The sequence below is a fragment of the Pinus tabuliformis genome, chromosome 3_1 (assembly GCF_031772625.1).
Source record: "Pinus tabuliformis cultivar Carrire ecotype Pingquan chromosome 3_1, CPIR1, whole genome shotgun sequence".
Taxonomy (NCBI): Eukaryota; Viridiplantae; Streptophyta; class Pinopsida; order Pinales; family Pinaceae; genus Pinus; species Pinus tabuliformis.
In genome coordinates this window covers 433,283,447-433,355,535 of record NC_142301.1, presented here as the reverse complement: position 1 = coordinate 433,355,535, position 72,089 = coordinate 433,283,447, and positions in this window count along the sequence as shown.

The following is a 72,089-nucleotide window of genomic DNA, read 5'->3' as shown; positions in this document are numbered from 1 at the left end:
CTTTACTTTCAGGTTTTTTACAATAGTGAAAATACCCATAAAAAGGTTTCCATACCTGGTATTGCTTGACACTTGACGATAGAACCACCTTGGCATTTGATAATCTTGTCTTCTGAAGAAGTATAATCTCTTATAGCTTATTATTTGTTTGTCCACTCCATTTTTCTGCTGCAATTTGCTAAAATTGCTTATTTTTTATGTTCCTTAGGTGCAATGTTTCCTTTTTGTGGATTAGATGTGTTGCTAAAATTCTTTTTCTTAGACAGATGTGGAATTTCATTATCTCCCTTGATATCATTTACAAAAGTAATTGTCTTTTTGTCCTCTTTCTTACTTTCACTAGATTCTCCTTCATAGCCTAACCCAAATTTCATAAGAGGAGACCTCTGAGCATTTAATATCACATTCATTTTTTCAGATCCGTTTATTTGTTGAATATTCATTTTCAAATCAGTTTGAGCCTTCTCCAACTTTTTCTTCAGGATTTCCACTTCTTATTCCAATACTTCACACTCTCGACTTTTCTGTTTTATTTGCTGCAACAGAATATCTTCCACTTTCTTTGCTTCTTCAATTTCAACCTTCAACTTGATAATCTCCTCTAAATTTGATTCTTCTTTTATATATTTTAACAAAATCTCTTTCTACTTCTTATTCTTCTGTTTAAGTCTATTTTTTTGCTCCAAAACACTGATCAACTCCCCCTCAAGATCTACCTCACCTTCATCTTCTTCTTCTTCATATTCGTTTAGTTCTTCTTCCATGTTTCCTAGAGCTGCCACGATAAACTCACTAGCTCCATATTCAATAGAGGATTCACTGGAATCTTCAAGTGTGCTACTATCTTCTTGCACACAAAAACTCTTCCTTTTAAATATTCTCTCTTTTCTTTCCATCTAGAATGATTTTCTTATTTCTTGTAAGGACATTTGGAGGAATAATGCCCCACTCTTTCACAATTGAAACATTTAAATGGGAGTTTTCCTTTGTACTTACCTATGCCTTTCTTTAATCTTCTGGTGAATTTCACCTCTTCTTCATCTGAGTCTGAGCATGAAAATTCCTGGTCTTCTGTGGAATTGTCTACTTTAAAGGTTGCATCTTTGGTAGTTGAATTTCCTTTTGAAATTCTCATCTCATAAGTTGTCAGTGAAATAAGTAATTGATCCATGTTTAGATTCTCAAAGTTGGTTGTCTCTTTTAGGACTAAAACCTTAGGATTAAACTTTTAAGGTAATGAGCTTAGTATTTTTTAGACTATTAAACTATATTTGATTGTTTCTCCTAAACCCATCATGACATTAACAACTTCATCTACTCTTAGAAAGAACTTAGAAATATCTTCATCTTCATTCATTTTTAATGTCTCAAACTACATTCTATATACTTGTAATTTGGCCATCTTTACTTTGGTATCTCCTTCATGGATATTTTGTAGTTTATCCCATATTTCTTTAGCTGTTTTACAATGCATTACCTTAATAAATTATGATTCACTTAATCCACTAAGAAGTGCATTCATAGCTTTTGCATTGGCTGTGAATTCCAGTTTTTCATATTTGTCACTACTAATTGTCTTTGGTTCTTCATATCCCACCAACACATCAACCCAAACTTCTACTCCAAGAGACATTAAATATGTATTCATTCTCACTTTCCAAAATGCATAATTTGTGCCAGTGAATAAAGGGGATTTATTTTTTTAGCATCCATCCTGGCTAGCCATTCTAATGAGATAGGAACTCCTTCCAATTGTTAGATTGATGTCGAAGGAACTTGGATCAGATACCAATTGATGAATATTTGACAATTACTAAGAGGGGGGTGAATCAATAATTGTATCTTTCCAATTATTTAGCTCAACTTAATTTTATTTTTCAAATATCTTCTTGTGTAGCTAATTTCTTATGTATATGTTCAGTTATTAATTGTTTCTTTTACATTTATGTTGTAGCAGCTACAACCACCCTCCAAATTTTTTCCTTAGCTTCATTTTGGAGCCTCCCTACCAACCTTTCACAACAGCATGTCTTGCTTTGTCAAGTACACAAGCTTCAGTGAATTTCTTGCAGAAAGGTAGCCTGTCTATCAAAGCTTGTTGCATTCACCTCACGGGCTATTTCTCTAGACTTTCTCCAGCTGCAGGCTGAGAAGCTCCCTCAAGAAATTGTGCAATTCTGGACGGCAACCAACCTTCCCTCCATAAATTGCGAATTCTATTTGGCAGCCTGCTGGGTTCTAGAATTGTGCAAATCTGCCAGTCAAGCTTCATCCAAAAAATTGAGCAATTCCTCCTAGCAGAGATGTTCAACCTAGGAATTGTGCAATCCTAGGCAGCATTCAGCTACTCTGCCCAAAAATTGTGCAAATCTCTTAGGAAGCTAGCCCAGCTCCCTTCCAGAAATGCGCATTTCTTCCTAGCAGTTGAGTAGGCTCTTTCATGTGTAGTTGGTTTGACCAGTTCCACCTGGGACCAAGGAAAATTGACTTGCATGCATGAGATGATTTTTCCCGAAATAGAAAAGGAAACATGAAAAAAGCATCCCTAGATTTTAGGGAGCTATTTTTAGTAGCTGGAGGTTACATGCAAAGATCTTTTTAGAATCTTTCCTCCAAGTGTCGCTCTTTCCTAGATTTGTGGCATGTGCGTCATGAGCTTCAAACTTATTTATTTGATGCTTCAGAGCTCATTTATTCACATCTATCTTGGAGATCTGACATCCCACAACACATCCATGACTTAGTAGAGTTTAGGCTTCTGTGATCCATATCAAGTTTATAAAGGATTTTTCGGCGAAGATCACATGAGACATCATTTGTCGACGCGTTTCGAACGAACCAGTGTGGTTCATCGTCAGGACAAGTTGAAGAAACAGATCCAGCTTAGCAGGTTAAATAGACAGAGCAAAGCCTCCAACGGCTAAAAAGACAACAGCTACTTTTGACTAGGTCCAGGGATCAAAACTCTATTTACTAAACATGTTAACCTGGGGGGCCTAGTCCATTAAATAAAATAATAATATGATAAAAAATATTAATAAATAATTAAAATATTAAAAATAATTAAACAGTGATGTTCGATTAGTACCTAAAAATAATTCCTAATAATAGTTAGTTAAAGATAAATAATAAAAAATTATATCTAGGGAGAAAAAATAAAAAAATAAAAATAAAAATAAATAAATAAATAATAAAAATAAATAAATTAATCTAGAGAGGGACCAGTCCCTTAAAATAATATTATGATAATAGTTAAATACCAATATTAATAAATAATTAAAATTTTAATAAATAATTAAATTTTAACAAAGCAATTAGGTCCCCTAAGTGACTAAAAATAATTCAGAATTAAAATTCCAATTAATTATTAAATATATTAAAAATTATATAAAGTTATATTAAAACTTAAAATATAGTTCAAAATATGTTTAAAATTATATTTATATTAAAATTATATTTTAGTAATTAAAGTTATATTATCCTAGGGGGACCAACCCCTAAAAAAAAAAAAAAATTAATAATAATAATAATAATAATAATAAAATTTTATAAGTTAAAATAAATAAATAAATAAATAAATAAATAAAATAAATAAAAATAAAGTAATAATAATAATAATAATAATAATAATAATAATAATAATAATAATAATAATAATAATAATAATAATAATAATAATAATAATAATAATAATAATAATAATAATAATAATAATAATAAAATAAAAAATAAAATAAATAAATAAATAAAATAAATAAATAAATAAATAAAAATAAAAAATAAATAAAATAAAAATAAAATAATAATAATAATAATAATAATAATAATTCAGAATAATAATAGATAAAAAAAAAAGGACTAGGACGAGAGTGCTGGGACCCAACACCGACTAATTTTCCAGCCATCATCTCTATTGAGATTACTCGGCCTCTTTTCAATCTCAAGCGCCTCCCTAAATTTCCGATGATGGAAGTGCGAAACCTTAGCAATAACACTAGCTTCCTCAATACAAACATGATGATTGGTTTTCTCGGCGTGCTCAGCTAAAGCGGAAGACTTAGTACGCCTATGCTTGAGATCTGCTACATGCTCACTAATCCGCTGATTAATGGAGCGACCAGTTTCCCCAATGTAGGGGGTCCCACAGGAACAGGGGATCAAGTACACACCTTTCATATCTTTAGGGTCGATAGGATCCTTCGCTGATCTGAGGGACATGCGAATGGTGTTCAGGGGCCTAAAGGTCACAGGGACATCATGTGACCTGAGAATCCTACCAATCTTATCAGTAGTCCCCTGAACATACGGAAGAAGGACGCCAGGAACTCGCTCCTTTGGTTCACGATGAGACAGTGAATTCTTCGAAGCTTTAAGGAAAGCCCTCTGACCCAGGAATCTACTATAACCATTCTCAACAAAGACATCAAGGAGATGGGATTTCTCCTTCTCAAAACTCTCCTTATCCGAGATCCTTAGGGCCCGCGTAGCCAGGGTATTGAGAACACCCATCTTTTGAGCTGGGAAACGATGGGAACTGGCATGAAGATACTACTCAGTATGCGTACTCTTCCAAAAAACTTGGTGGCCGAGGGAACCATCACATTTCTTAGAAATAAAAATATCGAGAAACGGAAGGCAACCATCGACCTCCTGCTCCATGGTGAACTTAATGGCAGAGGATTGACTATTGAGATGATTGAAGAAGAGATCTAATTCCTCTTGCCCGTGAGGCCAGATAACATTGGTGTCATCCACATATCTTCTCCAAAGCTTTGGCAGGAGCCTGGAAGAGTTTAGAGCCTAGGACTCAAAATCTTCCATGAAAAGATTAGCAACAACAGGGGAAAGGGGTGAGCCCATGGCAACCTCGAAGGTTTGCTCGAAGAACTCTCCCTCAAAACAGAAAAACGTAGAAGTGAGACAGATCTCCACTAACTTAGCAGTGTCAGGATCTGTTAGGCGGTTGATCACCTCCATGGCCTCACCAATAGGGATGCAAGTGAAGAGGGAAACAACATCAAAACTAACAAGAATGTCCCCAGGGTCGAGCTTAATGTCCTTGAACTCCTTAATGTAGGAAGTAGAGTACTTTACGAAGGACTCAGTACGACCAACCAAGGGCTTAAGCTTTAACGCAACTCTTTGATACATCCAGCTCAGCTATTCATGGGTAAGTGGTCTCAACTTGTCTTTTGCAGCATTTCTGTCGCTTTTTGTTTTTTCGCTTGTGTAAGTGTTGTTTGCTTGATTTCTTTGAACGTTTGTTTTTGTTTACATGCATACGAGCTTGTACTAGCACCGTTTCAGTTTTTGTTAGCATTTCACTATTGTTGCATGCATGAAACTATTTAGCACGAATAGTCACCGATTCAATGACTCGCTTCACCCACATGCATGTTGTTCCATTTACTGAATCTTTCATTCACTGCTTTCATGCACGATCATTTTCTTTTGCTTACACTTAGTATCATGATGCATTCACTTTCACGTTTGCTTTTAGTTGGCCATTGGCGGGTCAAGGCAGCCTTGGCCCAGACTTTGCCTCACTAAGACAACCTAAGAGGGAAGGATCTGTCTTCCCCTCAGGAAATGCACACTTTTGCCCAATAAATATCCTCCTAGCCTAATTTGGGCAATTATGAGGGATGGTGACTGCTAGCCCATAAAATTGAGCAATGTTGTCACTAAGCCTGCAACCATTGCCAGCTGAAATTGCACATTATGCAATTCTATCAATCAACGTGGATTGAGAATTATGCAATTCCAGTAGCCAGTCATGCCTCCTAGACATACCACACTGCTTTTGTGCAAGTCTGGCAGCCAGTCTCCCAACATCCCAGAAGAAATTATGTAATCCTTGCCAGAGAATCCCCAGGAATGTGTTATGTCGTTCCCGAATTTGCTTTGGTTTTCAGTGATAGATTTCTTGCCATGCATGTCGCTTTGTCTCCATACCTAGTAGGTGTTCGTTTGTCTCTTAATAGTTTAGAATCAATGGCCTCTAAGGGAGCAGGATCAAAGGACACTAATTGAAGTGAAACTGGAGCAGTAGTTGAGAGAGTGTCCGCAAGTCTATCGATCTATGAAGATCCCAAGCTGATTCTAGATAAGGACATCAAGCTGAAATGGCAAGAGGTCAATGATGCATTTGCAGGCACATTTGGGGAAGACCTCAAATACCGCCAGGTATTCGTGAACATCCAAAAGTTTGGCTTGTACCAGATTGCATGCCTTACCCCACGTTCCCATGTGCGGACATGATACATTGGATTGTCTCACACACCGATCCTAAGACGATGAGATTGAGAAGTGTCAGTGGGATAGGTATTTATAACTTCAAGACACAGGATTATGGTAAGATGTATCAAATGATGGAGCCCGTGACCATCATGGAGACACCCTTTAGCTTACCCAGTAGTGATGACAACTCCAGAGACATTCTAAAGAACTGGGTAAAGGAGCCAACTAGATTCAGGATGACACCTAACCAGATCTACAAGATGAAGATATTGCAGAAAGCGTATCAATACTTGGTCATGTTTTCATGTCAACGGTATGGCCAAGAAAGCACGGACAACCTTCCCAAAGAGTTGGGTGATTGCGTTGGACCAACTGGCCAGAGAAGGTAAAGTATGCAACTGGCCCAACATGTTGGCTCATCAACTAAAGGAATAGGTAAAAAGGGCTCGACAACCTCCCAAAGGTATGCAAGCAGAAATCTACATGTCCACCTAAATCTTGGATGCAGTCTGTGCTCGATTGGAGTTCTCGGGCTTGAAGTGGCCATGGTCTCTGACAGAGATTGTTGTGAACACTTATTGTAATATGTTGTTCGAATGCAGCTTCCGAGGAGTTATCAAATTGTTGTTTGATCATTTTTTCACCTTGTTTTACAACATGATATTTGAACAGGACCCACCCTTCATGTCAAAGGCAGCAATGGAGGCACTAATAGACATAGCTGATTAGTATGCCTCACCGTCTGGCACCTTCATATGGATGTACAACATGGAGAATCCTCCGCATGTTCTACTGAAGTTTGCCTTGGACATACTCATCATGTAGGAAGTAGCATATCACATCTCCGCGGGATTGAAAGCTAGGTTGCACCGGAAGAAGAAGGAACCTTGGCCCTCTCTTCTACTGCACATTAGGTTATACGAGATCCAGAGTTTCAAGCATGTGGATGTCGAAGCAGAGCAGATGAGGAAGTATCTATTCGACCTTCGAAGTTACAATCTATATGACCTGCAGTGTCTTATGAAAGATCACTACATGAGAGTACAGTTCAACTGGATCCACGGGGCATGTCACTGGGCAGAGGATGACCCATGGAGATATTGTTACAACTCCTCTAGACACAATGAACCAGTCAGCCTCGCTATGGAATGGTTAGTGAAGCAATGTGAAGGAGCATCCCAGAGAGCACCAAAAGCAGTAGCAGCAGTAGAGTTGAACATACCAGCACATGACAAGGGCAAGAGGAATATTGTCGATTGCATGGAGGAAGAGCAAAGATACACATTCCAAGTAGATCCACTTGTGGAGAAAGAAGCTATGGCCATAGAGGCAAAGAGGCAATAGTGCGATAAGTGAAACATGCAAATATAGAGAGAGAAACAGAGAATGGAGGAAACATAGAATGAGTTGCATGAGTTGAAGGATCAACTCTAAAAGGAACAGGAGCTTCGCAAACATGAGAGGGAAGTGCAGCAACAACAGGTATAGCAGGGGGTGCAACATGTGCATATGGATGAAACAATGCTTGTACAGGTAGTGGACTCATTAGAACAGCTGGCATTAGGAAAACATGGTGAACCATCACAGGAGAAGGACTTTGCTCAGGAGATAGAGCGAATGGTTGAACAGATCGATATGGACATGGAGCAGTAGGAGTTAGAGTAGAACATCGACCTCATGCCTCACCACCAAGAGGTCAACCCACCAACTTCACCGCATCCAGAAGATGACCAAGTCCCAAGTGACCAAGGAGACACTGAGATCCTTGGAGATCATCTAGAGTGAGATATGCACAACATATCATTCGACAAGTCTCAGCATAAAGTTGTGCAATCCCGCAAAGTGTCAACTCCGGAAGATCATACATCTCTTGCATAGTATGATGAATGAGTGATTGTTTCTAACATGCACACGCATCCAACAACCTTGGCCGATGCCACTAGAGCATATGCTGAAGTCACTAGCTCAAGTGTTCACTTTCTGATAGCCTAGAATGAGCGAATGGCTAAGGAGCTACAGACGACCAAGCAAGGAGGAGAGTTGGTGATAGCATTTGCCCGAGTATAAATGAAGAAGGCAATACTAGATGAAGTATTGTCCCTTGACACAGTTATGTGGGTGTTGTATTCCAAGTTTGGTACCGTGCATAAGGGAGTCATCCATCTCAATGGATGGCAGTAGCGATGTGCTATAAGAGCTTGTATCTTATCAAATGTGCACGTTGCTTTTGATTACATGCAAATGTGGACAATGAGATACAAGGGAGCCACGCTTCATTTTCCTAAGATGATGAAGCCTAGAGCAGTCGAGCTGAAGGCATGCATCCATAGTCAGATCCAGAACTATGAAGAGCTCCCATAGCTCATCACTATTCTACAGGCTTCCCATGCATGTGTATTCAAGAGTATGGATGTTGTGGTGCACGCACATGTGATCCCATCTATTGGTACTCTCACCCAGCTGAAGACAAAGGCACATGTCCAACTAGAGCTTGACTTGTACTTTGACGAGTTGATGCACATAGCCACCAGCCCAGATTTGCCGATTAGTGCCGAAACCATGCACAAGTATGTTGTTGGTCCAACCACATTGAAGACAATGATGTGCATGCTTTTAGACGAGTTGGACAGAGGAGCCTAAGCAATGTACCCAGATGATATGGAGGTAAGAGTAAGGTTCCTGAAAGATGTCAACTTGGAGTACATGGACACCATTGCGGACTACTGATCTTGGCATTAGTATGCTACTGTTGATCATCGGGAGGATGTTGAAGAGTTGGACTTCCCATAATTTTCCGAGTCATAGTGATGTCTTGCATGGCTTTCTCAAGCCATTTTGTCTCTCATGGGTACATGTGCATTATAACGTAACATCTTGTCAAGTGTAAGTTCAAGTGTCGATAGTTGGATGTAACATTCACAGAGTAGATGAAGAGTCATGAGGATAGATGAACTATCACAAAGGGGAATGTTAAGGGTCACCCCACCCTTTGCTATAAATAGTCCCTCATAACTCATTATAAAGGCTTTTGGTCAGCTAATCTTTCGATAAGACTATATTAGAGAGAGATTGGATAGTATTGTAATGAGCCTTACCTTCTCCACTGCGCAGAGATAGTACATCTCTTGGAGGAGAAAGAAGTTGTGGCTGTAACGTTCCACTATCGGAACTAGTGGTTGGACATGGATGTATTGTAAGAATGGAACTTACAATTCTTAATACAACAAGAGCTAGCACGTTTCATGCTATGTTGTATTGTATTTCAACTATCTATTTAGTCTAAATGATATATGTATTTGTTTGCTTACGCTTGTATGTATAGTTATTTCTGTGTATGTATGTATGAATCTTTCTAAAATGTGTTATTGGTTGAACCATCACTTGGCATTGCTAGCTGACTTGCCTTCCATGTTGTGATACATCCTTGCTCGTGTGTTCCCTTCTTAACTCTGTGCTATCATAGGTTTCCAAGGGACACACTCATCTCAATCCATGTGTGTTAGAACCTATTATGCACCTTCCTTCGCTCACTACATATGTCACACCCTTGCTACCAACAAAGTTATCTTACTTTCCTCTGTGTGAAATCGCGGTTAAGCAATTACCATATGACCCACTTCTAGGACTCCTGCACCAAACGGTCTGAGGTCTAATTGGGACTTCTTACCGGGGAGATCCCCTGACATGTTGGCAGGTCTAGCACTGTCAATATTTTTGGTGCTAAAAGGAGGGCTAGATGACAAGTTGTGTCCTCTCATCCTATTTTGAACCTTTGCATATCTATCATGGAGTCTTGCACTCTCCTCCCTCCACGATGTTTTTCACATGCCGAATCTATTACCATCATGAGGGAGTTTTTTGATCTCTTGTCCACATACACGTATGATGGTGAAGGCGAAGTGGCATAGCCTGAGTTCTTACATGACTTTCTTTCCATGCTTCATGAGGAAGATGGATGTTCTGATGAATAGGCTAGTTTGTTGCTTGCATACACACTTCGCGAATCTCCACATCAATGGTTGTGCAGCCTGCTAGCTAATAATGTGCACTCACTTGAGCACTTATGTGATCTCATTGAAGACACTTTCTATCATTTTGATCCAAAACATCTTGACCAAAAACTGTTACAACAATGGAAGGCTCCACATGAATCGCCTATGGATTTTTGGCAGTGCTTCCATGATTTGCAGTTTCAAGCTCCGAAGAGCCAGATGAAATTTTTCTATCTTTGGGACCGATTCGAGTATTGCCTTAAGAAATCTGCTCATCCCAAGAAGAAGTTTGAAATCAAGCCTCGCTCAGTATTCTTCAGTGATGGAGCTGTGCAATCACAGATGGATACGGTCACTGTCACAAGTGACTATCCGTCGTCCCCTCATCAAACAGCTCCACTACTGCAGATTGATGTGAGAGATCATGCTCACACACATGTTTAGTTGTTACATCCTCCCAACATCACTTACCTTAATTTTCGCATAGATTTGGTTGTGATTCCATCGAGTTTTCATATGCATTTTGTTCCACAACCTCCGTCTTTGTACTCGACTGATCCTTTGGATGATACTGTCTTATATTCTTCCATTCCAGACTCTACAGTTGTTGTGAATGAGGATCAAGCCATCGACGGAGTTGGTGTTGCACAACCAACATGCGTTGTCATTCATGAAGAGCATGACTTGGAGCTTGAGCATCAACACTCGACGTTGGATGATTCCCTTCCATTCAAGCCTCCTCCGTTCTTTCCTGACATCTTTGGTGAACTTGCCATCCATGATTTCACATGTGTATCTTCATCTATGGATGCACCCATTGTTGATCACTCGTAGAACGCACCGGATGTGAGTCCATCATTTGAAAACGGAGAGGATAAGTTATTCATTTAAAATCCACTCGACCTTTCATCTACCTTTTCCTGAAACACAATGGATGAATGTGTTCGCTTCTCATCTACCCCTCTGTTTGATTCATCAAATCATGAGGATGTCGATGAAATCATTGATTTTTTTGATCGTGGCTGTCATGATCCATTTACTCCCGTATTCGATCACGATGGTGATTCTATCACAATTAATTTTTTGAAGCTGTCTGTTTATGATTATCTATTTGATGATGAAGTTGAAACACCCCAGACTGTTGAGGCACTTCACTCGAGTTGATGGTTATGTCAAGTCCTCGCTGTCCTAATGTTGGTTTCACTTCTGATCAGGAAATCGTTCAATCACCTGAGGCTCCTCATCACTCATCTGTATGCGTTGAATATCAATATCACCCACAGATCATGCTTCCTCCAATCGAACTACATGATCCCATCGCTCATGCATTGGAGGAATCTTACATTGCAAGGACACGTGCATGACACAAGTTGTCTTTGTTTCTTTCATTTTATTACATGTCACAATCAAGAGTATGTGTATACTTCAAAGTTGCCCGTAGTGTCACACAACACCATGGCAAGTCCGCGGACCACATGTCATGCACTTTCACTCACTTATGTCCCGTGGACACTTTTAAACATGAAGTGTGTTTGTCTTCATTGTTATATCTTTCTTGTTTGTTGGTTCTCACAACCAAGTTGCTCGCAGACAAAGCCTTCACCAACATGGGTCAACCAATGCGCCGGTGGCTGCATTGGAAATAACACTTCACGTGATCAGGCCTATGCACCGTTAGCTTAGGAGTAGGAGTAGTGTTTACCTTCAATTTGTTTTCTTGCATGCTTGTTTGTTTATGTACTTCACTTGTTTGTTTTCTTTCTTGTTTTCTCACTTTTCTTTTGCATTTGCTTCTACTTCCACTTTGCTTTGTTGTTTGTTTACTTGTTTTGTGCGTAGGTTAGTTTTCACATGAAACCATGTACAACTCTTGAAATAAGCTGGGTAAAGTACAAGAGGTCTTGTACTGCTATCACTACTTGGTTATCTGTCATCCTACCTCTGTATGAATAGATTATTACTCTTAGTCCATGACACGTCAAAGGAAAATACGTAATTTTCAAAGTGAACCTTGGTGAAAAGACAACGCTTGTGCACTAACTAGTGTCACCTACTCTAGTTGGTTGTTTTTGGGTTAACCCTTGTTAGCTCAGTCAAGTAGAGTAAGGTGAGGGGGAAAACCTTAACAAGCACATCAGATGTATATAATAAACTACTTCTTTGAAGGAACAACCTCTTCTGCCCTCAATAAGTCAGGATCCCTCTACTACCTTTGAAATGAATAAGTGTTATGCACAATTATTAAAAAATGAAAAAATGAAAAGTGAAAAAATGAAAAAATGAAAAATTAATAAGGAGAAAGAAGAGAAAGGGTTCATGTGCAGAGAGGTGATGAAAGTAAATCCGTCGGTGTACTAACCAGGCTCGCTGGCAGTGGAGCGATTCTTGTTTTCCTGTGTGACTCCGTCGGGGTACTGTCTAGCCCTACTAGTAGTGGAGCAACACCAGAGATGAAACTAAGACTTTGATGATTATACTGCTTGTGCACCAATATACCCCTGAACCCCAATCGAAACAACTATGTTGCCTTGGCTTGGAATGCATGACAATTGACCAAGAGCTTGATAGATGCTACATCTTACCATCAGGCTAGTGTGAAACCAAGATGAACTAAGAACTGAACAATACTTTCACAAGTGTTAGACTTTCTTTTCATGAATAAGGTCCATTCAGAGAGTTGAAGTTCTACAAGTGTGTCATCAAGTGTTGTAGCGGCTACAACCACCCTCCAAAATTTTGCCTTAGCTTCATTTTGGAGCTTCCCTACCAACCTTTCACAGCACCATGTCTTGCTTCAACAAGTACACAAGCTTCAGCAATTTTCTTGCAAAAAGGAAACCTCTCTATCAAAGCTTGTTGCATTCCCCTCACAAGTTGTTTCTCCGGACTTGGTCCACCTGCAAGCTGAGAAACTCCCTCAAGAAATTGCATAATTTTTGAGGGAAACCATCCTTCCCTCCAGAAATTATGGAATTCTGTCTGGAATCCTGCTGGGTTCCAGAATTACGCAAATCTACCAGTCAAGCTTCGTCCAGAAAATTGCACAATTCCTCCCAGCAAGGTTGTTCAGCCCAGGAATTGCGCAATCCTGGGCAGCAGTCAGCTGCTTTACCCAAAAATTGCGCAAATCTCCTGGGTAGCTAGCTCAAGTCCCTTCCAGAAATGCGCATTTCTTCCCAGCTGTTGAGCATGATATTACATGTGTAGTTGGTTTGACTAGTTCCACCTAGGACCAAGGAAAATTGACTTACATGCATGAGCTACTTTTTCCTGGAATAGAAAAGGAAACATGAAAAAGTAATCCCTAGATTTTAGGGATCTATTTTTAGCAACTAGAGGCTACATGCAAATATCATTTTAGAATCTTTCCTCCAAGTGTTACTCTTTCCTAGATTTGTGGCATGCGCATCATAAGCTTCAAACTTATTTATTTGATGGTTCAGAGCTTATTTCTTCACATCAATCTTGTAGCTCTGACATCCCATAGCACATCCATGACTCTTTGACACATCCAACTCAACTATTCACGGTTAAGTGGTCTCAACTTGTCTTTTGAAGAATTTCTATTGCTTTTTGTGTTTTCTCTTGTGTGAGTGTTGTTTGCTTGATTTATTTGAAATCTTGTTGTCATTTACATGAATACTAGCTTGTACTAGCACCATTTTAGTTTTTGTTAGCATATCACTACTATCTCATGCATGAAACTCTTTTGCATGAACAGTCACCGATTTAGCGACTCGCTTCTTTCACATGCATGATGTTCCATTTTCTGAATCTTTCATTCACTGTTTGCATGAACGATCATTTGCTTTTGCTTACACTCAGTATCACCATGCATTCACTTTCACATTTTCTTTCAGTTGCCCATCGGCGGGTATGGGCAGCCTTGGCCCAAACTCTGCCTCACCAAGACAACATTATGCAATCTTGGGAGGGAACGCTCTGTCTTCCCCTCAGGAAATGCACATTTATGCTAGTAACTATCCTTTAGGCATGATTTGTGCAATTCTGAGGGACAGTGACTATTGGCCCAGAAAATTGCGCAATGTTGTCACTAAGCCTGCATCCATTGCCATATGAAATTGCGCATTGTACAATTCTAGCAGTTAGAAGTCAGCTTGGATTGCGCATTGTGCAATTCCAATAGCCATTCATGCCTCCCAGACAGCCCAGACTTCTTTTGCACAAGTCTGGCAACTAGTCTCTCGGCCTCCCAGAAAAAATTGCGCAATCCTTACTAGTCAATCCCGAGGTATGTGTTATTTCATTCCTGAATTTGATTTGGTTTTGGTTGACAAATTTCTTGCTATCCATGTTGCTTTTTCTCCAGACCTAGCAAGTGTCTGTCTGCCTCTTAATAGTTTAGGATCAATGGCCTCTAAGGGAGCAGGATCAAAGGACACTAATGGAAGTGCATCTGGAGAAGTAGTTGTGTTATGAAACCAGCTCAAGAAAAGATAGAAAAGATATATCAACGCCTTAGAATTCAAACCTCTTCGAGGGGACAACCTCCTTTACATTACATAAATGAACAATTCTTGGATGATACAAATGAAAAGACCTCCTTTCTATATATAGGAGTCTAAGGGGTCATAACATAATTAGAGCCAACATAACAATAATAATGTAAGGGCACAATAATAATAATAGTGGGCTTTTATGTGGCACAATAGTAACAATATGGGCACTACATGGGTACATCAATATAATAAGTGGGTTGTACTAATAACAATAAGGGGTTACACTAGTAGTATAGGGGCCTAACATGCCCCTCTCCTTCAAAAAGCATTGTCCTCAACGCTTGAGTAGTTATTGATGCTTCTGTATAAAATTCTTGTCTTCCCATGTGGAATCTTCAACGGGTAAGTTCTTCCACTTGATAAGATACTCTGAAATTGATCAATTTCGTAGCTGTCGGGTTCTTGTTTCTGTGACTGCTCCAGGTTCCAATATGATTTTTCCTTCCTCTTCAATTTTTGGCAATATTGTTTGAATTGGGATCTTTTGCAACTTTTGAATAAGTGGCCATACTTCTTCATCCTTCTTCCATTCATCCCTTGCTTCGTTTATCCAATCTGGTTCGATAATAGAAATAGCACAAAACAATGCTTCCACATCCTCATCCTTGAAGAGTCTTCCCATTCGGTAAGGTCGCCATTTTTTAAGTGCATGTAGCATTGCCAACATTTCCTTCTCATAAATAGCTTGCTTGAGATGTAGCAGTAAAAATACCCAATCACCTACATCAAAACATTTTTCACTACAATGTTGATCTACCTGTTGTTTCGTTTGATTTTGCACCGAAGTGGTGTTATCCTTTAAAAGTTGGAGAACTTGTTGTTGATGCTCGATGTGATCTTTCACTGCTTGAACCTTTTTCTTCTTGATATGTCCTTATATCTCTAGAGTTTGAGGAGTGGTAATTTCTTCCAATCCTTTACAAGATATGGTTGGATTCATTTCTTGATGCTCAATGTGATCTTTCACTTCTTGAACATTTTTCTTCTTGATATGTCCTTCTATCTTGATAGTTTGAGGAGTGGTAATTTTGACCAATGAATTACAAGATATGGTTGGATTCATTTCTTCTTTCTCGATGTGATCTTTCACTTCTTGCACCTTTTTCTTCTTGATATGTCCTTCTATCTTGAGAGTTTGAGGAGTGGTAATTGCTGCCAATGCTTTACAAGATATCATCTGATTCATTTCTTCTTTCTCTGGGGTGGGGTCCTGGCGTATATCTTCTTCTTTTGATGTTTCTTGATCCTTTTCTTCCTCCTCTTCATATTCTATGTAAAATAATTTCTTCTCAGCACACTTATGACCTTTAGTGCATTTGCTATCACAATTGTAAGAAAGCCCATTTTCTCTTTTTTCTTCCAATTGTTGTGGTGTAACCCTTGTAGGTTGTGGAAGGCTAGGAGAAACAACACTTCCATCTTTATAGTTGTGAGGGGTATGCTTCCTGGTTTCCATAATTTTTCTTTCCAATATGTCACAAAGCCCTTTTACTCTTTCCAATTGTTGTGGTATTGCTCTAAAGAAGGTGTTGCTCTTTGTATCCTCATAATGTGTTATCATTTCCTCCGTGAAAATTGACCACGTAACAAGTTGTTTACGAGAACAAAGCCCTTCATACCATAAAAATTGATCCAATTCTAAATATGAAGATGCAATACATACCTTTTGTAATAGTGGTACACCATGTAGATCAAAATATTGCTCCATCTGAAGTATCCAATTTACCGGATCCTTGCCATCAAACTTCCTCATCTTGCTTTTTCTTGATTTTAGGAGCTCGATCTTGAAACGATTGTAACTCTGTACTTTTGGATCTTTAAGTTCTAAAATTGCAAACTGTAGTAGCCCTCTGTGTCCTCTTTCCAATGCCACCAGTCTGATCAAAATTGGATTCTCCAAGAAAGAGTTATGCACAATCTCCCAAGATGACCTGATTATATACTAGTTCAGTAGAGCAAACTTGTACGACGTGCCGCGAGTCACTATTTCGACCTTTGGATCTGAAAAAGATATAAAAGAAACTACAGTCCGTCCTCTTTCTGTAGCTTCTTACGAAATTTCAATCCAATGCTTAGAGAGAAAGTTATGACGATTTTCCCCAGGTCACCTGCTTGGAATGTAATTCAGGAGTCTGCAAAAAGACCAACTTCCTCAGATCATATCTCCGCAAATATAGTGCGAAAAGCTCTGAAATTCGGACCTGAGGTTCAACGCGATTTCTTCTCAAATGGTTTTTTTTTTCTTTTTAGCTTCTGAAATGTCGCAGAAAAAAAGTTATAGCAAAAATGCCACGATGACCTGTTTGGAGCAACGAAACCCTAGAATCCAAAGCTCTGATACCAAATGTTATGAAACTAGCTCAAGAAAAGATAGAAAAGATATATCAACGCCTTAGAATTCAGCCTCTTCGAGGGGCAACCTCCTTTACATTACATAAATGAACAATTCTTGGATGATACAAATGAAAAGACCTCCTTTCTATATATAGGAGTCTAAGGAATCATAACATAATCAAAGCCGACATAACAATAATAATGTAAGGGCACAATAATAATAATAGTGGGCCTCTATGTGGCACAATAGTAACAATATGGGCACTACATGGGTACATCAATATAATAAGTGGGTTGTACTAATAACAATAAGGGGTTACACTAGTAGTATAGGGGCCTAACAAGTTGAGTGAGTATCCGCAAGTCTACCGATCTATGAAGATACCAAGCTGAGTCTAGACAAGGACATCAAGTTGAAATAGCAAGAGTTCAATGATGGATTTGTAGGAATATTTGGGGAATACATCAGAGACTGCCAGGTATACATGAACATCCACAAGTCTGGCTTGTACCGAATTTCATGAAGATACCCAGCGTTCCCATGCGCGAACAAGATACATTGGATCACCTCGCAAACCAATCATGCGACTATGACATTGAGCAGTGCTAGCGGGACAGTGATTGCTACCTTCAGGGCATAGGGTTATGATAATATGTATCAGATGATGGAGCTCGTGACCATCATGGAGACAACCTTCAACTTACCTAGTAGCAATGTCAACTCCAGAGACATTTTGAAGAATTGGGTAAAGGATATGACTAGATTCAGGATGACACCCAACGAGATCTACAAGATGAAGATACTACAGAAGGCGTATCAATACTTGGTCATCTTTGCATGTTGACTCTATGGCCAAGAAAGCACGGAAACCTTCCCACAGGGTTGGGTGATCGTGCTAGACCAACTGGCCAGAGAAGGAAAAGTATGCAACTGGTTCGGCATGTTAGCTCATTAGCTAAAGGAATAGGTAACAAGGGATCGACAACCACCCAAAGGTATGCAAGCTAAAATCTACATGTTCTCCTACATCTTGGATGCAGTCTATGCTCGATAGGAGTTCCCGGGCTTGATGTGGGCATGGTCTCTGGTGGAGACTGTCGTGAATAGTTATTGTAAGATGTTGTCCGAATGCAGCTTCAGAGGAGTTATCACATGGCTGTGTGATCATTTTTTCACCCTGATTACAAGATGATATTTGAACAGGATCCACCCTACATGTCGAAGGAAACAATAGAGGCACTGATAGAAATAGCTGATTGGTGCCTCACTGTCTGACACATTCATATGGATGTACAGCATGGAGAAGCTTCCACATGTTCTACCAAATTTTTCCTTGGACATACTCATCATGCAAGAAGTAGCATATCACATCTCAGCAAGATTGATAGCTAGGTTTCCCTAGAAGAAGAAGGCACCTTGGCCCGCTCTTCCGCTGTGCATCGGGTTATACGAGATCTGGAGTTTCAAGCATGCGGTTGTTGAAGCGGAGCAGATGAAGAAGTATCTACTCGACCTCTGAAGTTACAATTCATACGACCCACATTGTCTTGTGAAAGATCACTGCATGAGAGTACATTTCAACTAGATCCACGGGGTATGTCATTGGGTAGCGGAGGACCCATGGTGATATTTTTACAACTCCTCCAAACTCAATGAACTAGTTGGATTCACTATGGAATGGTTAGCAAAGCAACGTGAAGTAGCATCTCTGAGAGCATCAAAAGCAGCAACAACAATAGAGGTGAACAAACCAGCATGCGACAAGGGCAAGAGGAAGATTGTCGATCACATGGAGGAAGAGAAAAGTTGCAAGTTCCGAGCAGATCCACTTGTGGAGAAAGCAGCTATGGCCATAGAGGCAAAGAGGCAACAACGTGATAAGAGAATTGTGCAAAGGTAGAGAGAGAAATGGGGAATGGAGGAAACAAAGAAGGAGTTGCATGAGTTGAAGGAACAACTCCGAAAGGAACAGGAACTGCACAAACAAGAGAGGGAAGCGCAACAACAAAAGGTACAATAGGGGGTGAAACATGTGCAGACTGATGAAACAGTGCTCGTATGGATAGTGGACTCATCAAAACAACTGGCATCAAGCAAGTAGGGTGAACCATCGCAGGAGCAGGACTTTCCTTAGGAGATATAGCAAGCGCTTGAATAGATGGATACATACATGGAGCAGTAGGAGTTAGAGCAGGACATCGACCTCATGCCTCACCACTAAAAGGTCAACCCACCAACTTCACCACATCGAGAATATGAGCAAGTCCCAAGTGACCAAGGAGACACTTAGATCCTTGGAGATTAGCTAGAGGGAGAGATGCACAACTTCTCATTTGACGAATCTCAACATAGAGTTGTGCAATCCCGTAGAGTGTCAACTCCGGAAGATCATACATCTCTTGCATAGTATGAGGAACGAGTGATCATATCTGATGTGTGTAAACATCCAACAGCCTTGGTCGATGCCACTAGAGCATATGCCGAAGCCACTAGCTCAAGTGTTCACTTTTTGATAACTAAGAATGAGCAAATGGCTAAAGAGATACAGATGGCCAAGCAAGGTGGAGAGTTGGTGACAGCATCCGCCTAAGAAGAAATGAAGAAGGCAATACTAGATGAAGTATTGTCCCTTGACACAATTATGCAGGTGTTGTATTCCAAGTTTGGCATTGTGCATAAGGGAGTCGTCCATCTCAACGGATGGCAGCAACAATGTGCTAGAAGAGCATGTATCTTGTCGAACGTGCATGCTGTTGTTGATTACATGAAATTGTGGATGATGAGATACAATGGAGCCCTGCTTCATTTGCCTAAGATGATGAATCCTAGAGCGGTCGAGCTAAAGGCACACATATGGAGTCAGATCTAGAACTATGAAGAGATCTCGTAGCTCATCACTAGTCTACAGGCTTCCCATGCAAGTGTATTCAAGAGTATGGATGTTGTGGTGTGCGCACATGCGATCCCATCTATTGGGACTCTCACCTAGGCGAAGACAAAGGCAAAGGTTTGACTAGAGCTTGACTCGTACTTTGACGAGGTCATGTGCATAGCCACCAGCCCAAACTTGCCGATTAGTATAGACACCATGCACAAGTATGTTGCTAGTCTAGCCACATTGAAGATAATGATGTGCATGCTTTCAGATGAGTTGGACATAGGAGCTCAAGAAGTGTACCCGGATGCTATGGAGGTAAGAGTTAGGTTCTAGAAAGATGTCACCTTGGAGTACATGGACACCATTGTGGACTACTGATATTGACATCAGTATGCTACTATTGATCATCGCGAGGATGTTGAAGAGTTGGACTACGAAAAATTGTTTGAGTCATAGTGATGTCTAGCATGGCTTGCTCAAGCCATTTTGTCTCACATGGGTACATGTTCATTGTAATGTAACATCTTGTCAAGTGTAAGTTCAAGTGTCGATAGTTGGATGTAACATCCATAGAGTAGATGAAGAGTCATGAGGTTATATGAACTGTCACAAAGGGGAATGTCAAGGGTCACCCCACCCTTTACTATAAATAGTCCCTCATAACTCATTGTAAATTTAGTCAGCCAAGCTTCTGATAAGACTATCTTAGAGAGAGCTTGGACAGTATTGTAACGAGCCTTGGCTTCTCCACTGTGTAGAGCTATTACATCTCTTTGGAGGAGCAGGCGGTTGTGGCTATAACATTCCGTTGTTGGAACTAGTGGTTGGACATGGATGTATTATATGACTGGAACTTACACTTTTTAATACAATAAGAGTTAGCATGTTTCACGCATATGTTGTATTGTATTTCAGCTATCTGTTTGCTCTAAATGATATATGTATTTGTTTTCTTACGCATGCATGTATAGCTATTTATGTGTATGTATGTATGAATATTTCTGAAATGTGTTGTTGGTTTAACCATCAGTTTGAATTGCTAGCTAACTTGCCTTCCATGTTGTGATGCATCCTTGTTCATGTGTTCCCTTCTTAACTCCGTGCTATCATAGTTTTCCAAGGGGCACACTCATCTTCACCCCCGTGTGTTAGAACCTCTCATGCATCTACCTTGGCTCATTGCATATGTCACACCCTTGCTACCAACATAGTTATCTTACTTGCCTCTGTGCAAAATCGCGGTTGAGGCATTACTGTACGACCCACTATTGGGACTCCTACACCAAACGTTCTAAGGTATAATTGGGACTTCTTATTGGGGAGATCACCTGACATGTTGGTGGGTCCAGCACCGTCAAAAGGTTAGCAGAGAAACATTTGCATATATACATATTCATAATTAAAGAGCATTCACACAAGTGGAACATTCAACATTTAACACATGAAGACACCAGATATAAGTGGAAACACGTAAAGGGAGAAAAACACTATTTCTTTTGGATAAAATTGACGTGAAGGAAAGTCCCTGATCAACTATTACATCAAATTTTCTATAGGATCTAAACTACAGGAGACTACTACCTTAAGGAAGCTCCAACTCCCACAAAATTTTATGTAGGTTACAACCCATAGGAGGCTCCTACCTCAATACACTGCAACATGTTATTTATCAAGCTACAACTTGAAAGTAGATTGGAATCTCCCACTCATAATACAAAATCAATTTTTATGTTACTTGGTATAATTTCTTCCCTCGAGTCTGTTTCTCATCTTCTTTGCTTCTCTTCTTTAACTATGGTCCTCTTCTACTATTTTTCTCTTTTTCTACTCATGAGAATGTTTCTCATGAATGCTTTCATACAAACTTCTCGATGCCAAAAGTTTTTATTTTCATTAGACAATGCATATTTTATAAGCATAGCTTATTGAATATTTGTATTCTATGCAGGAATACAAAATGATAATTTGTCTCTTAGTCTTCTAAGGTTGTTCACAATCTACTACTTCATTTCCAAATCTGAAATCCAGTTCAAGATTTTTTTGTAAAATAAAGAAGACTCATGTGCCATTTTTCATTTCAAATGTAAGTCATACATCAAGATAACCAATAACATAGTTAGCTACTTGCATTAAATAGGGATTAACCTTTGCACCTCACATCACTTATCAACCTTTTCACTTCACATCACTTATCAACAGTCTAGCAATCATAAACTAGCCTTAACTTCAAGTAATCAATCAACACATTAAGCATCATGCATCCTTAATGACATGATCATTTGACGTCAATGCCAATATTGCCAAAAAAATATTCTCACCTCACCAATCGTCTATTTTGAAAAAAGGTTCTCACCAACCGATTATTTTTTTCATTATTTAAGAGGAAAACATAATCTCTTACCGCACATGGAACAATATTTTATTTTTGTCTCTTTTTATTGGGTGATATGGGAGTTGAAAGGTGGAAAAGAGGGGAGACCAACATACCATTAAGCTACAAATAAAGAGGATAAGGTAGATGGTTTTATCTATTTTATATTTTAGTTGAGTTTATTCCTTACCATCACGTTAATTGTGACATCCTCTCCTCATTTGTTTCCCTCATTCTTAGAGGATAATTTGATTATATAGTATCTAACCTTGGCTTTCTTGTATGGCATGTATGAGATTTTTTTCTTCCTCACCTTCAAGTGATTAGCTATTGGTTCTAACCTCCGACCATAGTGCATCTCCTCCTTCTCATTTAGTGCACCACAACATTGTGAAAGAAATTTGAGCGAACTTGGCACTTACATTCCTTATGGCCTTCCTTCTCTCTTTTGGATGATTTTGATCTTCCCTCCCTCAACATTATTCATTCCTTTGTTTAGCACCAACTCCAAAATTTATCAACGAAGGAGAGGTTGTAGCAGAAGAGGGGTTGGATTTTATAAAGACAAAGGAGGTCTGTGGGCCAGATTTAGAGTAGAGTCTTCAGCTAGGAAATTTCATGCTCAAATTCCCATCGAAATTCAAGAGGAGCTTCAAGAGGCAGAACAAGAAACAATGTAAGAGAGAATGCCATTTTGATTCTGAAATTTTCTAGAAGTTTACTATATGGATTTTGGACACATGGCATACTAGAGGAAGATGAAACCAATATCTACACATCATAGATATCTATTATAAAATGAAGGCATTGTTAGGCAAGGTGATCTTGGATCATGATGATGCCAAAGATAAAATTATGCTCATACGAGATGAAATGCAACTATATATGAAAGTTTTTCCTAAGAATGGAGCGTATGGAAGCAAAACTTTCCCCAACACCCATTCTAGGGAATACCAAAATACATGTTAAAGACCCTATCAAGGTGCATTCCCTATGTTTCTTCATAAATTTCATTATAGTTTTATGGTTTACTAGTTTTTATATTTACTCTATAGATTTCACACCTAGACAAAATGGTTTGCTAGACACTTTCAATTTTGATCATAAACAAGATATAATATCTTCTACAAGTTTTGATTTCAAACTTATATATATATATATATATATATATATATATATATATATATATATATATATATATATATATATATCTATAGATATACATATATCTATAGATATACATATACATATACATATACATATACATATAGATATCTATATATGTTTTTTAAATCGACTTTTTTAAAAAAATATTTCTTTATAACTAGCACAACCACATTAGTAATGTGATTGATATACGTCAATACGCGTATATCAATCACTTGCACAACCACTTTAGTAAATGTGGTTGATATATTCCGATAGGCATCAAATGTATGTATATATATATATATATATATTTCTATCATTATATTATAATTATGATAATAATTATAAATATTAAACTAATAATATATAATAAATATTATTATATTATAATAATATGATAATATTATTGATATTATCAATAATATTGTAAATCCAAGGGACTAGTGATATTATAAATCCAAGGGATTATTGATATTATAAACCCAAAGGATTAACAGACCCAAGGGATTAATATTATAAACCCTTGGAATTAATATTATAAACCAAAGGATGAAAAATAATATTATTTTGTATCACAGAAAAGAAAATGATTTTGACTCAAGAAGGTCGACACTAGGCGAATCGATAGCTCGCAGCCTTGAAAAGCTAAGCAATCCTCTCGGCTCCCTCCCGACGGCTGCCCTTGATTTGCCAAGGTGACTCGCTGACCTCTCCATCTTCCATGGAGGAGCAGGACAATGGCCCTGGGGCTCTTTCTTTTAAAGACATGGTAACTGGTCACCCGTCGGATCAAGAATCCTTCTTCACCAAGCTAGCTTCCAACACAACCTTCCACTCTTCCAGATCAAACCCTGAATCTAGGGCTAAAAGATAGGAGAAAGGCAAAAATGTTGAGATTCATTCGGCCAAAGGCACCACCTCTGTTATTCCTTCAAAAATGGAAGCTAACACCACAAAGGCTTAGGTGCAATAAGAAAGAATGAAATCAAGGAGTAACTACAAGCCAAAAGCCAAAAATAATCTAGAGTTGGAAATCCAAGACCCAGGGGTAGATGTTTACAGAGACTATATGTAAGAACATGTAGTAATTTGCAAATTCATGGGCATTTGGCCCATAGAAAAAACCCTGAACTGGTGGATCCAAGCCAAATGGAAACTAAAGGGGGAAATCAGACTCCAACTAGGTTCAAAGGGGTTCTTTACAATGATTTTCGACCTCTTAGAAGATAGAGATAGGATATTTGAAGGAGGTCCCTACTTCTTTAACTCAACAGGATTGTATATGAGATTCTGGAAAGAAAACTTCACTCCTGAGAAAGAGGATTTCACAAGAGTCTCAGTCTGGGTGTGCCTCTACTCCTTGCCAATGGATTATTGGGCTCCTTCGGTCCTCAAAAGCATAGGAGACCAACTAGGAGAGTATATAAAAATGTCGGAAGGCACATGAAGCGGACACTATGTCTCCTATGCGAGAATATGTGTGTATATTGATGTCTCTGGAGCCCTCCCAAAAGCCATAAAACTAATTTTCAGAGATGAAGTCTCGCTCTAAAGCATAGACTATTAACGTATCCCCTTCTAGTGTTGGAAGTTCCATGAGCATGGACACCTCTTCAGGGATTATCTACAAAACAAAATGCCTCAAAACACTAAGCATGCCGATAAGAAAAAGGATAGTGAGGGCTTTACAGAAGAAAACACAAGAAATAAAAACAACAAGGAAAAAAATACAAAGAAGGAAAAATAATAGGTAGTCAACCAGAACCAATTTGAGGCTCTGAACAATCTACAAGGATAGACATTACCGAGAAACCCAATAGAGGATGAAGCAAGATAAGACAAGAAAACTATAGAAAACCAGGAACAAGAGGACAGAGGCTTGGGTCATAGTAATAAGGAAGATGAGAACTCACAGGAGGCCATAGAAATGGAACAGATATTGATGGATGGAACCCTGGAGGAAAGTGCCATAGAAGAAGTACTGGAAGGAGTATACCTCGTATCAATAGTAGAGGAATGGAAGACAAATGGACTAGCGATAATCCTAGAAGACCAACTCCAGAAAATAGAAGGAGCTTATATTCTCCAAGAGGAACTAAAGCATAACTCAGATAATCCACCATCTAAAAGAAACACAACAAAAGGCATCCTGGTAAACATAACAATGGGAAGGTATAGCCCAAAAGGCCGAAGATGCAAAAGGGGAAGGAACACCACCAGCCATCTTCTTCAAGAACTGGGAGCTAGACTCATTAACAAAGGAAAGGTAAAGGCCCTAGTCATAATCCCCACTCTTTACCAATGAATTGACTTACTTGGAATATTAGAGGACTTAATGTTCCAGGAAAGAAAATAATTCCGAAAAATAGAATCCTTGTTGATAAACCTGATATCCTCCTCATTCAAGAAACTAAACTTGAGTTAGCTCACCTTCCTCTCCTAAAAAAAAATTGCTTCAAGCAATACAGTTACATAGCCAATTCTTCCATCAGATCGACAGGAGGAATAATGACCATGTGGAAAAGCTCATTGTATGATCTCATCTCCTCTGTTGCAACTCATCACTCCATAACCACTGTCTTGAGAATCATTGGTTCCAATGAAAGCATATGTGTCACTAATATCTATGCCCCCCATAAAGCTGCAGATCGAATCAAGATGCTTCAAAGTATTTCCAATCTGTTGGAATCCATCCATCTACCTTTTAAAATCCTTGTAGGGGACTTCAACATGATAATTAATCTCAGGGAAAAGAATGGAGGAATAAGAAAACTTGATAGGGATTCAGAAGCCTTTCTATCCACCATAGAAGGCCTCAGTCTCATAAGTATCCCTACAAGTAACAACACCTTTACTTGGAATAATAGAATAGGGGGAGAAAGAAAAATATCATATAGGCTAGATCTATTCCTCCTCTCAAAAGAAGTTTATCGCACCTCCTCGGAAACAGAGGCTAGAATTATTCCTCAATTTGGATCTCATAATTGGTCGATTTCCCTGAAGCTTCACTTCTCACATAACCCAAACAACAGGCCTTTCAGATTCGAATATTTTTGGTTGGAGCACCTGGACTTCTTGGATAAGATGAGAGAATGGTGGAGCAACTCGAGGCCAAGAACCAAAAATCAGATGTATGTATTTCAGTAGAAATTGAAAACCATCAAAGAGGAAATCAAAAAGTGGAATAGGGAAACTTTTGGCAATATAATCACCGACAAAAGGAACTTGGAGCATAACATGGAACTCCTCCAGCAATAAATCATCAATGAGGGTACCAAAGATCAAAGAAAACAAGAAGAGATCAAGCTACAACAAATTTGAGAGGAAAGGGCATTAAACAAAGAGAAACTCTGGCATCAAAAATCCAGAATAAATTGACTAAAGTGTGGGGAGACAAACTCTATTTTCTTCCATCTAATGATGATCCAGCATAGAAGGAACAATAGAACATTGGCACTAAATAATAGAGAAGGAAACCTTATCCATTATCGTGAGGAAATGTAAGGGGAATTAAATCAGTACTTCAGCACTCTCCTCATAGAGCCAAGGAATGATCGGGCTAGGGACATACAAAAAATTACCAACCACATTCCTGAGATCTTCACTGAGGAACACGATTAAATGCTTCTAAGAAAATTTTCACTGCAAGAGGTGGAAGAGGTCGTCATGAATATGCCCATCCAGAAAGCACCTAGACCGGATGGGTTCACCATTGACATTTATAAAGCTTGATGGCATATGTTAAAAAATGAGGTACATGCCCTAGTGGAGTAATCTAGAATCCAAAAATCAGTCCTAAAAGCCTTCAATGCCAGCTTTCTCACTCTAATTCCTAAAGGAGACAACACAGACTCCATAGACAAATTTTATCCCATAGCCCTCTGCAATGTCATATATAATATTATCTCTAACATTTTTGCTAACAAATTAAAAATTATCCTACCTCTCTTGATCTCTCAATACCAAACCAGCTATGTGGAGGGAAGGCAAACTATGGATAGTATCATCCTTTCCCATGAATTTATCCACTCTCTCAAAGTCAAAAAGAAACTCGGTATGATGATACAATTGGACATGTCCAGGGCTTTCAACAAAATCAGTTGGGCTTACATGAGAGAGGTCCTTGAAGCTTTTGGGTTTCACAAAGGTTGTATAAAATGGATAATGGTGATGGTTTTAGGGGATTTTTTCTCGATTCTCCTGAATGAATCCCCCTCTCATCCCTTCAACCCCTCCATAGGCATCCAGCAGGGGGATCCAATATCACCCTTTCTTTTAGTTATAATGGTAGAAGGTCTCAATTGATCCATCATCGTTACCTCTTCTTCCAATGCTCTTTCTGGCCTTAAACTCTACAACTCCTCCCTCCACGCACCAGTAATTTGTGGATGACACACTACTCATGGGTCTCCTCACAACAAAATAAGCCTTATCGTTCAAAGCCATTCTCTCTTATTTCTCTGCAGCCTCTTTCACCTCCATCAATAACAATGTAAACTTTGAAACGGGAACTATAAACTCAAAACGGGAACTCTGGCCAAAAAACCCCTAAAAAACTTCAAAAACAGTGCTAAAAACGAAAAGTGTGTATACTGGAACGATGTTTTTTTTTTTTAGGTGTCAATTTTGAACGTGTTTTAAAAATGGCAGTGACTACGAAATTTACTACGAAATTTTCGTGCAAAATATAGCTTCAAAACGAAAGTGTTGATACTGGAATAATGATTTTTTTTTTTAGGGTCAATTTTCAAACTTTTTAAAAAATGCTAATAAAACCAATTTTTTATGTCTCAAACAAAGTTAAATTTTAAGGAAAAAACACATTAATGTTTCTGGTAGAATATCATTTTTCTTTCCTAAGTATAAATTTAACATGTTTTCAACCACAACATGCTAGATACAAAAGAAATTGAAAATTTTTCAACTATAAAACTAAAAAAACATGGCATTATGAACAAATTATATCACTGACACTGCGCCCACCCCCCCAACCCCCGCCCAACTGTACCCTTCCCCAGCCCCCATCCACCCCTACCCCTGTGCCCTACCCCTACCCCCCCCCCCCACTCCTTACACCCTACCCGCGCCCTACCGTTACCCCCCCCCCCCTCGCCCACACCCTACCCCCCACCTTACCCTCCCCCCTCCCAACCCCCTACCCTTAACCGCCCCCCTACCCCCCCGCCTTACCCCCTACCCCCTACCCCCCCCCCCCCCCCCCCCCAGCCCTCCCACGCTCGCCCACCCCCTACCCCCTACCCCCCCTAGTCAAAGTGAAAATTGGCACTTCAAAGATCACATCCAATGTTCTTTCCAACCACCTTCAAGACTGCTCCAAACAATCCTACTTCTATTATCTCTTATTACTAAAGCATGGTTACAAGTGTTTTACTTGTTTTATGTGTATTTTAGTGCCTTTGGCCTCCTAAGTTATGGCCTGTATCTCTAACTACTTTTGATTCTCTATCATAAGTTGCTAGCAATTTCTTTATAATAAAGAATATTGAACAAATCTGATCAAAGTGAATCTACTATTACTAAAACATGGTTACAAGTGTTTTATTTGTTTTGTGTGTATTTTAGTGCCTTTGGCCTCCTAAGTTATGGCTTGTATCTCTAACTACTTTTGATTCTTTATCATACATTGCTAGCAATTTCTTTATAATAAAGAATAGTGAACAAATCTGGTCAAAGTGAATCTACTTGTATTTCACAAATAGATGTACTTTTTTTTATGAATGAATAAAACTTTGGTTTAAAAGAATTAAATAAATATATATATATATATATATATATATATATATATATATATATATATATATAACATAATTAGTATTAAAAAAACAATCAAAATTTAATGTAAAAAACATAAAAATTTAATTAATACAGAAATTGTAAATTATATATATATATATATGATTGAATGACTAAAACTCAAAATTTAATGATAAAAAATATAATCTTATTTTAAAATATACTTTAATTAACATGAAAATTGTAAAATTTAAATAATTGGAACAAGACTCTTTAAATTTACACCTTATTAGCAAAATTAACAAAATTGTTAATTTACCGTAAAAATAAAACTAAAATTCTGTAGTTACAATTATATATATATATATGATTGAATGACTAAAACTCAAAATTTAATGATAAAAAATATAATCTTATTTTAAAATATACTTTAATTAACATGAAAATTGTAAAATTTAAATAATTGGAACAAGACTCTTTAAATTTACACCTTATTAAAATTTACACCTTATTAGCAAAATTAACAAAATTGTTAATTTACCGTAAAAATAAAACTAAAATTCTGTTCAAAAGCAAGCTAGTTTCTCATGTTTTTCCAAACAAAAGACATCCACATTATATAATATAAAACTATTTCACTTTAAAAATTTAAAATTGCCAACTATATGTAATATCGTTAAAAAATTGAAGTAATTTTTTAGAAATATATTATTAAACATTTTATAATTTAATATTAAAAATTTTCAATATTTATAAACTTTTAAGATAATTTAAGTTTTTTCTTCAAAATTCTCACAAAATATGCTCCTGGGTCGATTTCCGGAATCGACGTCGATTCCGGGAATCGACCCAGGAGCATATTTTGTGAGAATTTTGAAGAAAAAACTTAAATTATCTTAAAAGTTTATAAATATTGAAAATTTTTAATATTAAATTATAAAATGTTTAATAATATATTTCTAAAAAATTACTTTAATTTTTTAACGATATTACATATAGTTGGCAATTTTAAATTTTTAAAGTGAAATAGTTTTATATTATATAATGTGGATGTCTTTTCTTTGGAAAAACATGAGAAACTAGCTTGCTTTTGAACAGAATTTCGATTCCGGGAATCGACCCAGGAGCATATTTTGTGAGAATTTTGAAGAAAAAACTTAAATTATCTTAAAAGTTTATAAATATTGAAAATTTTTAATATTAAATTATAAAATGTTTAATAATATATTTCTAAAAAATTACTTTAATTTTTTAACGATATTACATATAGTTGGCAATTTTAAATTTTTAAAGTGAAATAGTTTTATATTATATAATGTGGATGTCTTTTCTTTGGAAAAACATGAGAAACTAGCTTGCTTTTGAACAGAATTTCGATTCCGGGAATCGACCCAGGAGCATATTTTGTGAGAATTTTGAAGAAAAAACTTAAATTATCTTAAAAGTTTATAAATATTGAAAATTTTTAATATTAAATTATAAAATGTTTAATAATATATTTCTAAAAAATTACTTCAATTTTTTAACGATATTACATATAGTTGGCAATTTTAAATTTTTAAAGTGAAATAGTTTTATATTACAGAATTTTAGTTTTATTTTTACGGTAAATTAACAATTTTGTTAATTTTGCTAATAAAGGTGTAAATTTAAAGAGTCTTGTTCCAATTATTTAAATTTTACAATTTTCATGTTAATTAAAGTATATTTTAAAATAAGATTATATTTTTTATCATTAAATTTTGAGTTTTAGTCATTCAATCATATATATATATATATAATTTACAATTTCTGTATTAATTAAATTTTTATGTTTTTTACATTAAATTTTGATTGTTTTTTGAATACTAATTATGTTTATTTTATATATATATATATATATATATATATATATATAATTCTTTTAAACCAAAGTTTTATTCATTCATAAAAAAAAGTACATCTATTTGTGAAATACAAGTAGATTCACTTTGACCAGATTTGTTCACTATTCTTTATTATAAAGAAATTGCTAGCAATGTATGATAAAGAATCAAAAGTAGTTAGAGATACAGGCCATAACTTAGGAGGCCAAAGGCACTAAAATACACACAAAACAAATAAAACACTTGTAACCATGTTTTAGTAATAGTAGATTCACTTTGATCAGATTTGTTCACTATTCTTTATTATAAAGAAATTGCTAGCAACTTATGATAGAGAATCAAAAGTAGTTAGAGATACAGGCCATAACTTAGGAGGCCAAAGGCACTAAAATACACATAAAACAAGTAAAACACTTGTAACCATGCTTTAGTAATAAGAGATAATAGAAGTAGGATTGTTTGGAGCAGTCTTGAAGGTGGTTGGAAAGAACATTGGATGTGATCTTTGGAGTGCCAATTTTCACTTTGACTAGGGGGGGTAGGGGGTGTGCGGGGGTGACGGGGGGGGGGGAGGCGGTAGGGGATGGGGGGGTGTAGGGGGTAGGGGGTAAGGGGGGGTGCGCGGGTAGGGGGTAAGGTGGGGGGGGGGGGGGGGGGGTAGGGGGTAAGGTGGGGAGGGGGGGTAGGGGGTAAGGGGGGTAAGGGTAGGGCGCGGGTAGGGTGTAAGGGGGGGGGCGGGTGGGGGGGAGGTGCGGGGTAGGGCACGGGGGTAGGGGTGGGTGAGGGCTGGTGAAGGGTACAGTTGGGCGGGGGTTGCGGGGGTGGGCGCAGTGGCGAGGGGCAGCCGCGGGGAGGGGTTGGGGGGTTTGGGGGGATGGGGGGCGGGGGTAGGGGGATTGGGGTGCGGGAGTGTGGGGGGACGGTAGGGGGTAGGGTGAGGGAAGGGGAGGGGGGGAAGCTTAGGAAGCTTCGTTCAAACAGAAAATTCCGCTGAAAACAAACATCTAGCGTGGCATGCAAAGGATGGACCACGAATAAATACAGAGTTGGCGAGCGAAACAAAGAGAAAAAACAGATTTTATGGATGCAGGGAGTACAATAACTTGGTAATCATATCGAGGGATTTGTCATCATCATCATTTTCGGAGATTGGATCAGGCGTGTTACTTTAATTATTAATGTGTAGTGAATCCAGACAAGAGATCTCTCGTGAGAGGAATAAGTTAATGGGGCCGGGGCTTCAATGTATTCGTCAGGGGGTTGTGGGGGGCGCATGGGTAGGGGCTCGCCCATACTTGCCTAATTGTGCACTTAGTCTCATTATCCCTCACCTGACCTCCTGCTCGCCCATCGACCCGCCTGCCCGTTAGAGGTGGCTGGGCAATTCTGATTATACAAATAAAAAATTTATGGTATATTTTTGTTGTTAATTTAAGTTAATATGTTTTTTTATTTACTAATTTATTTGGTTTTTTTTAGGAAATTGGCATCAAGGAAAATTTCTTTGAATCTTTCTGGACCAAAGAGTCTTAAAGGTGTATCTTCAAAAAACATTGGTGAACGAACTCCACCTGAGCTCATGCCTACAAATATTTCAAGTGCTTTAAGTGATAAGAAGCTAATCTCAGATTGGAAAAGTTCAAAAGAGGTGAAATTTCCATCAAGGGTCTGGTATGTGAAAGAAAGAGAGAGCACAACTGTGATTTTCGCATTGATTTTTAAGTTAATTATTATTTTTTGAAAAAAAAGTTGTTATTATTATTTTTTTGACATGAAATTCATAAAAAAAACTATTATTTGACCATTTTTAGTTAATATTTTTGTATAAAAATTGTGATTTTGACATGTTAATTCTAGCAAAAAATTATCAAAACGTTTAGTTTTTTTGTTATATTTATGTTAAAAATGGTTATTTTTATGTCCATTGTTAAAAAATGTTGTTTTTTAGAAACAATTATTTCATGTGGATTGAAAAATTAATTAAGGATGTATAAATATGTAGATTATCTAAAATTCAAACTATCGACTTTCTAATTTAAAAATGCAAAACAATAAATACCCCCCTAAAAAAAAAAAAAATTAAGATAGAGAACAAGAAAATATGAATAAAATGACGACTTCAAAAACTATCAAATTTCGAAAATATTTTTTTACATTTCACACACTAGAAAATTAAAAGTCAAAAAATAGGTCTTTTAAAAAAAGGGTGTGATGCAGAATACTCACTTTTTAAAATCAGCATGAAAATCAATACCATTCTAAAACTTGATTTCATTCTTGAACATGAAAAAAAATTAAAGTTCCAAAAACCATGTTCTAAAAAAAACATGTGTATTCTGCATCACCACTTTTGAAAATCGGGTCATTTTTTTGCTATCTCTACGAAACGGGTAACAGTATCAGTTCCCGTTTCAAAGTTTACATTGTTCAATCAAGAAAAATCCAAGTTGTTCTTCTTTAATACCCCTCCGTCTATTCAAGGAAACATTGCTAGAATCTTAGAATTTCAAAGAAGCAACCTCCCCTCCAGATACCTCAGTGTTCCCCTCACTGAAAAACCCTTGGCTCACTCTACTTGGGAAGCTTTGATAATCAAAATGGAAAAAAGGCTAGCCAATTAGACCTCCAGATCACTAAATTTGGCAAGTCGCCTTGTACTAGTGAACTTTGTATTACAGGCAATTCCTCATTATTTGTATTTAGCCTTGGCAACCCCTAAAGTAATCTCCAACATAATCATAAACCTACAAAGGAACTTTCTATGGAGAGGCTCGGATTAGAAATAGAAGTGGGCTTTTGTTTCTTGGGAGACAATGTGTAAACCCAAAAAAGAAGGGGGCCTTAGACTTAAGGACCCTGAGATCTTAGGAAAAGCCTTGGGAGCTAAAAATATGTGGCTTTGGATAGTAAGTCCAAACTCCCCTCGGGGTACCCTAAGGAAGGCAAAATATTCCCCCACCCACTCGCAGGAACAAATCATTAGGCTCAATGGAAGCAAAAAGGGATTGGTCATATGGAATCATGCAAGGGAAAATAGAACAATCATCCACAAACACAGTTTCTAGGAGGTGGGAAATGGGGACAAGGCCCTTTTTTGGGAAGATGCCTAGGAACAAAGGCCAACCCTTGATAAGGATCAATTCATACAGATCAAGAACAGAATGCAAATTAGGGGCAAAAGCAGGGTAAGCCATTATTGGAAACCTAGCACTATAAGTGATAGGTGGAGAGCATGGCTAGATGAGAAAGAGTGGGAACCCCCAATCAAACCTCAGGTGTGGTAGGAGCTCTCGCGAACTCCAAAAATATAAATACACTACGACACCTTAGAAAACAAGATAAGAGGGTGGAAAACCTGGTTGGGCACTTCAATTTAAAGGAAGCTTATAGATACATTGATCTCTATGACCAACTTCAATTGGAACAAAAATGGAAATATTTGTGGGAAAGGAAACACTCGCCAAAAATATCCATCTTTCTATGGCTCATAATGCACAAGAAAATTATTACTTGGGATAATCTCATAAAAAAAGGATTCATTGGACCCTCGAGATGCAAACTATGTTAGCTAAAGGAAGAAAAAACAAATCATTTGATGAATGAATGCCCCTACGCGAACAAGCTTTGGAATTGGGTGTATCTAGTCTTCACAACCTCTGTTAAGGATCCCTCCTCAATTATTAACAACATTGAAAATTGGAGATCCTCTCTTTCCCCCAATCCCCTTGTTATCAGGGCTTGGAACCTTGTTCCAAGAATCATATGATGGGTGCTATGGAAGGAAAGAAATGCCAGAAGCTTCAGAGGAACCTCCCATCATGAGGAAATCATCCTCTCTATTTTTTGGAAAAGAATTCAGGAATCCGTGGCTTCCTCCATTCTACATGGTCCCATCGATCCTCCTAGAAGTTCAGACATGAGCATTCTTACCCTATTATATCTTCATCTCACTCTTGCCCCCAATGCCTCCACCATTTTTAGATATAGGGGACCTACTATCAAATGGTCTCCTTTGGAGCCGGGGACCCTTAAACTCAACTAAGATGGTGCAACAAAAGGCAACCCAAGCACAATGTGCTTTGGGGGGGTCTTCATAAATGCACAGGGGGGGATTCTAAGGCTCGATGAGGGCAACATTGGCACCTCCACCAATAATGTTGCCGAAATTATCGCTCTGGAACACAGGATCACCATTTCAAAATGCTACAATTTGAGCCCACTGATCATAGAAGGAGATTTGACTCTGACGACATAGGCCAGCAAAACCTCAGCAGGGTATGGACGTTGCCAAGGTGTTTGACAATTGGTGATTAAATAAAATCCTACAAAGAATAAAAAATAGTATAGAAAGCATGGAAGAGCTTAACTTCCAGGCTATCAGATGAGATGTGAACAAGATGGCAGACAGGTTAGAAAATGAAGGCATGATAGGTAACTACCAGTCGCAGTTGAGGTCCTGGCATGACCTAGCAATGTGAAATGATAAATTCAAAGGAAAATAGGAAAAATGGACGTTAAATGTTCATATCTCTATTCACTTCAATGATGGAATAAGATGTTTGGAAGACTGCAATTCTAAGGAATACCTACCTTGTGCTGCTCTCCTTATTACAACCATGCCAAACAAACCTTTAGCGGCTCTGTTCTCCCACGGGGCCACTATCCTTCTTTCCTATCAGTCCTGCGTGATACCTTCTCCACCGCCTAACTCTTGTACCTCACACGATCCACCTTCATTCCCCTTCACTGATATCCCTGCCCCTTGAAGTGCTCCCACCCCTATGAATGCCCCCCATCACCCTCCCCTCCCCGTCATGTCACCTGCTTTGGTGCATTGTTTTTCCTATTTCCCCCTTACTGCTAACCTGCTGTCTGCCCCTTCCCCTCTCATGGTGCCTAAGCGCAGTTCAAGTCTGGCCCCCTGTTGGAGGTGCGGTTGTGGTTGTGAATCCTTGCGCTGGAACACCTTAGGTCCCCCTCCCACTACTCGCACAGAGTCCTTTGCAAGGCGCACGACTCTTAATTACTCTGTCATTGTGAACCCCAAAACACAAGAAAGAATTGTGAATTTCGAGGCTCAAGCTAGAGCTCTAAGAAGAGGAGTTTCCTTGAAAGAAGTCACTCCCGACTTCACGTGGATCTCAGAACCTTCTCTCTCAAGAGCAAGGGAAAATATCTATAAGAGCGTCATTGATCTTTGGTGGAAAATGGAAACTATCCTCGGCTTGGCTATGTAGGAGTAGGATGAGCAGTTAAAGGTGGTGGAGGACAAGATTGATAACCTCACCAAAAAAATTGTGGTTTATGTGGAGTATGTCCACCACTACTGTTTTTTCAAAAGAGACTCTCCACACTACATTGCTGTAAAGAAACTAGCTACTAGAAAAATGCATTCGCCTGTTGACGGCTCCCCCAGTGTGAAGAAAGAAGTTGTTGGTGCATCCTCCAATCGCCTGACAGTAATGGCGCCACAGGAAGGAAGTAACCAGGAACAAACAATCAGCTTGGATGATGACCCGGTCGACGCTAACCCCTAATGCACATGACAAACTCCTTTTTTTTACTTCTCCCTTTCAGGTTCGAGATCCCTACAAGGAACACGGTAGAAACTTCGATACAGAAAATAAAGGCCTTGGGAACAAACGGTTTCTGTTCATCTCAGAATTTTGGTTTTTTTTTGGAGTCAACGTCAGTTTTGATTTGTGAAAGTTTTCTCAATTCTGATTATTATAATTCTCACAAAAAACAAAGCTTCCCTTTTGTTAAGCTTCACTGTAATTTTGTCAATATGGCTACCAGAATGGCTAGGGTCATTGGCTCTTATGCTAGAGAGGTAGTCTCGCACAATCCAACTCTTGTAAATATCACTACTATACAGTAATATAATACATCTTATTCACAAAAAAATATTATAAACCAAAGGAATTAATAAACTTAAGGGTTTATTGATATTAGGAACCCAAGGAATTATTAATATTATAAACCCAGGGATTAATATTATCAACCCAAGGGATTAATAAAACCAAGTGATTCTTAATATTATAAACCCAAGGGAGTAATAATATAAACCTAATGGATTAATATTACAAACCCAATGGATTATTAATATTATAAACCTAAATGATCAATATTAGATCCAAGGGATTAATATTAAACCCTAGGATTAATATTATAAACCCTAAGATTAATACATCAAACCTAAATTTAATATTATAATCCCTAAGATTATAAAATTTGATATATTAATTTATATATTGGGTATTAATATTATAAACCCAAGGGATTATTGTTATTATAAACCAAAGGGAACAATATTAAACCCTAGGATTAATATTATAAACTGTAAGGTTAATATTTTTTTTTCTATATAATACTACCTAAGCACCCATGGGGGATTTGAACTGGTGACCTATTGCAAGGAGTGCCTTAACAATACACCCATTCACCATCAATCCAAAGCCCTGTGGGCAACCATAAAGTTAATATTATAAAGCTTAATATTATAAATTATAAACTCAATATTAAACCTTAATATTATGAACCCAATATTAAAAAACGCTAATACTATAAACCTAATATTAATCCCCGATTTTATAATGTAATAATGTAACATTAATTAGATTGCAATGTAATGTTTGTGATAATGATTGTCAGATTTATTATCATATTGAGACAATGTTTGTCATAATGCGCCTTTGGATAGATTTTTGTACGATTCCAACGTCACAATGTTAAACCCTAATATTATTTATCCCAATATAGTAAACCCTAAGATTAATATTATAAACCCAAGGGATTAATAAACCTAAGCAATTATTAATATTCTAAAACCAAGGGATTATTAATAACCCAAGAGATTAATAAACTTTATTATAAACCCAAGGTATTAATATTATAACCAAATGAATTAATATTATATCCTAAATGATTTATATTATAAACCAAAGTGATTAATAAACCAAGATATTATTAATATTATAAACCCAAGAAATTAATAAGCCCAAGGCATCAGTGTTATAAACCCAAGGGATTAATATTAAACCTTAGGACTAATATTATAATCCCAATTTATTATAAGCCCTGGGATTAATATTAAACCCTAGGATTAGTATTATATAGCCAAGGGATTACTAATTATAAACCCAAGGGACTAGTATTATAAACCCAAGGTATTAATAAACCCATGGATTAATAACATTATAAACTCAAGGGATTAATAAACCTAAGGGATTATTGATATTTTTAACCTAAGGGATTAATAAACCCAAGGGATTATTGATATTATAAACCCAAGGGATTAATAAAACCAAGGGATTATTAATATTATAAATCCAAAGGATTTTTTTTTCTCAATATGACTACTTCTATTATTGATACAAAAAGTTACAGCAAGGCCATGGCCTTGAGAGTTCAGCCTGTTGATGGCATTTTACAAAAACACATAAGATCAGTGCAGTTCTTCGACACATTACAGTTTTGAACAGTGACAAAACCATTACATTTGACAGACAGTGCCCTGAGACAAACAGAAACATGGACAGACCCTGCCCTCAGACAGACACAAACAGCTGATATATGTAGTAACGACACACTGACATGCAGGAACCTGAGCCAAAATCATAGCAACGAAAATAGAATTAAGCTAGGCTAGTCATCATCTGTAGTATAGGGCTCCTCAACAACCAGACACCCGTACCGAAGAGAGTCCTCCGAGTCCGAATAAGGGGCCACCGAGCCGGTGGGATCGCCACGCACGGACACACCTGGGCCAGCGGGGTTTGCCAGAATCAGCGACGCAGCATTCTCTGAGACTGGGCACAAATGTTCCTCCAAATTTACAATTCGTTGTTCCGCAAGTGCTTTAGCTTGAGCCGCTCCCAAATTACTGTTGTCTTCAAGCTTTTCAATAGAGACGGAAATAATAAAAGTAGCATTATCGAGCGAGCAAGGGAAACGATACTGCGGAGTATGGTGGTCAGCATGTTCACATACTGCATCTCCAGATCGACCACGACCCCTTCCTCTGCCGCTCCTCGTTGCCGGAGGACATCGCCTTTCAGGTTCCGGAGTGTCAGAGGAACGCTGCGAGACTGCTCGACCACCAAAGCCCCCTCTTCTGCTCAGTAACCTGACTCTTTCGCGTGGCATTTTTGCTTGCTCTGAGCTACGTAATAACAGAACCTCCCAATAACCATACAAACTCTGCACATTAACAGTTCTGGGAACCCATGCAGAGGGATTCAGAGAAACGCCCAGAACTGGAAGTAAAAACTCGACAGCGGAATGCATTGAAGCTGGTATGCTATGAGCGTTTAAGGAGCGGCAGGACGCGACGTGCGAGACGACGGGTGAACACAATAATGGCCACATTAAAGAAGTTTTACAGGCCCATCTCCCTTCCCAAGCGATCTGACTCGTGGCGTATGTGAGCTGAGAGATGCCCATATGATGCGCCGCCTGATTGTCCTTTGGACAGTTAATCACCTGCATCCGGGGATAAATCCAAAGGATTAATATTAAACCCAAGTGATTAATATTAAACCTTAGGATCAATATTATAAACCCTAGGATTAATATTAAAGTTGAAGATTAATACATCAAACGTAAGATTAATATTATAAACCCTAATAGACTATTACACATATCAGGAATTAATATTATAAACCCAAGAGATTAATAAACCCAAGGGAATAATATTAAGCTCTAGGATTAGTATTATAAACCCAAGGGATTATAAACCATATGATTAATGTTATAAACCCTATGATTATAAACCTTAAGATTATAAACCCTAATATCAATATTATAAACTCAATGGATTATTAATATTATTATCCAAAGGGATTAACATTAACCCTAATTTCAATATTAGAAACCCTAGGATTAATATTATAAACTGTAAGATTATTATTATAAACCTTAATATTATAAATTATAAACCCAATATTAAACTTTAATATTATAATCCAAAAATTATAAATCTATAATATTATAAACTGTAAGATCAATATTATAAACCTTAATATTATAAATTTTAAACCCAATATTAAACCTTAATATTATAATCCAAAAATTATAAATCTATAATATTATAAACCTAATATTAAACCCCAGTTTTGTAATATAACAATGTGACGTTGAACAAATTGCAATGTAATATGACATTGTGACAATGATTGTGAGATTGATTGTCGTATTGAGACAATGTTTGTCATAATGCGACATAGGATATATGTGTGTACCATTCCAATGTCATAGTATTAAACCCTAACATTATAAAACCTAATATATAATAAACCCTAAGATTAATATTATAAACCCAAGGGATTAATATTGAACCCTAAAGTTAATATTAAACCCTAGGATTGATATTATAAGTCCAAGGGATTACAAACCCTATGATTAATATTAAATCTTAATATTAGTATTATAAAACCAAGGTATTATTAATGTTATAAACCCAATTTATTAATAAACCCATGGGATTGCCCACGGGGCTTTGGATTGACAGTGAATGGGTGCATTGTTAAGGCACTCCTTACGATAGGTCACTGGTTCAAATCCCCTGTGGGTGCTTAGGTAGTATTATATAGAAAAAAAATAAAGCCAAGGGATTAATAATATTATACACTCAAGGGATTTATAAACCCAAGGGATTATAAACCCTGAGATTAATATTACGAACCCTATGATTATAAAACTTAAGATTATAAACCCTAATATTAATATTATAAACCCAAGGGATTAATATTAAACCATAGGATTAATATTAGAAACCTTAGGATTAACATTAAACCCTAAGATTAGTTTTATAAACCTTAAGATTGTTATTATAAACCCAGTATTAAAAATCCCTAATATTAAACCCTAGTTTTAGAACGTAACAATGTGACATTCTATAGGAATAGGAGAAAAAAGGACTGGTTGCACGCTCGCTGCTACCCTAACCCTGCTGCGTGCTTTCTTGTTCTTCCTCAGCTCCCATGGCCCCTTCGGAGTGCTCACCGAAGGGGGACGATCCCCAGCATGCACTCTCTACTCTCGTAAAATCTCTCCCACCACAACGGCCTTACCTAGCAATATCGAAGTTTGTCAAAAAGCTAGACATTCTCTAAGAAGTTAATCTACCTCCAGCCATTCCTCGCATGGCAGCCCTCTCTCTTGCAGAAAAAGGTCTCATCGACCAGTTCACGGGCCTCTGGCCATCTCCTAGAACTGTGCAACATTGGGTTGAAAGAAATTGGTCCGACAAAATACAAGGTAAAATCTCCATCAGATTCTGAGGAAAGGGGTTCTTTACCTTCCACTTTGAAGAAAAAGAAGACAAGGATTTAATCTTCAGGAATGGGCCTTACTTCATGGACTCTAGAGGACTATACTTCAACAAATGGACCCCGGATTTTGATCCGTAACTGGATGTCCCCAATGTTGTCCCTGTCTGGGTCAGACTCCTTCATCTCCCTCTTCACTTCTGGGGAGATGACTCGGTTCGTGCAATTGGAAATGTTGTAGGCAAGTACATAGATTGCAGTGAGCCAAAGGATAATATGCAAGCATGTGCGCACATTTGTGTGGAAGTGGATCTCGGTAAGGCCTACCGAAAGCCATCAAACTCAAAGTGGATGATTGGAGCCATATTCAGCAGCTTGATTACGAGCAAATACCGTTCAAATGTAAGGTATGTCATGAATACGGCCACTTTGCCAATCGTTGTCCATCTCTTGCTAATGTTGAAAATGACCCATAGGAAGAACAATGGGAAACAGTAAGAAAAAAGAAGTCGGCTCCCTCAGCTAAAGCACCGTCAGAATCTGAACCCCCTGCCTTTAAGATTTCCCGCCCCTCCTCATCCTCCCCTCCCTCTTCCTCCCTTCCTTATCTCTCCCCTCCCCTACCCCCTTCTACCTCCAATCCCTTCTTGGTTTTATCCAATGCTCCACCCTTGGAAACCTCGCATCCTCCCACGATTCATTCAGCTGCCTTTGATCCTTCCCCTCCTCTAGCTATCCCTTCCCAATCTTCCCTTGAGCCCCCCCCTCCAGACTCACCAAGAGCTCATCCAAAGACCATGGAGCCTCTATCGACTCTCTTAAGAAACCTGGCCCAGGCAGAAAATCTGCAAAACAACACCGAGATGAGAATGCCCAAAAGGACATAGCAATGGGCACTCAAAGCCCTATTTAATCTTACATCTTAGGACAGCATGATAAGGAGAAAACTCACAAGGATCAAGGGGGGCGAGCACCTCTCCACACACCACTTTCCCAATGATGAATATTCTATCTTGGAATTGCAGGGGTATAGGAAACCCCTCTAAAGTTGTAGCCCTGAAAGATCTTATTTATTGTGAAAAACCAGGGATCTTTTTGTTACAGGAAACAAAGTAAATCCTGCAGGATATGACTAAAATCATTGAACAAAACAAGCATTACAATGGAAGCATTAGTGAATCCAGGGGAGCTTCTGGAGGAATCGCTACAATCTGGAATCAAAACATTTGGAATTATAAGTCAGAAATTATTAACCATCATTGGATCCAAAAAGTGTTAGAAAACAAAGAAGATCAGCAGATTCTAGTTATACACAACATTTATGTGCCTAACCACTTTAGGGATAAGGAGTGCTATTGGGAGGAAATCAAAGTCAGCATGAACGCAGAGGAGAATACCAATGTCATACTAGGAGGAGATCTAAATCTTGTTCTCCATGCTAATGAGAAAAGAGGAGGTATTTTCTCCCCGGATCCTTTCAGAACTCAGCTAGAAGACATTATGCATGACCACGATCTAGTCGATATCATTCCAAAAAATAGGAGATACACTTGGAGAAACTGCAGGCTAGGTACATGCAACATAATGGAGAGACTAGACAGAATTATCATTAACGTCATGCTTCTCTCTTCCTTCACTGCTAGGTACGCTAATATTATTCCTTGTTCAGCTTCCAACCATTATCCAATTTCTTCTAATTTGGAAAAGCATTGCCCTCTCGAACCCATCCCGTTTAAGTACAACCCACTTTGGAATGGTATTACAGCAGTTAAAGATATTGTGGAGAAATTGTGGAGGTGGCATGTAGAAGGATCTCCTGGATTCATTTGGGAATCCAAGCTTAGAAACACCAAACAGGCGATAAAAGAATGGGAGAAAATCATTTATAAGGGGCCTGAAAGGATAAAAAAGGAGATAAAAAATACTCTAAACAGCGTCCAAAATGAAATAGAAGAGCAGGGCCTCACCCAAGAGAGCAAAATGCTAGAAAGCGAACTATATTCTCAGCTTTGCCGTGTAAACTTAGAGGAGGAATCTAAATGGAGGATCAAATCGAGGCAACTTTGGCTGCAAGGAGGGGACTAGAATACAGCTTTCTTTCACAAACAGACTACTGTGCGGAGAGTAAGAAATATCGTCAACTCAATCTTGGATGCCGAAGGTAACCTTCAAACCACCCAAGAAGCCATCAGACAGGCTGCTACCAACCACTATTGGGACCTTCTAATTGAAACAACAGATGAAGAGGATTACGATGACCTGCTACAATTCCTTCCCAAAAGCATCAGCAAGGAAATGAATGATACCTTGAATAAGGAAATTGATGAGGAGGAAGTTAGAAAAACCATATGGGCTCTTCAGCTGGATAAAGCACCAGGACCTGATGGCTTCCCCATTTGCTTTTATCGAGCTTTCTGTGGAATCATAAAAAGAGATCTGATTAAAATGCTCAAATGGGTCCAGCGGAAAGCCAAAATCGGTGGTTACACCAATGCCACATATTTAGCCCTCATTCCCAAAGAAAAACGACCTTCTTCTTTTAGTCGATTCCATCCCATCTCCCTTTGCAAATCGTCCTAAAAGATCCTAACAAAAATTCTTGCTTCTCGCCTCAAATCCTTTCTCCCTTCTCTCATTTCTGAAAACCAACAGGGTTTTTTGGCCAATAGAAAAATTATAGACTCTATCCTCCTCGTCCAAGAAGATGTTCACTCAAGCCAAATTAGGAATGAGAAAGGATTTGTCCTTAAACTTGATTTAGCCAATGCGTTTGAAAGAGTAAGGCACACCTATCTTTTAGCTGTTTTAAAAAAAGATGGGATTTGATGCAACCTTTTTAAATCTCATCAAAGCTTGCATCTCCGGGCCCTGGATCTCTCCTCTTGTTAATGGACGACCTTGAACGGCTTTCCAATATTCGTGGGGTCTTAGGCAAGGTTTCCCTCTTTCACCTTACCTCTTCATTCTAATGGCCGAACCCTTCAGCAACGCACTGGACTTCAAGCGGAGAGTTGGTCTCATCACTGGAATAAAATTTGGGAATGGTGTAAACAACATTAACCACTCTCAATTCGCCGATGAAACTCTTTTACTTGGAGGAGCATCCATGATAATAGCCCGACGATTTAAGTTTCTGCTGGACAAATACATGAGGTATTCGGGTGGTCAAGTCAATCAGCAGAAAAGTTGTATCTATGGATGGAACACTTCAGCATAGGTTCAGCACAGCATAGCCACTATCCTTGGGGTCTCCTGTAATTATGAATGGTCACATTTCACTTACCTGGACCTGCCAATAAGTATAGGTCCCTTGAAGGCTGAAGTTTGGGACATAGTTATTGACAATATGAAGAGAAAGGTGCAGCATTGGGGTTCCATCTGGCTCAACCCAGCTGGCCACCTCATCCTTCTCAAATCAGGTATCTCCTCCCTACGTCTATATCAATTTTCTCTTCTTCAAGCTCCAGCCTCTTTCTACTACAAAATGGAAGTCATCCTCCGCCAATTCCTCTGGCAAGGAGGGAAAAATGAAAAAAAGAAATTCAATTTAGTTAGCTGGAAGCAGGTCATCCAATCTCAAGACAGAGGTGGTCTTGGGATTAGATCCCCCAAATTTCTTAACCTTGCCTTTGGAGGCAAGATTGTCTGGAGGCTTATCACTGGTCTCTCAGCTTGGTGGAAACAAGTGTTGGAGGTCAAATACCTAAATTTCCCAAGGTAGCGGCTCCTTGATCAGGATATCCCTATCAGAGACTCTTCCAAAATTTGGTGTCTATGTAAAAAAGAAATTCCTCTCATGATCCAGAATATCTCCAAAGTTCCCAAAGGAGGTGCTAATATCAATATTGGATCAGACAAAATAATGTGCAGGAAACCATTAAACAGCCATGCTGGAGTCATTCCCATTCTCACCTATTTTAATAGCATAAGAATTCACCACCTAGACCAGATCTCTCTGTGGGACAACCACTCCAATTTATGGTCAGTATGGACATTCCCAGCCATTCCTATTCATCTCATGGCCAGTATTCAAGCTCTTCAATACCATTTGCATGGTATAGCTCCAATTAAAAAGAATGGACCTGATGGCTTTCGCTGGGACCTGTCAGGCTCAAAGTATATTGTTCCATTTGCTCACTAGTACATTTGCAACAGCCATTACCCCATGTCCACTTGGAACTGTTGGAAAATGGTTTGGAAATCTGAAGCTCTACCCAAAATTAAATTCTTTCTATGGACCCTTCTGAAAGGGAAAATACTCACTACTGATAACCTTTGGAAGCGGGGTATTATTGGTCCTTCATGTTGTCCTAACTGTCAATCTGACGAAGAATCTATACAGCATCTTTTTATTGCCTGCCCTTTTGCTAAAGTCTGCTGGAGAAGTATATCCCATAATAATCACATCCCTTGGAGTGATCAGGACTCCGTAGGAGAGGTTATTCAATAATGGAGGAAAAATTACCCTTGGAAACAAAGAAAACATAACACAGTAAAAAGGGTCTGGGACGCCCTACCCCTCACTATTTTATGGTCTATCTGGCTCGCTAGAAACCATAAAGTTTTTAAGGACAAGGACACAATCATTAGGAATCTATGCAACAAAGCAAGGAGTCTTGCTTTGGAAACTATTTTAGTCAAAAACTGTAGAAGAATAGACATCCCCGATCTTAATGTGGAAGAGTGAATTTTCATTAGCTATATACTGAACAAAAATAATAGTAATCAGGTTGAGGCCACCACCAACAATAGGCAAAGTAAAATGTATTACAGTTGGAAAATCCGTCTTAAGGAGGAAGAATTTGCTACATGGCTTAAAAACTACAACACTTATTATCTTTTCTTCGACAGTGCCTCGAAATCGAATCCTGGGATTGCTGGAGCAGGTGGGGTGATTTGCAATGCCAACGGAGATTGTATGGTCTCATATGAATGGGGGCTTGTGCACCTTTCCAACAACAGGGCTGAGACTTTAGCCTTGTATCAATGCCTCATTCAGCTCAACAAGCTTGGTATAGACACAACTCACATCTTTGGAGATTCAGTAGTTGTTATTGGCCTCATGGCCCAAAACAAAGATTCGCCCAACGTCCTTCTCCAACAGTCCATCAGTAGGTGCAAATATTTGAGCTAGTCCTTCATCACTTTGACCTTCCGTCACATCCTTCATACATTCAACAAGGATGCTGACCTTCTAGCCAATAGGGCATGCAATAGAGAACTGGGCAGCCTACGTTGCAATAATGAGGAATCTCATCAATATCTGCCATGACACTAAACCTCCTCTATTCTTTCCAAGTCCTCAAATCAGAAATCCCTGACACTTGGAACTGGTTCAAGATCCTCATGATCCATGTCCAAGACTCTATCTTCTCGATGATCCGCCTTCTCTCAGAAAATACATTCCCCTCTTTTGCAAACATGAAACCCGTCGGCTTATCTCATTTCATGACTTCTATTTCGCACTCGTTGTCTCCCTCCCGTGGCTCCTCCTCCCTGCTTAATCCTCTACGCCTTCCATCTTATTTATTCGCACTTCTCTCATCCCCTTCTCATTCTGTCCTCAGGTCTTCCAGAGCTTTCTTCCCATTGGTTTTTTCTTCTGCCGATCTAAAGGAACAACACCTATGGTTTCTGTTGTTCCCTTTTCCCGAAGGAACGATAGAAAAGGAATAGCCGAAAAGGAACAACAGAAAAGAAAAACGCAACTTCAACAAGTTCATCAAGCTTGAAGCAAGTCAGCGCCAACGACAAACCTGAAGAGTCCACTGCTCGACACATCAGCCACAGTAATATAGATTGATATGCTTTGTAAATGCTGTTATTTATTATTTCAGTTTGTCAGGATTTACCTTTGGTTTTTGGTTTTTAGAAGCCCAAGAGGCAGGATTAAGGAGGAATTTTGCTTAAGCTGTAACTCCTTCTTACCTTACTCTTCCTGGCACCTCAGCATGTATTTCAGGAGCTCAGTCTCCATGTTTTTTTCAGATTTATAATAGCAACCAAATTTGTCAAAAAAAAAAACAATGTGACATTCAATAAATTGCAATGTAATGTAACATTACAATAATGGTTGTCATATTGAGACAATGTTTGTAACAATGTAACGTTGGATAGGATTTTGTATCATTCCAACATCACAATATTAAAGTCTAATATAAAACCCTAGTATAAAACAACCCAATATAATAAACCCTAATGCTAAACCCAATATTATAAAACCCTAATATTATACCCAACATTACACACCCACTATAAAATCTTAATATTAAACCCTATATAAAAAAATCCTAATATTAAACCCAATACAATAAACCTTAATATTATAAGCCCAATATTAAAAATTTTATGTTAAACCTAATAGTATAAACTCAATATTAAACCCTAATTTTATAATGTTGTAATGTGACATTGAATAAATTTTAATGTAATGTAATATTGTGATAATGATTATCATATTGATTGTCACATTACAACACTGTTTGTCATAATGTGACATTAGATAGATTTTTGTACCATTCCAACATCACAATATTAAACCCTAATGTAGTGTCACAATGTGATGTTGAAAAAATTGCAATGTAATGTAACACTGCAACAATGATTGTATGATTGATTGTCACATTGCGACAATTTTTGTCACAATGCGACGTTGGATAGATTTGTGTATCATTCAAACATCACAATATTAAAACCTAACGTTAAATCAAATATTATAAACCCTAACATTATAAAACCAATATTATAAACCATAACATTAAAATCAATATTATAACCCTAATATTAAACCTAATACTATAAACCCTAATATTAAACCCTAATTTTGTAATGTCGTAATGAAATTTTGAATAAATTGCAATGTAATGTAACATTGTGACAATTATTGATGGATTAATTATCACATTCTAATAATGTTTGTCACAATGTGACGATGGATAGATTTATGTATCATTTCAATATGACAATATTAAACCCTAATATACTATAGACTTGAATATTAAACCCTAACATAGTGTCACAATATTAAACCTAATATTAACAAAGCCTAACCTCGAGGGCATCAAGGAGAATTGACCTCGTGACCTCCCATTAGCGAGGTGCTTTAGCAATGGGAATTTGACCAATTGAGCTAACCATCGAGGATTTTTTCGAGGAAAATATGGGTAGGTCCACTTGAAGGGATTACATCCCACATGCCAAAATAATAAAATCCTAACCCCAAGGGCATCAAGGAGAATTAACCCCATAACCTCCCAATAATAAGGTTATTTAGAAACGGGTATTTGACGAGCTGAGCTAACCCTCGGGGCTAACCCAATATTAAACCTAATATTATAAATTTTAATAATAAACCAAATATTATAATACCATCATGGTCAACTATTTAAAAAATGACTATCAAGGTTGAGTTTGTTTGACTATGCCCACTAATGTAGTTGACCATGTTTGACTATTAATATTAATCAATAATAAGGTCAAGAGATTATTTTTTAACAAAGATGAGGAGTGTTGAATGTCAAATAAGAAGATTAATAGAAATCCATGAACTAAAATAATAAATGTAGGAATAAACTATTTATATGAAAATATACAAATTCGATATCACATATGAATGTGCCCAATGAAATGGGCATGAAAATATACAAAATATCCACTCTAAGTACCACCAGAATGCTTATGTGAGTTCTGTTATGTAAAGTAAGTGTCCATAATCTGGTAGTGCAATATAACACATTCAAACTCAAGCTAATTAGATCATTATTTGTACAAATAAACAATATGGAAATAAATGATTTTGAACCACATTTTTTGTTACATATATGAATCCACTAACTTTAGTCGACTCCGAATACAAGTCAGATAGGATGGTGGCCTGATAAATCTAGGTTTGGTGGTCCCCTACCCGTGGCTCAAAGATTGGGGCTTGCATCGATGGAATTTCATCGTCAATGTCTCTATACCCGGCATCCCACTCATGCGTCCACATAACAACAATGCCGAAAATGCTCTGCTTATGGGCCTATGTACACAATGGAAATGATAAATTATAATTAGTCTACGAATTAATTAGCATGTATGTAAATTAAAAAAATAAATGGCTGAAATCTTAGGAATAAAAAAGTTTAACTCAACTACTGGTCCATGTGGTTGTACATAGTGACTGTGCTCCACATGAGTTTTATGAGGTGGAGGTGTAGGAGAATCCATGGAAACATGCACTCATGGAGGATGGCCTTGCTAATCAACTGCCCCATCTGATGATCTCATAAGCTCATCATGTAGCTAGAGCTCTGTATCTACATGTTATCATGAACTTATTAATATAAATTGAATCTAATATGCACTAAATTAATATAAATAGTTATTCATAATTCGACGATAAGAGTCAAACATTTTGTATATATATGTACCCTGTTTGTGTCATGCAGGTCAGGCACCCTCCAAGTGTCATGGATGGCATCACAACACATACATGCATATAACAAAAGTTGGTTAATGGATAAAATCGCGAGAAATGAATCATCATATAAAGGAACTGGCAGGTCATGAGGTTATGATTGAAGCCTACTAATCCCACCATGAAACTCAACATGCGCACTAAAAAATTATGTATGCTTATTATCTGCAATAGTATCCTTGGTCTTGACATTGAGCGACGATGACTCCTCTAGATCTATTGACAATGCCACGCTCTGAGATAGTAGTGGAAACAATACCGGAGGTGGTGGCACATGCCCAGGGTCACTATGATCCCCCTTGAGATCATATGTACATCCCAAATCGGGTCCATAATAATTATATCTAGTATTAGTGTAATCTGACCTCACGTGTAACATGAAATATGCATATACATGTTTGGAAAAATAAAGGGCGACCTAGTCATGGTGGGGGGAATTGGCCCCAAGCTCCAACGAATCAACCATACAGAAAAGGGATTGCATAAAAATTCTTAAAATATTTGAGTGGAATCAAAATTGTATGTCTAGTAAGAAAATCATGAGGGATGTCAAACAACTCTCCATGAACATCAAAGTTCTTGGTGGCCTCTTTCATCACCTCCCAAGTATGTGGGCCTTTAACCTCATGCCTCCTCATCCTTTGTATGGAATGTAGGAGGTAGATCTGTGGGCTTGGCCTCTATTATGTCTCGATTGACCTATTGACAAAAAATATACAGTTGTCTCTATTTTCTTTGCATAATTATTTTCTATGCATGCAAATTTAGGGTTCAATTAAGTGCTAATGCTCGGTCAAGCCTTAAAGCTCAATCAAGTGTTAGAGCTCGATGGAGCCATAATGCTGATTGAGGGTTTGTTTTAAACCCTCGATCGAGCTATTTTTTAGTGATGAAGGAGCTCAATCGATCGCTTAAAAATGGAGTGATCAAGCACTTAAATTGCCCGATTTAGTCCTCTTTTTTCACCCAAACGCACCATGCCCACGCCCTCCCTTGCCAAAAAGTGTAACCCAGTTCCATGCCTTTACCCTAATGTTGTTGAGTATGTTCTACTATGTTTGACTATGTAAATGTTCACTAATTTTTGAAGTTTATGGATATGTTAAAATTATTTTTCTAGTTTAAAATTTTTCTATATACTATAATTTTTATTAAAAAAATATAGCAATTTTGATTTCTAGTTTCATAGACTAAGAAAATAAGTGCAATCTTAAGTTATGATACAAGCCACTTTGATACTTAAAATGAACTAAAATACATGATGGTTGGATTAAAAAACACAAATAGGATCGAAATAAGTTTTAAATTCAATTTTAAAATATGTATGGTAAATAACAAATAATTTTTATTCAATTTTATTTATTTTGAGGTCATCTACAAGAGCTTAGTCATAATATCATCATAGATCCATCTTAAACACAGATCTAACATAATCCCAGAGGGATCAATTCCTTCAGGTGCAAACTTATTTTAGATGGCAAAAGATAATGTGTAATTTTTCATTGTCTAGCTATATTTTTGAATGCTATAGAGATTATATAACTTAGATTTGTAAGTTCAAAAAATCTTTATTGGATTTGGACAAAAATATGTATACCTAAAAAGGGATTAAATTGTAAAATACCAAGACCACTTCAAACATTTTAACCATGAAATCTTATTTTTTTTCAATAGCTTTATATGATATATACATAATTTTTTAAAACAATATATAAATGTTTTACATACCATGTCCATTGAGCTATTTTATCTACACATATTATAATGGTTTTTTTTGTTATTAATATATTTTTAAGTATACTAAAATATTAATTCATATTAAAATATTTTATTCATAACTCACACTTGATATTTTATTATATACGACATTAAAATATTTTCTTTCAACAATTTTTTTTTTTATATACATAGATATATATGAAGTTTCAAATACCATGGGCAAGTACCATGTGTTGTCAAAACCTTGAACCTAAAAACCACCAATGGTAAAACTTCATATATATTTATATATAGAAAAAAAATGTTAAAAGAAAATATTTTAATGCTGTATATAATAAATATCCAATGTGAGTTGCTAATAAAATATTTTAATATGAATTAATATTGATGTATACTAAAAAATATATTAATTAAAAAAACCATTTTAATATGTGTTGATCTATGTTGGTTATAGTCGACATTGTTTTTCTATTTAGAGAATATTTTATTTTTATTTTAAGAGGGACACATGTCATCTCCAAAGTGAGCATGGACATACTTACACATCGCCTTCACACTAGCTTGTAGAATGAGCCTCTCAACGCAATGATATTTAAGTCATATGTATTGGAATTTAATATACCAAAAAAAAATTAATGATATGTTTCTATAATTTTATATATAATTAAATACGAACTTTCCTAAATTTACTTCGGCTATCTCAAGATTCAATTAGAAAACACAAATTAAAGTGAAATAAGTTTTTTTCAATTCTATTTCTTTTGAGGTCATCTACAAGTGCTTAGTCATAATATGATATAACTACTATCTTACTATGATGTAGGTCACTCTGATACTTAAAGTGAACTAAAATATATCACGTATCAATTTAATATTGAGCATGGAAATAATTACAATCATGCTCCGTATTGGCTTGTAGAAAGTGTCTTTTAGTGCAATCAACATGTATGTTATTATAATTCAATTTTAAAAATAATTTATTTGAATTTTAAAGTTTGTTGTGACCCACCCATATACCATTACATGGTCAACGTTTTTAAGTATTTCAATTAATTTCTTAAATCTCAAGGTTCAAATAAAAAACACAAATAGGATTGAAATAAGTTTCATTCAAATTTAAATATGCCATGTAAACAATAAGTAAGTTTTATTCAATATTAATTCTTTTAAGATTATCTACAAGAGCTTAATCATAACATGATATGATTCAATCATATTGGAATTTAATATAGGTCAAAGGAATATATATGATATCATTTCTACAATTTTATATAATGTTATCAACTTTACTAAATTGACTTAGCTATCCAAGTATTTCAATCAATTCCTTATGATTGAAATAAGTTTTATTCGAGTTTTTTCGTTTGAGGTTATCTACAAGAGATTAGTTATATATCTGCGTGTGTGTGTGTGTGTTGCACTTTTTACAATCCAATATGAAGCATGGAAAATGAGAATAATAAAAATGTAGTTAATTACAAATAGTTTAGAATTTCAAGAATAAAACATTTCAATTAAGTTAATATTTTATTGGAAATGAAAATTCAAGTATTTTATTATGGTTGAATTAATATAACATAGAAAGCAATGCACATAGTCAATAATTTTTTTGTGCTTACACTGAAATCAATGCACATTGTTAATATAATTACCTTAAAATTAATGTACACCATACATCTAGTTACATCATATTAGAAATCAACATCTTCAATAAAATCAGTGCATCTAACGAAAGAAATTAAATAGGATGAGAAATCAACATCTACACCAAAATCAATGTATCTAATGCAAACCATAAAATAGGATTAGAAATCACCATCTACACTAAAATCAATGCATCTAGTGCAAGCAATCAAATAGGATTAGGAATCAACATCTACACTTAAATCAATGCATCTAGTGCTAGAAATGAAATAGGATTAGGAATCAACATCTACAGTTAAATCAACGCATTGGAATTAATGCATCTAATCCAAGAAATCAAACAGGAATAGAAATTAACATCTAAGTTAATGAAATCAATGCATATAATGCAAGTAATCAAATAAAATTAGAAATAAACATATACACAGAAATCAATGCATCTACTGTAGGAAATAAAATAGGATTAGAAATAAGAATCTACACTAAAATTAATGTATCTAGTGCAAGCAATTTTCTTCCCTTTCTCTCCCCCCTCCATATATATCTATATCATCCTCCATATCTCCTTCTTTGTCTCTCTATCTCAACCCCCAAGCACACATGCTCTCTCTCTTCATATCTATCTATCTCTCCCTCCCTCCTCTATATCTCTCTCTTCTTCCCTCTCTCCTCGTTCCATATATATCTATATCTCCCTATGTCTCTCATTATTTATCTCTATCACCCCGAAAACATATACATTGTTTCTCCATATCTATCTATATCTCTCACCCTCTCCCTCTCCCTCTCCCTCTCTCTCTTCCCCTTCTCTCTATCTTTATCTCTCTCTCCCCCTTCTCTCCATTTGTCTCCTCTTTTATCTATCTTCCTTCCTACTCTCCCTCTCTCTCTCCATCTCCCTTATCACTCTCTCTCTCTCTCTCTCTCTCTCTCTCTCTCTCTATGTATTTATTCTTATCTCCCTCTCTCTCCCCCTCAAAATCCATCTCTCTCTCCCTCCCTCTAATGTCCTCTCTCTCTTACTTCATCTATCTCCTTTTCTCTCCCACCTCCCTCCATCTCTCCCCCTCATCTCTCTCTTTCTCTCTCTCCACCCTCCAACTCTCCCCCTCATCTCTCTCTTTCTCTCTCTCTCTCTCCACCCTCCAACTCTGTCACTATCTCCCTCCCTCTCTCATTATGTCTCCCCCTTCTCTCCATATCTTATTCTTTGTCTTTCATCTCACCCCCAAACATACACACTCTCTCTCCATATCTCCCTTGTCACTCCCCCATCTCTCTCCACCTTTCTCTCTCTATATGTCTTTCTTATTCCCTCCCTATATTTTCCTCCAACTCCATCTCTCCCCCCCTCTCTTTCTCCTCCACTCTCTCCTCCTCTTCCTCTCTCCATATTTGTGTCCCCATCTCTCTCTCTTATCTCTCTCTCTCTCTCTCTCTCCTTCTCTCTTTATTCACTCCTCCTCTTCTCTCTCCCTCATTTGATCTCCATCTCTCCCTTATCATTCCCTCTATGTCTCGGCCTCTATCGCTCCAGGTCTTCATTCTTCCCTCCCATATATATTTGGAGCTAATATACATCCTAGTATATTAATATTTATTATAATATAACAAATTTATATTATATTAAAGTTAATATTATATTAATCCAAAATTAATAAATTTAATAATATTAATATTAAAATATTAATATTAAATTTTTAATATTAATATCATATTTCATAATTTAATATTAATAGTAATAATAATTTTTAAATATTAATATTAGATTTAATAAGGTTTCTACATGACATGATAACAAAAATTATAATAAAATTTGGAATTTTAATGTGGTATTTAAACTTTAATTTTAATTTTGAATTTTAATGTGGTAAAATTTTTTGTGGAAGGTAAATTTATGATCCATTCAAATTCAAGGTATATGATAAGGTATATTTTGAGCACGGACATACATACTTACACCTTTCCCCCAAACTGAGTTGTAAAATGCGCCCCTCAACGCAATAACATAAAAAATTTCTAATGTTGTTCATAACCTAGATCCAGTTGAATTCTCATTTTTAGTAAAATAATATCATATCAACTTGGTTAAATTATTAATGGATTAAATTTTAGATCTTTATTGATTCTAAAATCTAAATTATGGGATTATGGGATTCACATAAGGATTTGAATTATTTTTTTCAGGGGTTCAATCGAGTCATATAACTCGATCAAGGGTTTCAGAAACCATCGATCGAGTTGTTTGAATTAAAATTAGAGCGCTTGATCGAGTGATTTGACCACTCGATTGAGCTTTTGAGGTCCTAAAAACCACAATTTTAGCACCCCTTTTGCAAATTTGTCTACAACACCATTTTTCACCCTAGCAAACATAGGGAAAAACTTGTCCTTAGGTGGCAAAGTTGATTATATTAGATTCATGAAGGAATCCTCTATCCAATGGAATATCAATTTGAAATTTTCAAATTGATACAATATTTTTCATCTAATTGCTTTTAAACATAATTCTTGAAATTGTTTTGGACAAATTTAAAGAGGTTGAATAAAAAATCAATAACATAAAATATACAAAATGAAAAAAATTGAAAAATCACCACTCTCTTTGTTTGTGAGTCCTCTTCAAAAGGGTACTCTTGGTTTTTCTATTTAGGTTAAATAGTTGAAAAAAACCTTACGTGAACACATGTTTCTGCAAAATGTAGGTGAAATATTATTTTGCCAACTTTGAAAAATAAAAAAAATATATAATTTTGTATAAAATAAATACATTTTTAATACAAAAAACTTAGTTATCTCTGTGTAGATCATGTTCATATATATTTATTTTTAAATTACACATTTTAGACTAAGTTATATTACATGAACACACACATACCTCTTAAGATGTGCAAAAATTTTCAAGGACAAGTATTGCATTCAATGGAAAATTGAGAGATTATACGAAACTAATTCTTTTGCAAAAAATATGATTAGGACAACATAATTATACACATTTTGTATTTTTACTCTAAATCGAAATTCACAATGCTTATATGAATTTTGATTCAATTCAATAAAAGAGGAAATTTTTGAAATTTCATCACCACATTTGGCCCAAAAGTGTAACCCATGTTTGTGCATTCACCCATTAGTAAATATGGTTGACTAATTTTAAAATGTTGAAATGTGATGTTGAGTAAATTGCAATGTAATGTAACATTGGAACAATGATTGTCACAATGACTGTCACACTGCAACAATATTTGTCACAATGTGACATTTGATAGATTTTTATACCATTCCGACATCACAAGATGTTGGATTATTAAAACCCAATACTAAAACCCTAATGTTAAAGCCCAATACTAAATATGGTAAACGCAGGGTTGACCAAGTTTGACCATGGTCAACTATTTAAACAATGGCTTTCAAGGCTGACTTTGTTTGGCTATGTTGTCTTATGTGGTTGACTATGTTTGACTATTAATATTAAACAATAACAATGATAGGCAATTACATTTGACTAAAGTTGAGGAGTGTTGATTGTCAAACAAGATTATCATTAATAATGGGAAATCTTTAGTAGAAATCACATTGGAAGTGTATTGTCAACGCGTTTCGAACCATCTAGTGTGGTGCATCGTCAGGACAAGATGGAGAATCAGATCTAGGCATCATATTAAATAAAAGAGTGTCATGTAGAGATAGCTAATTCCAACGAATAAAATGTAATGATTAGTTTTGACAAAGTAAATATTATTCATTAAACAGGAAAATTTTAGAATGAAATAAGAAAAAATAAATAAAATTAAAAGGGAAAGAAACAAAAATCAATCAATAAATAGATAAATTCAAGTCAAACAAAAACTTGGTCAAATTTAAACAATAAGGAATCGTAAGGACACATAAAGGCTAAGACTCAATCACTTAACTAATCTGAAAATTTTAGTAATAATAAATATAAATTAAATAAATAAATACATTAATTGAATTGAATTGAATTGAATTAAAATATATTATTTTAAATTAAATTAAATTAAATTATTATTATTATTATTATTATATAACAACAACAACAATAACAAATGAATGAAAAGGAAGAATGGGGCTAAAGAATAAAGAAAAGAAGAAAAATAGAAACTCAAGAATAAAGGGCAAGGATCCAACAACTCCTAAGTTTCCAACCATCGTCCATATTCAAATCGTTTGGCCTCCTTTCAATCTTTATAACATCCCTAAACTTACGACAATGGTAATGATCTATCCTAGCAATGACACGGATGTCTTCAATGCAAATGTGGTGTTTTATCTTCTTCGTATTTTGCCAAAGCTAAGGAGCGGGTCCTCCCATGTTTGATGTCGGTTACATCTTCATTAATCCTCTGATTTATTGAGCGCTCAGTTTCACCAATGTAAGGCGTCCCACATGAACATAGGATTACATAAACACCTCTCATATTCTTAAGGTTCAGAGGGTCTTTTTTATATTGTGTTCTGGATTAATCACATAATCACTTATTATGGTTGATGTTTTGAACCAACTATTATAGTTCATCCTCGAGACAAAGATAAAAAAATCAACTTATCCATTAATTTAAATAATTAAGATACATCATGTTCTAGATCTATTTTATAATAAATATAATTAATAATATTTAATTAATTAATAATATTTAATAATAAATTAACATTAGATAACCATTATGGTATTAATTTTAAATTTCCAAAAAACAATTAACCGGAATAATAACAATCTACATTATAATTTTTTATAATAAAAATTAATTAATTAAAACTAAAATATGTTTAAAATATTATTATATATTTGTAAAAATATTAGTTATAATATCCATGTTTGAAAATTATTATATGATTGTATAATAACAAAATTATTATAAATGTATATTATATAATACAATAGTATTAATAAATGGTTAGTTATAAGAAAATAGTCATTACGTGGATTACAGTTGTTTTAATATATATATATATATATATATATATATATCTAATAATGATTCAAATTCTAAATTTTTTTAAGTAATCAAATAAAAACAAAATTAAAAGGTTATATCAAATTATATTATTATTAAAATAGTGTGTAAAATTATTTATATATATATATATATATATATAATAAAATTACAGAGAAAAACGCTTGAGTTGCTATTATCTGAATTCTCTAGTGCATGTGTGTAGCATCTCATTGATGTTGATATTTTTACAAGTCTTTGCAATGTAAAGATTTGCATATGTTTGGATAGAAACTCATCTTTCAAACCATCCATATTATCACATGGGTTCTCTATCCTCGCCTGGGCTTCACTTCCAGACATGCCAAACATGAAGAAAATAGAATAGAATTCTTTAGAGGGTAGTAGTGGTAAACTCCACTTCACTGGCCAGTCAGTGCAATCGCCAATTGAAATAGCTTAATGTCCAGACCAGAGGTAATTTGTAACGTGGCCATGGGCAGGGGTGAGGCCACCCTACGCGTTGATACAACGCTCTCTGCGGAAGGATGAGTAACGACGTCGTGTGGAATGAAACTAATGAAATTTCATCTCAAATTTATTAATTAAATATTTGTAACATGCAGCAGGTGAGCGAAATCATAGCCATTCAAGGCTTTATCGGACAAAAACATATTCCTCCCAAATGAAAGCTTGTTCGTTGATTTAAAAAAAATGAAATTCCACAAGCTCACGTTCACTGTGAGTTGAAATCGGTATGTGCCTATCTATTTTGGAATAATGAGATATTTTATCAAAATATTTTCATGGTAATCAAATTTAAAAAATAAAAATAAAAATTTAAACTTTAATTACAATATGATAAAATGATTTTTAATATAATTTTAATGGGTTGATAGAAATGAAGATGTTATATTTATTTACTTTCAAAATACTAGATCTAGGAATTTTTATGTTGAAAAGGTAAACTCATCCCCTTTCCCAACCCTCGTGAATGAGATTGAATGTTTTAATAGTAAGAAATTTGGTCACAAAGTTAGTATGTGGAGAAGTAGATTCTTTAACCCACCTAGATAGTTGATTCCTTACCCATCCACGCATCAAGGAAACGTAAATAAACAGGAGCGAAAAACAAAGAGTACTGAAGAATGTGTATTTTCCCTATATTATCCTGACCGAGAATGGAAATGGTATGTTGATAGTGGGTGTTTTAAACACATGAGTGAGACAAAAGTAAGTAAATTAGTAAATTACTATTTCTGAGATATGATAAGAAAGGAAGTGTCAAATTTAGAAATAATGCTCTAGCTAAGATAAAAGGAAAGGGACTAATCAACTTAAATGAGAAGACTAAAGCTTAAAATGTTTTATATGTGGATGGTTTTAAGCACAATTTTTTAAGTGTTAACCAAATGCATGGAAAATTTTAGGTGCCAATATTTGTAGATGGGTTAATTTTTCATGTTTTTTCAAAAAAAATATTCGCCAATTTCCATTTTTCCGAAAATCGATTTGCCCAAATTTTATAGGATAAAATTATTTTATATTTTAAGATTTCCAAAACTTTATATAGACTATCATAAAAACTTTATAAAGGCTATATAAAATCATTAGAAATTTGAATGTTTTTATAAAAATACCACCAAATATTTTCCAATTTTAATATTAGGGTTTAATAAGATTCGCCAAGGTTTCTAAACTTTAAAATAAATTTCAATCCTTAATATTTTCCATGACCAAATGTGTGGCAATGGCTACATTGTGACCATTTGGTCTAAAGATTGTGAAATAAGAAGAGCAGAGAATGGTAAGTTAGTAGGGAAAGCAATCAAGATCCCTAATAATGTGTATGTATTTGATGACTCTATATTCAAGTGTTGATTAGGAAAGATAGACGAAACTTGGTTATGGCATAGAAGAATGGGCAATGAGAATTGTGATAGTTTAGTAAAGATCATGAAGATACAGGCAGTAAGAGGCATGCACAATTTTTCAAACATAACAACTCCAAATATAATTCTTGTCAGTTTGATAAGCAAGAAATGGTGCACTTCAAGATAAATGAATACTCATCATCTAGACCCCTAGATCCTATTCACACTGATATATGTGGTCCTACAAGGAAACAAAGCCCAAAAGGAGAGAAATAGAAATGGATAGAGCAATGATAGATGAAGGGAAGGTTGCAAACATCTTCTAAGGAGAAGCAACTCAAGTTTTTTTTTTTTTTCAATAAAACTCATACTAGAACAATTAGTGACAAGAAACCTTATGATTTATGGAAAGAAAGGCCAACTTTAGTAAAATATCTCAAGGTCTTTGGGAGAAAATGTTACATAAAAATGTATGATGAAAAACTAGGAAAATTTGACTCTTGGGCAGATGAGGATATCTTTCTTGGATATTCATTTAAAATAAAATGCTACAAGTGCTATAATAAGAGAACTAAGATGATCGTGGAATGCATTTATGACAGGGTATATGAAGCCTTGCCTCATTCATCAAAATATTAGGGGAATGAGAAATTAGGTGATGATAATGACTATGTTCTTAAATATGCAGAACCAAAAGAGATAGAAGAAGAAGAAGAAGAATATACTCCTTAGAGGCACAAAATCCCATCTAGATATGCAAAAAAACAAACCTTGAGAGCTAAATAATTGGAGATAGACAACTAGGATTTCAGATAAGGAGAAAATTCTTAGGTAGTTATAGACAAGAAAATCTTGCTCCTATATTAAGTAGAATCCAAGAATATCAATCAAGCAAGTGAAGATGAATTTTTGGCTAAGGAAATGGATGAATACTTGGGTTAGATAGAGAAGAGAAACATTTGGGAAATGGTTCCTAGATCAAAATGTAAGAATGTCACTAGTACCAAGTTGGTGTTTAAGAAGAATCTAAAAGAGGAAGGACACATGGTAAGGAATTAAGCTAGTTTGGTATGCAAAAGAATTCTCAAGTAGAAGGTATTGGTTTTGAAGAAACTTTTTTTCCTAAATCTGGATCAAAGGCCATAAGGATGTTCTTAGAATTTGCAAGTCATAAGAACTTTAAGGTATATAAGATGGATGTTAATTCAATGTTTCACAATAGTGAGCTTGAGGAAGAAGAATACGTTTAATATCCATAGGGATTTCATATATATGAATATGAAAGTCAATTTTGTAGACTAAAGAAAACAATATATGGGTTAAAACAAGCTCCAAGAGCTTGGAATGAAAGAGTAGACAAATATTTATAGTAGCAAGGTTTTAAAAGAGGATCAATAAACAACAATAATTACATTAAATATACTAATGAAAATTTACTAATCATTGTTATGTATGCAGATGACATCATTTTTGGGATTGATTTGGAGAAATTAGGTCAACAATTTTCTAAAGAAATGCATAAGGAATTACAAATTTCCATGCTGGGAGAGTTGTCATTCTTCCTTGTACTACTGAAGTCACACAGTGAGAAACAGGTATTTTCATTTTCCAATTTAAATATTTAAAATAAACTTTGAAAACATTCGGAATGGAGGAGTGCAAGCCTGTTTGCACACCTATGGTGACTGGTTGCAAATTGAGTAAAGAAGATGAGTCCCCTAATGTAAATCAGACAACTTGTGCGTCTATGATTAGAAGTCTTTTATATTTAACTACCTCAAGACTTGATATATTGTAATAAGTAGGTATGGTTTCCATATTTCAATCAAATACTAAAGAGAACCATGTAAATACAGTCAAAAGGATTTTCAAATATCTCAAAGGCATAATTGATTTTGGATTGTGGTATGAAAGAAGTAAAGAGTTCAATTTGAGAGCATATACTATTGAAAATTGGGTAGGTAGCATTGATGATAGGAAGAGTATAAGTGGAGAAACATTCATTTTTGAAAACTTCCTTGTATCTTGGGTAATAAAGAAACAAAACTCTATTTCCTTATCTACAGTTGACACTGAGTATATAGCAGCAACAACTTGTTGTATTCAAATCCTTTGGATGAAGCAAAAATTAAGGGATATCAAAGTTGAATTTGATGAAATTATCCCCATCATGTGTGATAATACTAGCGCCATTAGTATCTCCAAGAACCCTTTCACGTATTAAAAAACGAATCACATTCCAATTAAGTATCATTTCTTAAGATATTTGGTTGTTGACCATGTTTTTAGACTTGAATATGTTGCTACTAATGAGAAGATTGTAGATATATTTACAAAACCACTTCCCATGGAACCATTTGAGTATCTAAAACAAAGACCAGGAGTGGTCTCTTTCTCAACACAATGAATTAGTTCATTTTGGGACTAGAAGCTACTCAATTTGTTAAGCTCTTTAGAGAGTAATATGTAAGAGGAGAACGATGAAATGGAAATTTCTATGTTATCCACATATATCTCAAGGGGAGCACAACATGTCCAAGTTGTAATAAAACTAACTAATTCCTATTTTTTGAAGTGGCTCTTGATGGTTGTCATTTGTTTTTAGCAATAGTCCATGTATTAGGATCCATTCTATTTTTCTAGGGAGAATGATCTTAGGGAGAGATTTCTCAGCCATTTACACCCCCTACCATTGATGTAAAATGGGGAGAAGTTCCCAAACATTGATATACAATGAGAACATACAAGGGGGAGATAAGTCCTAGAAGTTGTTAGAATAGTTAAGGGGGAGTCGTTTCCAAGAAGTAAGCAATTAATTTTCCAACAACCATGGAAAGTGAAACATCTACGGGGGAGACGCATCTGATAGGTGTCACGGGGTGTTTCTAAGTGTTATTTCCATCAATTCCTCAACAATGTTAAATAATGTTTCCATTAATACCAAAGGAGGAGATTGTTGATAAAATTGCAAGATGATTGTCATTAATGTCTATTTTGTCATTGATGTCAAGGGCCTACAAGTTCAGGGAATTTTGTTTAAGGGTTTTTTATTATTGTTTGAGAGTTTGCAAAGAATTGGATAAATCTTTTAAGTTCTTATCTTTAAACCCATTTTGTCTATAATGGCTCAAGTCAAGTGCTCTTACAAAATGTGTATATGGATAATCCTCTCAAAGACCTTTCCAATGGTATATGGTACTTGGTAAAACTAATAAGGGAACAAAATTTATCTCAATTCAAAGTTTGGAAAGTTTCTAAAGCTTCATGGTTCCACAAAACACCAAATTGCAAACCCCCTCCCCTCTATTAACTATTGTGCATATTGGGTGCCCCACAATGAATATATATTGTTAGATTGAAGATATTGGAGATCCGTTTGTGGTTCGTTTTGAATAAAGTGCACAGGAGTCAGCCACAGAAGCGACAAATTGTAGACCCTCCTCGTCGTTAATTGTCGATTAGGTAGGGGGCCCCACAATTAACCATGATCATTGATGGAGTAGAGGTGAGGAAAATAAATTTCCAACCAATGTAGGAGGTGTGAGGTTCCATTGGTTGATATAAGGCTTGGGATGGGTATTTCCCCATTATCTCACATATGATTTGATGTTACACCATAGAGGCTAAATTAAAGAAGTCTATGAAGGCACACGATGGATGGTGTAGTTAATGGATTTTGTGGGATGAGCATAGTCTCATTAATAGACACATGTTGTGTTGGAATCACAACCCAAAGGTTTTGAATTGGACAAGGTTGTGCTTGAAGTACTTTGATGTCGAAAGAATTTGTAGTACAAAATTCCTTCTTTCATAAAAAATAACATGAATTCAACGGCTAATCCTTTTGAAAGAAAAAAGGAAAATGTAAAAAATACAATGGAACTCATCCTTCTTCTGTACTAGATCAGGTGGCAAGAATGATAGATGGCAAAGTTTGATTGATAGAAACTGATGTTATGGCAGCCAATTGGCAGGGCAAGTCAGCGTGATGGTGATGTGATAGGTCAAACATGGCTTGTAGATGTGACACTTTTGGGTGTCAAAGTCGCCCTTTCCTAGGTGACAAGTGGTGGTAGTTGATTGATGACATGGCACACTAGTGAAATGACACATGGTAGGTGGAAATGGCCCTATTATATGGCCATGTAGATTTTTTCTGATTGACACATGGTACCACTCAAAGGATGCCACGTAGTAAGATGAAAACAACTTGACGTCAGCACAAGAAATGCCTCCTACAGTTAGAGCACAATTTTATGTTGTAGTCACATGAACCTAACAGGGCTGAAGTTTAAAGAAGAAACAAATAATCCAACATAGTGTGAAACTAATCATCCTCCACGTTTAAGTTGTTGATCTTGGCTTGTAGTCACATGTGCTTGAGTGTTGAATTCTAAGGGTGTGACATAAATAAAATATGGCATTCTAAGAGCCAAAATTGAATTAAGAGACAATTAAAGGGGAAATAGTTAAACACCAAAAAAAATAATAGGTATCATTGTGTGGACTGAGGCTATTGATGCAATCAATACAAATATCTTACCAAGGGTAAAAGCATGAGGTTAAATTCCCATGGTACTTCAAGCTAGAAGCTATAAAACGTAATGTGTTTGATCAAAATGTGTTGATGATCCCATTGAAATTTTGAGGCCAAGACAACATGCCAAATTTGGCAATGAAAATTAAAGGAAAACCTATATGTGTTTAAATAAGGTGTGGAAAATTAAAGCAGCGCAAATTAGCCAAAGAATGCATGTGAAGATTGAATTTAAATGAACTTGAAGCTCCTCCTATGTGTGTGTGTGAAGTCAATTAGAGAAAGGGAGGAGGTTTTTGTGGAAAGAGTGAAGATACTTGATTAATTCATTATAGGCTAGAGATATCGGTTTGAAAATGAATAAAATATAGATCTTATTGGCTACTATAGGTGGGTGCTTATACAAATCCGAGGTTGGTGTCTCAAGAAAGTAGGGGATCACAGATCTATGGGGGTTGGGGCTTACTATGTGTGGGTGCTCAAAAAATATGATGTAATCAAAAGTTTTGGCTTAGAATTACAACATAATAAAATAAACTTTGTGCTTTTTCTCCTGGAATGGTTTCGTTGTTAAATCTTTATGTACAAATGTCATGTGAATGGTGCCTTACTGATTTGCTAATTGCATTTGATTGAATGATTGTTTAAAAAGTGTGAAATTTGTAGAATATTGATTAACTCCCCCTCTTAGTATTCCTTGATTCCCAACAACCTTACATTGGGAATTCTTCTAGAGCTAGAACTACCTCCTACATGCAAATTGTCAATGTAACACATAAAATTTTTAATGGGAAGAGTCCTCATAGACAGGGAAGAGACACAACAAGAGTTAATCATATGCATGGCAGAGCTACTTGAAAAGGTTGACAAACTCAAATGTTAATGGGAATATTCCTCACACTTATTTCCAATAACTTGACAAACATGGACTTTTCCTCACCTAACAATGACAAAGAGCCACAACTATCAAGCCCAGAGGACACTCTTGCATAATGAAGAACCAACAAGCTAATAATATGCAACAACACTCTCCTTTAATGTTGTTTTTATGGTTTTTAACATAGCCTTTGTTTTTTATGTTATGAAAAAACTTAATTTTTGGTTATCAAAATCTTAAGTAGAGAACAAATATAGACAATAAAAAAATGTTGAGCTTATGTTACTAGTCTGGTTTCCCAAGTGGGATACTGATAGTGAAAACTATCAATGTATATCTATTTTTTGAAAATAATATAAATGTTCTGATCTTACCAAAAAAAATCATATAATTTGAGAATTTTAATGATTTATTAAAATGAATATAATTTAAAAGGTTTAACTGGATTTTGGAATTAGAAAACGATGGCGACCACCAAGTATAAAGGATTATGACCTAGTCCTTTAATCTCATTTTTTTCTTCCTGCAAAGCAAATATTTCATTCAAAGTTGGTTGTTTGAAGCAAAAGATTTGAGAATCAAATGTTGCATCATTATCGCACAAGAAGCCAGGGTTTTAGGTTTCTGCAACATCTAGAAATGTGTTTCCAATGACCAAGGAATTATAGAAGAAGGGGGCTCTTACAAAATTATGTAGACGATCAATGGTGCATTTCGGCTCTGGTCCTGGCTGGAGTCAAGGTGTTGGGGTTGAATGTGATGGAAGGTTTCTGGAGAACTACCAAACAATATTTCACGATAGAGATCTCATAGTTGGCCGACGTCTCCATTTTGGTAAAGGTGGGCTTGGTAGAAGGGGTTTACAGTGGGTCGAGAGTGTACTTGACTACTTTGGAGACCTTGGAATTCATTTGGGCCTTGGATAATGGAATTACCGAGTGTGGGGATTTTACCCACAAAATGTTTGATGAAACGCCAATTCAAGTCTCTCTTAGAGGGAATGGGTTGGCATACAAATTTTGTGTCAAAATGTTTCAGTCAAACTTGGTCACCAGGGCTATTTGGAAGCCATTTGAGGTTACTTCTCTATCCATGGAGGTCATGTAAGAACCAATCTCGAAAAATCAAGGATTTAGGAACCTATCTTCTCAAAATTTCCCAATTTTCATCATTTCCCTATCTGGACAGTCTCTATGCATTATGGTTGAAGAATTGGGTTCCATGTTTATGCTTGTTTCGAACATTTAGAAGTGGGAAGGGATTCTTTTTGGGGTAATGAGTCTCCTTTTGGAAGCTAGGGAGATAAATATGGAAAATTGTCTCATTAATTATGGCATCAAGAAATATGCCTCCATATCCCTAACTTAATGTCTAATTGGTTGTGTCAGGGGCAAGGGGGAAACTTCAGGTTTGAAGCCCATATCCTTTAAGGAGGCCCTTAACCATTGTTCCAATTCTCAAATTCCAAAAGAAGTCTTAGATCAATCTTTTGTGGTGGAGAAATCTAAGCATACACCAAAGATTTCAATGAATGCTATTCTCTCAAAGATTAGGGTATAAGATTACAAACACAAGGAAATTATATATCGTTTTCATGTGTGTTGGCCCTTTTTATCTACCCTCCGAGATTGGGTTCACTGGAACTAGTCCTAGAATGTTGAGTAGTTTTTTTGCTCGAAAATATTTTTTATAGTTGTCTTTAAAAATATGGAAGATCGACAGAATTGTTTTGACCAAATACCCTAGTTCGAGGGTTAAGCTAGTATTTTGGTCTAGCCATGGTTTTTGGATTTTAAGCCAAGTACCATGAAATCTTTAGCCCTCTAGTTTTGGTAAGTGTTGTGGGGACAAAATGCCTATGCAGGGCAATCCTATCCACCTAAGGTGTGACACTGCCTTAGCAACAAACAGATACAGCTATTCTGGTTTCTTCCTTTATGAAATGTGAAAGAGGGGAGATCGATAGACTTACCGTTGTCTTCCGTTTGTCCCTCAATCTAGATGCTCTTCTCTTTGGGTGTTCACAGCTACTTGCCTCCTCGCTTGCTCAAGAGAACAACTACTTGATTCCCACGAGATCACAAGAGAACAACTACCTGTGACAAGAGAACAACTACTTGCGACAAGAGAAGAACACAACACAAAGGCAAATATTCATATTCATAAATGATTCAGGATTAGAAGTAAATCAAATACACTAATGCAATCATACAAATACACCAGTATATAGGAGAAAACCAAAATAGCTTTATTGATTGATAACAGGGTTCAGGAAGAGATACAACCCAGATGGCTCCAATCCAGCATCTCCTTCCCAGCAGAATGGAATTCCTTCTTCAGCTCCCTTCAAAGCATTAAGCACCCAATGTTTCCAGTCTCAAACCAACAACAATTCTTTACAATAACAAAATTCCAGCCTCTAGATCTCATGGAGGAGAGATCTATATATAGTTATTTTGGAGAGAGGATGAGTCAGCTTGAGATCTGACTAGTGTCCTCTCCCTCTCTCAGTTCTTGAGTCCACTTGGAGGTTCTTGCTTCCACTTGGAAATTTGGAACCTCTTACTCATCACCAGTCGAATTCCCTGAGGTAAGTGTCATTTTGGAAGCTTCCTGAGCATTGACACATTGAGGAATGAGCCTGCCACTTGTCCAAACTCGCTCAGCGCAGGTAGCTAGTGTTGGAGTTGACATTCAACACAGGTAGCCAGTGTAGCAGTTGACATTCATCGCAGATGCTCAGTGGAGCAGTTGACATGATCCTGAATTGACTTGTTTTTGAGTGGTTTCAGGTGGAGAACTTCTGTGAATTGCTGTGGTTAGTTAGCCTTGTTCCTCTAGGGGTAGGAACAACATGTTTAGGGACTTTGGATCCCTTAGATTATGGAAATTTCATGCTTAATGTTGTAAGGTACAAAAATGTCTATAATAGTTTCCCCCTAAAGTATGAGGCCATTTATCGGGTGAAATGCTTTATCCAGGAGGGTCTGAAGTTCATCCATTTGCTGGGAGGAGACCTGTAATAAGATACAATACAATACATTATGATTCATACTGCTTTCATGATCTAGCTAAGGCGAGCATTCCCATGCTCAGCTTTATAAATTCTTTTTTGTACATAGAACAGACGATCGTTTGATGGTAGACTGATAATTTTGGCGAAATTATCATCCTTTGAGTAGGATGATCATCTGTTGAAATGATGTACATGTCAAATGTCTTTATCTTTCCTGAATATATATCGCAGCCCGGTTGGATGAAACTAGATCCGGGGTCTTCAAACTCGTTCGATCTTCACTCTAAGTACAAGTCGATCCATGTGAGAATTGCGCTGAAGTCGAACATGGAAAGACATCGCTTGATTACCGGTCAATGATGTAAACCGTTAACAAGCGCGAGAGGAATCACCGATAATGATAATGACCCTCAAGGTACTGCAGTACAATTCACATGGTGTGAATAAAGGACTTGGCGTCGAACACCACGCAAAATCTTCTGGTCGAAGGTCATTGATGTATACCTGTCGCCGGAAGTGAGAAACTTGCCATTGAGGCATGCAAGCTTCAAAGTATTGAAGGGGTTGTTCCTAGATCAACTTCTTGGATAATGAGCTGATGTCGACAAGAAGCGATCTGTCAAAGGAGGGCCTTGATGAATCCCACATCAGTGACACGGAACAGAGCTAATGATTTTAATGGAGGTGAAAACGATCTGTGGCATATGATTCAGGGTGGCAGTCATGAATGGATGAAGGATAATGTATGGCAGTGGATGGGACCCGGTTGACTCTTTCTGAACGACTTCTCTTGAACATATGGCGACACTGATGCGATGGATTGGTAGCATTACCCCAAATATGGATGGTATGGCGAGACCATGGTGATGTGACCGGTGAATGAGACAACCCAACCTGATTGTGGTATGGAGGAAAAGTGTCATGTTCAAGAGCGACCTGCTACCATCAAAGTTTTCTCGATTTTCTCCCAATTTTTCCCCAGTCATTGCTGACCAGTACCTCTTTATTTTTGTCAAGCTTGAGGAGGATAACATATGCTTGTTCTATAACCTGCCCTTCGGGCAAGCCCATCGCTATGTTTTAACGAACCTAGCGATAGTGAAACTCGTTCTCGTCTAAAGACAAGTTTGTCGCTATTTAGTGGTTTAACGAGTCTAACGACAAGGATAACTCGGTCCTTTTCATTTTTAGAGAGTCTAAAAAGGTACGTAAAGTTAACTCCAAAAGTCCTTTTTCGTCATCTAATCCCTTAAGTCCGAAAAAGTATAAAACAATACAGAAGGGATGAGTTTTCGATAGTTTTAACGAGCCGAACAAAACAAGCACTCGATCTTTTTATGCAATAATCCCTCAGGTCCAAAAAGATTAAAATCTAGAGGAGGGATAGCACTTCCGGTCGCTTTAACGAGCTGGAAGGCCAAAACTCGGCAATCTTTTCATATTTTACAAGTCAGTTGAAAAGAGCTTAAAGAAGACTTGTCTTCTAAGGAACGAGTGATGAACAGGGTTAGCAGCTGATTCCAGGTACAGGTTGGAATTTTCCAATCACGGCAGTGTCACAAGGATGGCTAGGTGAAATCACTCTTCGCAGCTGTTCCTCAAAATGGGTAAACAATCATATGGAGGTAAACGATCGGCCAAATGAAAAGTGGAGGTGACGGTGCAAACACGACCAAGGCTTTTATGGCTGATAAGGTTACGTACACAATGGTTATTTTACCGGTAATGGGTTCATTTTTTAAAGAGCTTGAATGCGCCAAAACACTGCTCAAGCTTATGTTTATTTTTTAACGAGCATGAATTCCGCGTTAAAACTGCTCAGATCTTGCGTTTATTTTTTAACGAGCATGAACTTTATGCTAAAACTGCTCGTTTATACCAGTCATATGATAAGAGTGTCTCATTGGAGATGCTATTTCTTATGGAGCTTCATCTCACGTAAGCTTTGCCCCAGATCCTTTCTTTATGCAAGTTCGGAAACGACTAATCCTACGAGTTTAAAGGGTTAGAGGTCCTAAAAATTTAAAAAATAAATAGTTGCCCCTTGCTTGCACTCCAAAAGGTTTGCATGCCCCCAGACATAAAGTACGATTTCAAGGTTACCTCTACTTCTTCCGCCAAAACATTTGTGTTGTCGAGAGAGGCCTACCTCTTTCAGGTTACCCAAAGATTGTTTCGTTCGCGGCTACGAATAAAACACTTCTTCGGCGATGTCTACCATCGGTGAGCGACGACGCCCGCCGACTCACATAACTTTGACAAAAGAATCTTATTCTAGAACAACCCCTCTTCCTCTACGGATGGGGTACGGACTAGTCATATTCTCCCACGGAAACCTACTCTATACCCAAAGTTTCCCTGCCGAAGCAGGCCAGGACGCATGCCCCCTGGGTTCCAGTCATATCCTCCCGGATTACTCGCGCTCATCAGGAGGACGGGCCGTGGGTTGAGACACTTCTTGCGTGAATAGACCATTTAGGGATGGTTCATGACTACTTGCGATGCGTGACCTGGGGAATGAAAGTTGGTCCACGAGCTTGACCATTCTTCCTTCGTGCGGAAAACACATTACTCTAAAGAGTGATGAGACGATGGCTCCCATGCAATATATGTAGTCTCGTCCAAGGAGTAGGTTATAATCCAAGGGTCCTTGAACGACCATCACATTCATTTGAACGGTCTTCCCTTTCAATTTTATGGGCACATTGGGGAGGATCCCTAAAGGTCGACTGGTTCCCTTATCGAAGCCTGATAGATTTCTCATTTCAGGCAAAAGCGCAGGCGAACAAAGCGCTTTCCAAGAAATAGAGGAAAGGATACTCACAGATGCCCCTTCATCAATAACTGTACCAGCCATTACCATTATGTATATTTGGACAATGATTCTGAATGGTATGCTAGCTGGCAAGCGGGGTCTGCCTAGTTGGTTCCAGTCGAAGGACACAACCAGGTTTCTTGGTGGTGGGACCGAGTATACGGCCAGATAGCGCTCTGATGAACTTCCTTCCTGCGATAAAGGAATGGTGGCATTGCCCCCTTGATCATCAGACTCGGTGCTGATGAAGAGAATCTGGACGATGTCGTCTTTATTCTCCTCTATGATGGTGTCATTCGAAGATAGATCCTCTGAAGGCAAAATTGGGTCAACTGCCGTTTCAACCTTTAGACTTTCGTCAGGTATGGATTCAGACGGTTCATCTTCAATGACAGGTGCTTCGGCTGACCACCTGGGCAGTTCAGTCGGGTTCTCAACTAGTGAGGGACTTGGCAGGAGTCTTTGATATCCAGGAGGGAGATGCGCTCGGAAAATCAGGCGATCTTCCAGAACTCTTTTTGCCTCGTCTAAGAAGGGACAACGGTGGATGGCATGATCGCCTTCACACAGTCTGCAGGGAAATTTAGCTTTCCCGCTCTGTCCTGGGGCTTCACTCCCACTAGTTGACGGTGAGTAGTCGACATGGCTATCAGAGGTCGATGCTACCGAATTGTGCAAATGGGGGGACCAGTCTCTTAGTATCCGGGGGATACAGGGACAATCTCTATGGAAGTGGTCTCCCTTGCATATGACGCATGGCGATTTAGGCCTTACGAGTGCTGTGTGTGGATTTTTGTCAGATGACACTTGTTTGCCCCC